The sequence below is a fragment of the Triticum aestivum genome, chromosome 5D (genome assembly GCF_018294505.1).
Source record: "Triticum aestivum cultivar Chinese Spring chromosome 5D, IWGSC CS RefSeq v2.1, whole genome shotgun sequence".
NCBI classification, from domain to species: Eukaryota; Viridiplantae; Streptophyta; class Magnoliopsida; order Poales; family Poaceae; genus Triticum; species Triticum aestivum.
Genome location: NC_057808.1, coordinates 239,300,892 through 239,372,087, shown reverse-complemented (window position 1 = coordinate 239,372,087; position 71,196 = coordinate 239,300,892). Strand labels below are relative to the sequence as shown.

Sequence of the window (71,196 nt, the reverse complement as noted above, 5' to 3'; positions counted from 1 at the left end):
GGAAGAGCAGGGGCAACATGGTCTTCGTGGTGGGCATGGAGGAGCAGAGGAGGATGCTGGTGCGGGGTGGGGTCAGAGTAGCAGGAGTTCCAGGTGACGCTTGCGTCATGCGCTCTCCTCTCCCTTTCCCCTCGCTCGCTTCCTTCTCCCTCACCCACAGAACCCTAGCCGCCTCCTCTCCTCTCCCCTAGCCGCCTCCTTTCCTTTCCCAGCCGCGAGGGAGCATTGCGCGAGCTACCCCGTGCTCGACGTGCACGTCCTCAGCCCCTGTGCCCCTCCGCTCTCTCCTCCCCTCCCTGTCTCCAACCCTAAACTTTTTCCCTCTCGACCCCGCAGCCGTCTCCCCTAGCTCCTCATCCCCTTCACTAGTTCCATCCCTCCTCATCCCGGATCCAGCGGATCTGAGGAGTGCGGGCGCGGAGCCGAGTCTCCTCGGCGGCGGCGGCGCTCGATTTGATCTGCAGGAGAGAGAGAACATGAGAAGGGGAGAGAGAAGGAAGGAGAGGAGGGACGCCACCATGGAAGAGCAGGGGAAACATGGTCTTCGTGGTGGGCATTGAGGAGCAGAGGAGGATGCTGGTGCGGGGTGGGGTCAGAGTAGCAGGTGTTCCAGGTGACGCTTGCGTTATGGTGGAGTGGAGGAGCTCGTCTTACATCATCACCATCCCCAATCTAGGTTGCTCCCGCCTCCTCCTTCCCCTGGTATTATCTCAGTTCTTTGATTCTGCGATTTTGATTTCTCAATTTGTGTTTTTTCATATCTGAGATAGAAAAAGAAGAGAAATAATCTTGTGGAATTTTAGATCTGAAATAGAAACACAGAGAAATAATCTTGTGGAAGAGCTTGACTAAAAAGAAAGGGGTGAATCATCTCTTTCTCCCATTCATGTTTGTTTCTGCATTTTTTTTAGATGCATGTTGGCTATTCTTCCTTGTATTGTCAGAATCTGAAGTATTTGACCATTTGTAGCCACTTCTATCATGTGTCGTATCCTTCCTCTATTTCAAGTTGGTTGTTGTTTTAAACATGTCAATGAAAGACAATAATGTTAAATTGGTTCCCTAAAGGCCAAGGCGGTGATGATCACTTTGTGCTTCTTTTCCTATTCGTTAAAAAATGATTCCTCTGGGTGATGTTGACGTAGGTTTTTATGGTCATGTCAACTGGTACTCCAACTGGCACTGAGACTGAGGTAATGGTGTGGGAATTGGGGCTGCAAGGACGTGAAAATGGCCTAGAAGAGAGTTAGCAATGGCATGCGTCCTCAAGTAATTTCTTGCCAATGGTATGCTGCAGATATGATCTGTCCTGTTAAATTTTGTTTTATGTAACTGTGATGGGATGTGTATCTTGCTCTTCTTTTGTTACTGTAGTGCACATCTTTAGGCATTACCTTGTGATCACTAACATGTGATTTGTTTACCTTTCTAATCTGTTAATAGGGAAATAAATTTTCATTTATGTATTTTTTCTAATAACAAAAATAATTGATCAGGCCAGAGGTTTGGAAACCATGTACTGAAGTACTAGATAAGAATAAAAAAACCAATATTCTGCACATTTCCTGGACAAGCCATTTTGGGATACTTATTTTGGCTATATAGGTCACTGTATCATGTGACCCCAACCCTTTATCACTAGCAAAAGAAGATGAGTAAGTTTCAGTATAGTCCAAGTAGGCCACCCCACTGTTATTGGTTTTCATGGTCTTTTGACATGTAAAGACTTAGATTGTATCTGGCATGGTTTACAAGTTAAAACCGTGTCCTGATGCTTTCTTAGTGTTTTGAAGTGACACATGATAATAGGAACTGCTGATATTCCATGTTATAATATTGCACGTGTCTAGTTGCTAGAACTCTTTTTGTTTTCTTTCTTTTGATTAGATACATATGCTGTGTGTAACATGTATGATCAACTAATCTAAGTTGACATGCAAATGATTCAGCGGAGCAAGACAAAAAACCTATTGTTGCATTCATAGCTGGACTTACTGCCCCCCCCCCCCGCTCCGTCGCATGGGCCATGCTGGACGTGTTCACATATGACAACAAGTTCACTATTTGTTTCATTCGTCAATTGTAAAATCGGTGGGCGCATTAAGTTGAACTATGATCCTGTCTTGGTATATGGAAGATGAGCCAGTCCGGCTATCTAGCGGCACGGGCCACGTCTCCTTTTATTCCCCTATGAAGCCTCGCGATTTACTGTAGCACTCCTTTTATTCCTTTATGAAGCCTCGCGATTTACTGTAGCGCTTCGGCGAGAACAAGTCTCGAGCGCTCTCCTCTCCCTTTCCCCTCGCTCGCTTCCTCCTCCCTCACCCGCAGAACCCTAGCCGCCTCCTCTCCTCTCCCCTAGCCGCCTCCTTCCCTTTCCCAGCTGCGAGGGAGCATTGCGTGAGCTGCCCCGTGCTCGACGTGCACGTCCTCAGCCCCCGTGCCCCTCCGCTCTCTCCTCCCCTCCCTGTCTCCAACCCTAAACTTTTCCCTCTCAACCCCGCAGCCGTCTCCCCTAGCTCCTCGTCCCCTTCACTCGTTCCATCCCTCCTCATCCCGGATCCAGCGGATCTGAGGAGTGCGGGCGCGGAGCCGAGTCTCCCCGACGGCGGCGGCGCTCGATTTGATCTGCAAGAGAGAGAGAACATGAGAAGGGGAGAGAGAAGGAAGGAGAGGAGGGACGCCACCGTGGAAGAGCAGGGGCAACATGGTCTTCGTGGTGGGCATGGAGGAGCAGAGGAGGATGCTGGTGCGGGGTGGGGTCAGAGTAGCAGGAGTTCCAGGTGACGCTTGCGTCATGCGCTCTCCTCTCCCTTTCCCCTCGCTCGCTTCCTTCTCCCTCACCCACAGAACCCTAGCCGCCTCCTCTCCTCTCCCCTAGCCGCCTCCTTTCCTTTCCCAGCCGCGAGGGAGCATTGCACGAGCTACCCCGTGCTCGACGTGCACGTCCTCAGCCCCTGTGCCCCTCCGCTCTCTCCTCCCCTCCCTGTCTCCAACCCTAAACTTTTTCCCTCTCGACCCCGCAGCCGTCTCCCCTAGCTCCTCATCCTCTTCACTAGTTCCATCCCTCCTCATCCCGGATCCAGCGGATCTGAGGAGTGCGGGCGCGGAGCCGAGTCTCCTCGGCGGCGGCGGCGCTCGATTTGATCTGCAGGAGAGAGAGAGCGTGAGAAGGGGAGAGAGAAGGAAGGAGAGGAGGGACGCCACCATGGAAGAGCAGGGGAAACATGGTCTTCGTGGTGGGCATTGAGGAGCAGAGGAGGATGCTGGTGCGGGGTGGGGTCAGAGTAGCAGGTGTTCCAGGTGACGCTTGCGTTATGGTGGAGTGGAGGAGCTCGTCTTACATCATCACCATCCCCAATCTAGGTTGCTCCCGCCTCCTCCTTCCCCTGGTATTATCTCAGTTCTTTGATTCTGCGATTTTGATTTCTCAATTTGTGTTTTTTCATATCTGAGATAGAAAAAGAAGAGAAATAATCTTGTGGAATTTTAGATCTGAAATAGAAACACAGAGAAATAATCTTGTGGAAGAGCTTGACTAAAAAGAAAGGGGTGAATCATCTCTTTCTCCCATTCATGTTTGTTTCTGCATTTTTTTTAGATGCATGTTGGCTATTCTTCCTTGTATTGTCAGAATCTGAAGTATTTGACCATTTGTAGCCACTTCTATCATGTGTCGTATCCTTCCTCTATTTCAAGTTGGTTGTTGTTTTAAACATGTCAATGAAAGACAATAATGTTAAATTGGTTCCCTAAAGGCCAAGGCGGTGATGATCACTTTGTGCTTCTTTTCCTATTCGTTAAAAAATGATTCCTCTGGGTGATGTTGACGTAGGTTTTTATGGTCATGTCAACTGGTACTCCAACTGGCACTGAGACTGAGGTAATGGTGTGGGAATTGGGGCTGCAAGGACGTGAAAATGGCCTAGAAGAGAGTTAGCAATGGCATGCGTCCTCAAGTAATTTCTTGCCAATGGTATGCTGCAGATATGATCTGTCCTGTTAAATTTTGTTTTATGTAACTGTGATGGGATGTGTATCTTGATCTTCTTTTGTTACTGTAGTGCACATCTTTAGGCATTACCTTGTGATCACTAACATGTGATTTGTTTACCTTTCTAATCTGTTAATAGGGAAATAAATTTTCATTTATGTATTTTTTCTAATAACAAAAATAATTGATCAGGCCAGAGGTTTGGAAACCATGTACTGAAGTACTAGATAAGAATAAAAAACCAATATTCTGCACATTTCCTGGACAAGCCATTTTGGGATACTTATTTTGGCTATATAGGTCACTGTATCATGTGACCCCAACCCTTTATCACTAGCAAAAGAAGATGAGTAAGTTTCAGTATAGTCCAAGTAGGCCACCCCACTGTTATTGGTTTTCATGGTCTTTTGACATGTAAAGACTTAGATTGTATCTGGCATGGTTTACAAGTTAAAACCGTGTCCTGATGCTTTCTTAGTGTTTTGAAGTGACACATGATAATAGGAACTGCTGATATTCCATGTTATAATATTGCACGTGTCTAGTTGCTAGAACTCTTTTTCTTTTCTTTCTTTTGATTAGATACATATGCTGTGTGTAACATGTCTGATCAACTAATCTAATTTGACATGCAAATGATTCAGCAGAGCAAGACAAAAAAACCTATTGTTGCATTCATAGTTGGACTTACTGCACCCCCGCTCCGTCGCATGGGCCATGCTGGAGGTGTTCACATATGACAACAAGTTCACTATTTGTTTCATTCGTCAATTGTAAAATCGGTGGGCGCATTAAGTTGAACTATGATCCTGTCTTGGTATATGGAAACAAGATACCGGCAGTTTTTACGTTTCCAGATTGTTTATTACTCCCTTTGTAAAGAAATAGAAGAGTGTTTAGATCGCTACTATAGTGATCTAAACGCTCTTATATTTCTTTACGGAACTGCCACACACTCACACAGGTTCTTGGTACTCTCTGTAACCTGCAGATGATGGGTGGCGAATCCGGAAACCACAGATCCATTCCCCTGCATAATTTTCGTTTTCTCATTTGATTTGGTACAAGGCCTACTCAGAATGGGTTCCCTGATCTCAAAATTGTCAGTTTTCTTGCCTTTAGTTTATAGGTACCTTAACAAATACATGTATTTACCATATTGGCAGTCAGCACCATATGGCATTCATTCTTCAGGATCTCATATTTGAGGTTAGCAATTCGAAGTAATGTGAGAGCTTGCATGTTTATAGTTCTAACTAGCTTTTAGTTTAGCGTAGGATAAGTCTTTCATGAATTCTTAGTTGGTTGTTTATTTTTGCTGGCTATGCATGACACTGCAATTTTTTCATAATTTTCTTCAAAAGTTAACTATTTTCTTATCTGTAATTAACTGGTTGTTGCTCCTAGCCGTTAGCAAGTCTGTCGTCCCTGGCCACCCTGTCAGTCATCTATACAACTGTGGTTCATGCCTGCGTGCTATCCACTCCTAAATTCTCACACCATGTCAGGTGTTTACAAGTGATGATCATTGTGGTCTTTAGTTGTCATGCCTGTAATCCTAGCGCATGGGCTTTCGCGGGCTGGTCCAACCGGAGTTGGTTGATGGCAGGGGCTGCGCTCCGGTGACCGTATGGCTGAAGAAGGGATGCAAATGGAAAGAATTTTGAGATGCATAAACTCCCGTCTTTGAATCAGAAACAGAAAATTGTTAGTTTTCTCGTTTCTTAGTTATGCTACCCTGCTCCACGTAGGTTTTACAGTGAAAAGCTAAAGAAGTTGTGACGGCGATAAAAGGACTGAAAGATTTGCTCGAAGCAAAGACATCGAGCCGAGATACATATGGTAAGAATCTTCAGAGATTGACTTCTTTTCTCCTGCTATTGAGATATATACTTGCTCATAGGTCACAACTCAAGTTACTTCCTTACCTGCACATACAGTAGTGATAAAGTCGACATAATTTTTGTGAGAACCTATTTTTTTAATATGACAACATTCTACCTGCCCTCTGTTCTCTTTTATGATATTTTTTGCTTTTCATACATTTTGTAGGAACGAAGAGGAGGGATCTTTTGTAGAATATGCGACATCCATGGTGCTGAAGGTGTGCTATTAAGTCTCAGTTGCTCCTGCAAAATAGCATCTTAATAAACAAAGGTAAGGAAGTAACTGGCTAAGATGCTATTTTGGTCATAGGTCACAACTCAAGTTACTTCCTTACCTGCACATACAGTAGTGATAAAGTCGACATGATTTTTGTGAGAGCCTATTTTTTTAATATGACAACATTCTACCTGCCCTCTATTCTCTTTTATGATATTTTTTGCTTTTCATACATTTTGTAGGAACAAAGAGGAGGGATCTTATGTAGAATATGCGACATCCATGGTGCTGAAGGTGTGCTATTAAGTCTCAGTTGCTCCTGCAAAATAGCATCTTAGTAAACAAAGGATATGCACCGCCAAGCAGTTTGTTGTGTATTTTTTCCTTCCAACCTTATTGATATGCATGTTGCTCAAGGTGTTTTTACTTGTTTACCTGATTAACAAATTAATATAAATTTAAAACACAGGTTAATAAATTTACCGCAGTCCTTGCTGAAATCTGTATTATTATGTGTTGACTTTCCTTTGAATAATATAAGCTGGTCTTGTTGCCGCAAATGATTGGATACGCTAAATTCTTTTTCATGCATACAAGTTGATTTGGTTATCCTGTAATACATTATTACGTTTAGTTAAAAATTTATGTTTTGTAATTCAGATAGGAAACAATGGTATGTGATAATGCCCTTGCTTCTGACAGAGCCTCTTTTTTTAGTCATTCATAGATGTGTGGGAGGGCTGGTTGTCCACCATTTGATGATAGTAGAACAGTTGTAATTATGACAAGATGAGGGGCAGTATTTTTTTCTATGTTTTCCTCCCGTTAATACTGAAATACATTTGACAGGATTTTTTCCTGTTTTTGGTCTAACCCGCCGTAAGTTTGTCTCGTGGGTCCATCTATATGAGAACCTTCTCAGTGGGTGTCAAATGGTGGAGTCTCAGTATGTTCTTTTAAGTTCAGTTGAAAAGTTCTTACGTGATATTTTAACTGAAACTTAACTATGCCATGGATGGTACTTCATTTGAGACTCCTGGCTGAGTATAGATACTATGACCAGACCTTCGTCTTGATTCTTAATGCCTTCTTCGTTTTAGTCTCCATCTACATGTGCAATTCATTATTTTCCTAGAGATGTCTATATAACCGTATCATGCATTTTTTTCTGCTATGTAAATAGCACTTCCCTTGGCTTTGGCGGTGGTGGTGCAGGATTCGTCGCACGCCAAACAGAGCACCCGAGGAGAAGAGGAGAATGCTCTGAAGAGAGGAAATGATATGTTTTTTTTGTTTTGTTTTAAGAGCTAAGATAGGAGTTGATATGTAGTCCCCTGACTTCTATACTGATCCACAACACTTCACAAAAGAGTATATATCAACATCGTATGCTACAAAAAAAGCAAAGTAATCTTTTTTAGTTCTTGGTTCAAATTCGTCTTTGCGCCAATTGGCGCGACAGGTCATCTAGTGAGGATAAAAAAAGGTCGGGGAGGTATTCTACCTCTCGACCTCGTACAAAGGCATGCATTAGCCAACCACTGCACCATCTACATATTTACGCCAACAAGGAGATAACCTAGCTTTATATTGGACGCAGTTTTTTTTTCTTCTAGATTCCTTATTTTCTTGGATTCAGCAAGAAAATCAGTTTCCGAAAAATGATGACTATTTTTGCCAAAAAAATTCAAATGGAATTCGAATTTAAAAATCATGTCAAAATGTATAACGTTTAAGCCATGACGTACACAACTTTTCCTCGAACGAGTTTTTTTTATTTCCTTCTTTTTCAAAAGGGGCTTCCTATTACAGTAGTCAGCTCGACTCCTCTCTTATAGAAGGTTGCAAATTCAATTCATTGTTGCAGCGCTGAGACCATTTTTTTAAATGACCATGAATAACATCAAAAAAATATTTCACAATACACGGAATAGAACCACAGACCCTATCACTAAGCTAACTGCGTCGTTCTAATATTGTATGCACACGGAAGATATTATATTTGACATAATTTCTGTAGATTAAATTCAAAAAATTTGGGTGATATCAATTTTTTTCGGGGACCACTGAAATTTCTGAAAACAGATTGGTTATTTGAAATTCGGTCTGGGAGAAAAAAACTTGAATACGAGTAGCTGTCGTGGTCCGAATATAAAATTCAGTGTTTCTATTTATAGTCACTAACAAGTGGCTGGTTTAGCTATTACCTCCTGCACTTCCTTGCTCGTGGTCGAGAGATCGGTTCCGACGGCCGCGTTTTTAGGAACTTAAAATTATCCATGCACCCCGGTTACAAACTTCTGGTTGACCCACTAACAGATGGGTCATATTGTAGATCAGCTTAATTACATGGTTAGCCTAATCTATTGTTAGTAACCCACTAACTTGTGGCCCCAACCTTAAATTACCCAGTTAGACATGTGGACCCATTTATCTGATTGACCGAGACAGGCTTTTGTGTGTAATTAAATAAATTTTATTTTTGCACGTTCAGTGTGAACCGGCACATCCGAGTGTTTAATTAATTAACAGGTCATGTGTTGGAACCCCATCATCCCCAGCTAATTTTCATTATATTTGAGGTTTTTTGTGCGTAGTTAAATGAAGAGGTAAATATACCAGGAGTCATAGAACTTGTACGTGACGGTCAGTTTGGTGCACAAACTTATAAAATACGTGTTTCTGGTCATCCAATTTGCACAAACGTTCATATACGGTCACATTCCATGTACGCAGACGTATCCGTGGCCTATGTGGCATGCCAGCATGGCCAGGGCCCACTGTAAGCCCGCGATGCATGGTAGATCTGTAGGCTTTTTCTTTATTTACGTATTATGCACCTATTTTTTAATTTATTAAGCCCCTAAAATAAAATGATTTTTTATTTACGTATAAAACTCCTAAAATAAAATGGAAAAACAAGGGATGGTTCGGTTACAAACTAGGGACGTGCCCCTACTAGGCTCGGGTTAACAACCACCAGACAAATGACCATTCATGTCTAAGTAGCACGAATAATTTTTATATCATATAAACACGGCCGAAAAATCAAGTTTACAAGAAATGTAACCCCAAAAAAGGGAGCAACGTGGCTCGACTATGTGACCTCGTGGTCAACGTTAACTAAGATTACCACCGGGCTTCGACAACACAACATATCCAAATGGGACAAATATTTTTCATGTTGTTATTCCTTCTTGTTCTATGTAAGAAAAAAAATCTTGTGTTTGTGATATTTAATAAATGTTTATGTGTTACAAAAAAAGTGTGTGACATTTAAAAAATGTTTAAACATTGTAAACCACATTGGTGTAATTAAAAATTATACGTTGCATTTTAAAAATGTTCATGCATTCCAAAAGTATTAAGCATATATATTTTTAAATACTCCAAGCATAGATGTATACTGGAGTATTTAAAATATATGTGTATCAAAACATAGATGTATACTGGAGTATTTAAAACATCAAAACATATGTGTATCATATGGAGTATATGTTTCAATACACATAAGTTTCAAAACTTGTATTTGAAAAAATGTTAATCTGGGTGTGTTGTGTTGATTAACATTTTTTCAAATACAAGTTTTTGAAACTTTTTAAAATGCCACGTACCTTTTTTTGTAACACGTAAATATTTTTTGAATGTCACAAACACAATAATATAAATTGTTTTCTTACATATGGACGTGTTGTGTTGTCGGTGGTAATGTTAGTTAACCTTGACCACAAGGTCACATGGTCGAGCCACGGTGCTCATTTTTTCCGTGTTACATTTCTTGTAAAATTTATTTTTAATCAATGTTTATATGATACAAAAATTAGTCGTGCTATATAGACATGAATGATCAGTAGTCTGGTGGTTGTCCACGTGAGACTACTAGGGCACGTTGCAGCTTCAAAACCCCACATCGCTTGTTTTTTCATTTTATTTTTAGGGGCTTAATACAAAAATAAAAAAAGCCAAAGGTTTCTCTGTAGATCTACATGCTACAGAGGATGACACGGGGCCTGGCCACACTAGAATGCCACATTGGCCATGGATACGTCCGTGTACATGAAATGTGATCGTATATGAATGCTCGTGCAAATTTGATGACTAGAAACACATATTTTACAAGTTTATGCACTAAACTGACCATCGCATGCAAGTTCTATGACTTCGGGTTTATTTACCTCTTAAATGAATTGTGATTGAGTTTTCTAAAAAAAACGGCGTGCTAGTGCCACACAACGCCTTATGCACTCTCACGCACTGATAGGTGGGCCTCCACAGGCTGGCGTGCCATGTGAGAATGATGCGGAGCATCCTACGGTCATCCCTATGGACCTACCATCGTCTTACCAAGCACCAAGAGGACCCATGACAAGAGCACGAGCTAGAGCTCTCGAGACCGAGGTGACTTCTCTCCTTAGTGATATCCCATATGATCCTCTCGAGACATGGCTACTACCTAAGTCCAGAATATTGTGCATGATTAGGTACCAAGAGGACCCTCCCGAGGATGCACATGAAGATGGTCAAGCCACCAAGTCCACGGAAGAAGAGAACCAACGGAAGAAGGCAAGGACAGCTTCCAGGCACCGGACATCCGGCCATGGCCCCGAACATCCGACCCCTGGAGTTCTACCCCTCAGCCACGGGTCTGCAGCAGAAGCTACAGGGCCCGGACATCCGGCGTCCAGCCCGGACATCCGGCCCTCCTTACCGGAAATCCGGCCACCAGCCCGGACATCCGGACACGCCATCCAGGGAGCACAGAAGGCTGCCCCGACGGCCTGAATATCCGGCCATCACCCCGGACATCCGGCTCCTCCCGAAGCCCCGGACATCCGGCCCCGTCCATCCAGAGAGCAGTAAGGCCAACTCCACCAGCCCGGACATCCGGTCCCTCGCGAGCGCCCGGACATCCGGCCCCCTCCTGCCTACGTGCAGCGCATCCGGGCCGTGGCCCATGTACCCCTTCGCCCCTTAGACTATATATGTTCCCTCTCCACCTACGTTTTAGGGTTAGCATTGGTTTAGCTCATTTGAGATAGAGCATTGCTCATCCGTATCGGATCTACTCCTCGTGAGGGACCGCACCTCTTCGGAGAAGATCCACCCGGATTCAAGGCCTCCATCCGAAGAAGACAATCAAGACCTCCTCATGGAGAAGAACGGTTACCTTTGTATCGTCCTTTGTTGACTTTGGATCTCGTGTTACTTTGTGTCTCGATGATCTAGCACTTGTGTGATCATATTCGTGTCGGTTGAGTGTTTCTCTTGTTTCTCCCCGTGATTTCCCTCGTTTCCTTCCGCGCGTTCTTCGTGTTCCTCGTAGGGATCCTCCCCAAACGTAAAAGATCGGCCCCATAGGGTTCCGCCCTACATCATCTTGGTATCATGAGCCACGTTGATCACGTTTTTGGAGCCCCTACCCCGTGTTTTCTAGCTTGATTTTGTTGTTTTCGTCCTAAATCCGAAAATCCCCACCAAAAATAGCCCCAAATTTTTTTTGTGATTTGTTGGTGTGATGAAGTTTTGTTGGATTTGATCCACGGATCTGCTTTGCATCGAGTGGATCTAGCTTTTCCCTATCTTATCCGCAATTTCCATCCACAAATTCGTCCGAATTTTGCCCCGGAGTTGCCCTTTTTCCCGTGGAGTTCATCCCGTTCGGCCACGATCCAGGCGCCCGGACATCCGCCCGAGTCCCCGGACATCCGGCCCCTGGCAGCTGCAACTCCATCCCCCGCGCCCTTTTCCGCCTAGTTTAGCCAAATTTTGCCCCGGAGCCCACGCATACTTCCGCATACCACCGCCATTTTCCGCAAGCACCACCACCGCTCACCGCTACCTCCTATGACGATTTTGACCCGTTTTGGTCTTTGAGTATTTGAGTCGTGGTTCCCGTGTCCTATGGTGTTTCGACTATATAGGTACGGTTCGACGTCTAAATCACCACCACTCATCTTCGCAAAGGACTCATCATCGCAAAGGACTCATCATCGCCAAGGACGGTAACTTCTACGACATCTTTGTCATACCTTGCAATTGCATTGATAACCACATAGCCTTACTTTTGCATTGCTTACCCATCGAGACTAGCCATTGAGTATTGCCGGCAACGTGACTTGTGCACATTAGTGATCATACTCCATAGCATACATACCATACTATAGTGGTGCATATCTTGGCATCATCTCTTGTGTCACAAAGTTGTCATCGCATACACAATTGCTATCTTGGTTCGTGAAGTTTTGCATGAGAAAAGAGCTCAAAAGTGAAAGAGCCAACCAAGCTTTTAAGCAAAGAGGAAAGATAAGCAAAGAGCTTATAAGCAAGAACCATAGCATCATACTACATTAAAATTGTCATATCCGATCATCTTGGATCATATCACCGAAATACCATACATATAGCATACTTGGGACAGAGGTCGTTGCATTTTTGCCTAGTACGTTGTGCACAAGTTCCGTATCCGCCTATTGTGCAATCGTGCTAGCGTCTCTCTTGTATTGTGCAAAAAGAGCATTTTCGTGGATTCCACATTTTGGCTCATTTTTGGTTTGCACAATCCCACTTATCTATTTGCGTGTGTGTTTCCGTGTACCACTAATTGCTTGGTCTACTTGTTGCATTTGCAAATTTGTGAATCTTTTCCAACATTATTGAAGCTCACTTACAATTGCATCAAATTTTGTGCCACCATCCTAACCAAGCTCCACCATAAGCTTTTACTTGCGTAGGTGTGAGAACCGAAAAGAATTGGTACCAATTGTGCTATTTCATTGTCCGCATTTGAGTGATCTTGATTAATCGTCAACATCGGTCAAGGTACATTTGGTATAAGTTCTTCTCCTTCTCCCACTCACATTTTGCTTGGCATGATGGATAGTCCAAGTACTTCTACCAACCCACTCTTCATCGAGCAAGACGACGACATGTCATCATTCATCACCAAGAGCCACCTCCTTGGTGCACAACGAGCGTTGCATCAAGAGCAACAAGCAATGACCGACCGCATCGACAATCTCGCCACCGACTTGCGACTCTCTGAGAAACTACAAAGGACTCCTTCGACAACAAGCTCGACGCTCACAAGCAAGAGAACAGTGCGAGAATGGACGAGATCCGTGCCTTGTTGGTGAACCGCCCTCCTTCTACTTCTTCATATTCAAGACGGAGCCGTTCAAGTCGACAATCCGACGACACCTTCTCCAGCTCAAGTACACCGACATCGAACACTCTTCGACGAGCTGCGCGTCAAGACCGTCACGCATCCCGCAATCCTCTACACGACAAGCTTTCACAAGAGCAAGTCGACGAGCAAGTACTTCGTCCTCAACCACACCAAGTTGCTTTTGCACAAGCTCAAGAACGACAACGTCTACGTTGCCAAGAGGAAGAACGAGCGCGTCTACATCAAGAGGAACAAGACGCCGAGGCTCAACGTCTTCAACAACAACAACGTGAAGCACAAGCTCTTGAGGCGCAACGTGCCCTTCAAGAATCAAGTCGAGCCATCGCCAACCGCAACCGAGATCGGCGCAATCAAGAGGAAGCACTTCGAGAAGAAATCCAAGAGCGGAACTACCAAACGCGAGTGCAACGTCAAGTTCCTCAAGCTCCTCCACAAGCTCGACAAGCTCCTCCACAACCTCAAGTTCAACAAGAGCAAGTTGATCATGGACTTCCTCCGCGCCAAGAGCAACATGAGGATGATTACCCTCCACGCCAAGGGCGTCATCATCACCATCGCCAACAACACAATGAAGAGCAACGCTATGGCAAGCTAAAGTTTACCATGCCCAAGTTCAATGGAAGCAATGATCCCGAAGAGTACCTATCATGGGCATTGAAGGTCGACAAAATCTTTCGTTTGCACAACTATGAGGAAGAGAAGAAGATTGCTATGGCATCGCTTGAGTTCCAAGACTATGTGCTCATATGGTGGGAACAAGTCCTTGAGCGCCGAGAAGCAAGAGGTGAACCACCTATCACCACTTGGGCTCAAATGAAGGATGTCATGCGAGCACGTTTTGTGCCCACCTACTACAACCGCGATCTCTTCAAGAAGCTCCAACTCCTCAAGCAAGGAACAAAGAGTGTTGAAGAATACTACAAGGAAATGGAGATAGCCATGATTCGAGCCAATGTCACGGAAGATGATGAGCAAACTATGGCACGCTTCTTGAATGGCCTCAATCATCCCATCAAGAAGATCGCCGACTTCCAACCCTACTCCAACCTCATTGAGCTCGTGCATCAAGCTACCAAGGCGGAACGTCAAGTGCAAGATGACTTCAAGTACGCCAAGTACTCATCCAAGACATACGGCTTCTCCAACACCCAAGCTTCAACGACTCCTCCAACTTCTACCTCAACCAAGCCATCTACAAGCAACGACGGCAAGTCAAGCTACAAGAAAGCTTCGACAAGCTCAAGTCGTCTTCCTTCTACCACAAGCAACTTCAAGCCGCGAGCTTCATCATCTACTCCGACCGATGAGACCGTCAAGACAAGCTCATTCAAGTGTTTCACTTGCGGCGGCCGAGGCCACAAGTCCTTCCAATGCACAAACAAGCGCACCATGATCCTCAACGATGATGGAACCTATGACTCCATGAGTGACGAGGAGATGGAAGCCCTTGAGCAAGTGGCCATGCACCGGCGCGTGAACGAGGATGAAGATGATCAAGTCTTTTGTGATGAGGATTCGAGCCCCGCTCTCGTTGTCTCCAAAGTCTTGACTCTCCAACATCAACAAGAAAAAGACCAAAGATGCCACATCTTCCACACTAAGGCTGGCATCAATGGAAGGTCCGTCAAGGTCATCATTGATGGAGGTAGTTGCCACAACTTGGCAAGTGAAGAACTATGCTCCAAGCTACAATTGGTCAAGACGAAACACCCACACCCCTACAAAGTCCAATGGCTAAGCGATTCCGGCACTATACGAGTTGAGCATATGGTCCAAGTCTCCTTCAACATTGGCGCATATGAGGACACTTTGGAGTGTCATGTGGTTCCGATGTCCGTTTTCCACCTCCTTCTCGGTCGACCATGGCAATTCGACCGCGGCGTCATCCACAACGGGCGTACCAATCACTATAGCTTCAAGATGAAAGGGAAGGAATATGTGCTACGACCTATGTCTCCTAGTCAAGTGATAGCCGACAAGCAAGCCACCCATCGTGGAGAGAAGGGTGCGAAAGTGATCCACCCAAAAGAGAGTGAGAGCCACAAGCCAAACTTGAGCGCCTCTTCGCCTAGAGAGAAAAACCTAGTCCTTTTTGCCACCAAAAGTGAGATGAGAGAAGTGTGTGAGAACCCATCGAGTGTTATGCACTTTGTCCTTGTGTGCAAGGATGGGGAACCAAAAATTAACACCTCTCACGATCTACCTTTAGTGTTTCAATCTCTTTTGCAGGAATTCCAAGATGTTTTCCCCGATGAGCTACCTCCGGGTCTACCTCCTCTACGAGGCATTGAGCATCGAATCGACCTCATCCCCGGAGCGCCCCTACCAAACAAAGCTCCATACCGCGTCAACCCCGAAGAAACTAAGGAGATCCAACGGCAAGTACAACAACTAATCGACAACGGTCATGTACGTGAAAGTTTAAGCCCTTGTGCCGTTCCCGTTATACTTGTGCCCAAGCAAGATGGTAGTTTTCGCATGTGCTCCGATTGTAGACCCATCAATGCTATTACCGTTCGTTATAAGCATCCCATTCCTCTCCTAGATGATATGCTTGATGAACTTAGCGGTGCCACCATTTTCTCAAAAATTGATCTCAAAAGTGGCTATTATCAAATCTGCATGCAAGAAGGTGATGACTGGAAAACCGCTTTCAAAACCAAATTTGGCTTGTACGAGTGGTTGGTTATGCCTATGGGTTTATCAGAAGCTCCCGGTACTTTCTGTTGGAAATATGCCCTAGAGGCAATAATAAATTGGTTATTATTATATTTCCTTGTTCACGATAATCGTTTATTATCCATGCTAGAATTGTATTGATAGGAAACTCAGATACATGTGTGGATACATAGACAACACCATGTCCCTAGTAAGCCTCTAGTTGACTAGCTCGTTGATCAATGGATGGTTACGGTTTCCTGACCATGGACATTGGATGTCGTTGATAACGGGATCACATCATTAGGAGAATGATGTGATGGACAAGACCCAATCCTAAGCCTAGCACAAGATCGTGTAGTTCGTTTGCTCAGAGCTTTTCTAATGTCAAGTATCATTTCCTTAGACCATGAGATTGTGCAACTCCCGGATACCGTAGGAATGCTTTGGGTGTACCAAACGTCACAACGTAACTGGGTGGCTATAAAGGTGCACTACAGGTATCTCCGAAAGTGTCTGTTGGGTTGGCACGAATCGAGACTGGGATTTGTCACTCCGTGTAAACGGAGAGGTATCTCTGGGCCCACTCGGTAGGACATCATCATAATGTGCACAATGTGACCAAGGAGTTGATCACGGGATGATGTGAGTTACGGAACGAGTAAAGAGACTTGCCGGTAACGAGATTGAACAAGGTATCGGGATACCGACGATCGAATCTCGGGCAAGTAACATACCGATAGACAAAGGGAATTGTATACGGGATTGATTGAATCCCCGACATCGTGGTTCATCCGATGAGATCATCATGGAACATGTGGGAGCCAACATGGGTATCCAGATCCCGCTGTTGGTTATTGACCGGAGAACGTCTCGGTCATGTCTGCATGGTTCCCGAACCCGTAGGGTCTACACACTTAAGGTTCGATGACGCTAGGGTTATAGGAAAGTATGTACGTGGTTACCAAATGTTGTTCGGAGTACCGGATGAGATCCCGGACGTCATGAGGAATTCCGGAATGGTCCGGAGGTAAAGATTTATATATGGGAAGTCTTGTTTTGGTCACTGGAAAAGTTTCGGGTGTTATCGGTAATGTACCGGGACCACCGGGAGGGTCCCGGGGGTCCACCAAGTGGGGCCACCAGCCCCAGAAGGCTGCGTGGGCCAAGTGTGGGAGGGGACCACCCCCAGGTGGGCTGGTGCGCCCCCCCACCAAGGCCCAAGGCGCATGGGAGAGTGGGAGGGGGCAAACCCTAGGTCCAGATGGGCCTTAAGGCCCACCCTAGTGGCGCCCCCCTCTCCTCCCCTTGGCCGCACCCTAGATGGGTTTGGGGGCTGCCGCCACCCCTGGGGAGGGAACCCTAGATGGGGGCGCAGCCCCTCCCCTTCCCCTATATATACTGGAGGTATTTGGGGCTGCCAGACACGTGAGAACACCTCTCTCTTGGCGCAGCCCTTCCCCTCTCCCTTCTCCTCTCCCGCGGTGCTTGGCGAAGCCCTGCGGGATTGCCACGCTCCTCCATCACCACCACGCCGTCGTGCTGCTGCTGGATGGAGTCTTCCCCAACCTCTCCCTTTCTCCTTGCTGGATCAAGGCGTGGGAGACGTCACCGGGCTGCACGTGTGTTGAACGCGGAGGCGCCGTGGTTCGGCGCTTAGATCGGAATCAACCGCGATCTGAATCGCTACGAGTACGACTCCTTCATCCGCGTTCTTGCAACGCTTCTGCATCGCGATCTACAAGGGTATGTAGATGCACTCCCCTTCCCCTCGTTGCTAGATTACTCCATAGATTGATCTTGGTGATGCGTAGAAAATTTTGAATTTCTGCTACGTTCCCCAACAGTGGCATCATGAGCTAGGTCTATGCGTAGTTTCTATGCACAAGTAGAACACAAAGCAGTTGTGGGCGTAGATGTTGCCAATTCTTCTTGCCGCTACTAGTCTTATCTTGTTTCGGCGGCATTGTGGGATGAAGCGGCCCGGACCGACCTTACACGTACACTTACGTGAGACAGGTTCCACCGACTGACATGCACTAGTTGCATAAGGTGGCTAGCGGGTGTCTGTCTCTCCCACTTTAGTCGGAACGGATTCGATGAAAAGGGTCCTTATGAAGGGTAAATAGAAATTGGCATATCATGTTGTGGTTTTACGTAGGTAAGAAACGTTCCTGCTAGAAACCTATACAAGCCACGTAAAAACCTGCAACAACAATTAGAGGACGTCTAACTTGTTTTTGCAGCATGTGCTATGTGATGTGATATGGCCAGAAGATGTGATGAATGATATATGTGATGTATGAGATTGATCATATTCTTGAAATAGCAATCACGACTTGCATGTCGATGAGTATGACAACCGGCAGGAGCCATAGGAGTTGTCTTTATTTTTTATATGACCTGCGTGTCATTGAATAACGCCATGTAAATTACTTTACTTTATTGCTAAGCGCGTTAGCCATAGAAGTAGAAGTAATCGTTGGCGTGACAACTTCATAAAGATACAATGATGGAGATCATGATGATGGAGATCATGGTGTCATGCCGGTGACGAAGATGATCATGGTGCCCCGAAGATGGAGATCAAAGGAGCAAAATGATATTGGCCATATCATGTCACTATTTGATTGCATGTGATGTTTATCATGTTATGCATCTTATTTTCTTAGAACGACGGTAGCATAAATAAGATGATCCCTCACTAAAAATTTCAAGAGACGTGTTCCCCCTAATTGTGCACCGTTGCGAAGGTTCGTTGTTTCGAAGCACCACGTGATGATCGGGTGTGATAGATTCTAACGTTCGAATACAACGGGTGTTGACGAGCCTAGCATGTACAGACATGGCCTCGGAACACATGCGAAACACTTAGGTTGACTTGACGAGCCTAGCATGTACAGACATGGCCTCGGAACACAAGAGACCGAAAGGTCGAACATGAGTCGTATAGCAGATACGATCAACATGGAGATGTTCACCGATGATGACTAGTCTGTCTCACGTGATGATCGGACACGGCCTAGTTTGACTCGGATCATGTATCACTTAGATGACTAGAGGGATGTCTATCTGAGTGGGAGTTCATTAAATAATCAGATGAACTTCATTATCATGAACATAGTCAAAAGGTCTTTGCAAATTATGTCATACGCTTTAGTTCTACTGTTTAAGATATGTTCCTAGAGAAAATTTAGTTGAAAGTTGGTAGTAGCAATTATGCGGACTGGGTCCGTAAACTGAGGATTGTCCTCATTGCTGCACAGAAGGCTTATGTCCTTAATGCACTGCTCGGTGTGCTGAACCTCAGCGTCATCTGTAGATGTTACGAAACATCTGACATACACGTTTTGATGACTACATGATAGTTCAGTGCGTATTGCTAACGGTTTAGAATTGTGGCACCAAAGACGTTTTGAAACGTCGCAGAACATATGAGATGTTCCGAAGACTGGAATTGGGATTTCGGACTAGTGCCCACGCCAAGAGGTATGAGACCTCTGACAAGTTTCTTAAGCCTGCAAACTAAGGGAGAAAAGCTCAATCGTTGAGCATGTGCTCAGATTGTCTGAGTACTACAATCACTTGAATCGAGTGGGAGTTAATCTTCCAGATGAGATAGTGATGGTTCTCCATAATCACTGCCACCAAGCTATTAGAGCTTCGTGATGAACTATAAATATCAAGGATAGATGATGATCCTTGAGCAACTCGCGATGTTTGACACCGCGAAAGTAGAAATCAAGAAGGAGCATCAATTGTTGATGGTTAGTAAAACCACTAGTTTCTAGAAGGGCAAGGGCAAAAGGGACACTTCATGAAACAACAAATCATTTGCTGCTCTAGTGAAGAATCCCAAGGTCGAACCCAAACCCGAGACTAAGTGCTTCTGTAATGAGGGAAACGGTCACTGAAGCAGGACTACCCCAGATACTTGGTAGATGAGAAGGCAGGCAAGATCGACAGAAGTATATTGGATATACATTATATGAATGTGTACTTTACTAGTACTCCTAGCAGCACCAGGGTATTGGATACCGGTTCGGTTGCTAAGTGTTAGTAACTCGAAATAAAAGCTGCGGAATAAATGGAGACTGGCTAAAGCTGAGATGACGATAAGTGTTGGAAGTGTTTCCAAGGTTGATGTGATCAAGCATCGCATGCTCCCTCTACCATCGAGATTGGTGTTTGCATTGAGCACAAACATGATTGGATTATGTTTATCGCAATACGGTTATTCATTTAAGGAGAATAATGGTTACTCTGTTTATTTGAATGATACCTTCAATGGTCTTGCACCTAAAATGAATCTCGATCGTAGTGATACACATGTTCATGCCAAAAGATATAAGATAGTAATGATAGTACCACATACTTGTGGCACTGCCACTTGAGTCATATTGGTATAGAACGCATGAAGAAGCTCCATGTAGATGGATCTTTGGACTCACTCGTTTTTGAAAAGAATGAGACATGCGAACCATGTCTATTGGTATATATGCATGAAGAAACTCCATGCAGATGGATCGTTTGGGCTCACTTGATTTTGAATCACTTGAGACATGCAAATCATACCACATGGGCAAGATGACTGAAAGGCCTCGTTTTCAGTAAGATGGAACAAGAGAGCAACTTATTGGAAGTAATACATTTTGATGTATGCAGTCCAATGAGTGCTGAGGCATGCAGTGGATATCGTTATGTTCTTATTTCACAGATGATTTGAGTAGATGCTGAGTGTATTTACTTGATAAAACACAAGTCTGAATTATTGAAAGGTTCAAGTAATCTCAGAGTGAAGTTGAAGATCGTCGTGACAAGAGGATAAAATGTCTGAGATATGATCATAGAGATGAGTATCTGAGTTACGAGTTTGGCACACAATTAAGACATTGTGGAAAGTGTCTCACAATTAATACCGCCTGGAACACCATAGTGTGATGGTGTGTCCGAACATCATAACTGCACCCTATTGGATATGGCGCATACCATGATGTCTCTTATCGAATTACCACTATCGTTTATGGGTTAGGCATTAGAGATAACCGTATTCACTTTAAAAGGGGCACCACGCAATTCCGTTGAGACGACACCATTTAGAGAAACCTAAGTTGTCGTTTCTTAAAAGTTTGGGGCTGCGAAGCTTATGTGAAAAAGTTTCAGGCTGATAAGCTCGAACCCAAAGCGGATAAATACATCTTCATAAGAATACCCAAAACAGTTGGGTATACCTCCTATTTCAGATCTGGAAGCAAAAGTAATTTCTTCTAGAAACGAGTCCTTTCTCGAGGAAAAGTTTCTCTCGAAAGAATTGAGTGGGAGGATGGTGGAGACTTGATAAGGTTATTGAACCGTCACTTCAACTAGTGTGTAGCAGGGCACAGGAAGTTGTTCCTGTGGCACCTATACCAATTGAAGTGGAAGCTTATGATAGTGATCATGAAACTTCGGATCAAGTCACCACCAAACCTCGTAGGACAACGAGGATGCGTGCTACTTCAGAGTGGTACGTGATCCTGTCTGAGATATCATGTTGTTGGACAATACTGAACCTACGAGCTATGGAGAAGCGATGGTGGGCCCATATTCCGACAAATGGTTAGAAGCCATGAAATCCGAGATAAATGGATCTTTGAGAAGAAGACGGACGTGGACGGTAATGTTACCGTCTATGAAGCTCGACTTGTGGCAAAGAGTATTTCCACAAGTTCAAGGAGTTGACTACGATGAGATTTTCTCATCCGTAGCGATGCTTAAGTCCGTCGAAATCATGTTAGCATTAGCTGCATTTATGAAATCTGGCAGATGGATGTCAAAACAAGTTTCCTTACCAGTTTTCGTAAGGAAAGGTTGTATGTGATACAATCAGAAAGGTTTTGTCGATCCTAAGGATGCTAAAAGGTATGCTAGCTCCAGCGATCCTTCCATGGATTAGAGCAAGCATCTCGGAGTCAGAATATACGCTTTGATGGAGTGATCAAAGTTTTTGGGTTTATACAAAGTTTGTTAGAAACTTGTATTTACAATAAAGTGAGTGGGAGCGCTACAACATTTCTGATAAGTATATGTGAATGACATATTGTTGACCCAAAATGATGTAAAATTTCTGGAAAGCATAAAGGGTTGTTTGAAAGGAGTTTTTCAAAGGAAGACCTGGATAAAGCTGCTTACATATTGGGCATCAAGATCTATAGAGATAGATCAAGACGCCTGATGATACTTTCAAAGAACGCACACCTTGACATGATTTTGAAAGAGTTCAAAATAGATCAGCAAAGAAGGAGTTCTTGGCTGTGTTACAAGGTGTGAGTATTGAGTAAGACTCAAGACCTGACCACAGCAGAAGAGAGAGAAAGGACGAAGGTCGTCCCCTATGCTTCAGACGTAGGCTCTACAGTATGCTATGCTGTGTACCGCACATGAAGTGTGCCTTGCCATGAGTTGGTCAAGGGGTACAATAGTGATCCGGGAATGGATCACATGACAGCGGTCGAACTTATCCTTAGTATCTAGTGGACTAAGGATTTTCTCGATTATGGAGGTGAAAAGGAGTTCGTCGTAAAGGGTTACATCGATGCGAACTTTGACACTAATCCGGATGGCTCTGAGTAGTAAACCGGATTCGTATATTAGAGCAGTTATTTGAAATGGCTCCAAGTAGCGCGTGGTAGCATCCACAAGATGACATAGATATTCGTAAAGCACACACGGATCTGAAAGGTTCAGACCCGTTGACTAAATAACCTCTCTCACAAGCATAACATGATCAAACCAGAACTCATTGAGTGTTAATCACATAGAGATGTGAACTAGATTGTTGACTCTAGTAAACTCTTTGGATGTTGGTCACATGGAGATGTGACCTGTGAGTGTTAATCACATGGTGATGTGGACTAGATTATTGACTCTAGTGCAAGTGGGAGACTGTTGGAAATATGCCCTAGAGGCAATAATAAATTGGTTATTATTATATTTCCTTGTTCACGATAATCGTTTATTATCCATGCTAGAATTGTATTGATAGGAAACTCAGATACATGTGTGGATACATAGACAACACCATGTCCCTAGTAAGCCTCTAGTTGACTAGCTCGTTGATCAATGGATGGTTACGGTTTCCTGACCATGGACATTGGATGTCGTTGATAACGGGATCACATCATTAGGAGAATGATGTGATGGACAAGACCCAATCCTAAGCCTAGCACAAGATCGTGTAGTTCGTTTGCTCAGAGCTTTTCTAATGTCAAGTATCATTTCCTTAGACCATGAGATTGTGCAACTCCCGGATACCGTAGGAATGCTTTGGGTGTACCAAACGTCACAACGTAACTGGGTGGCTATAAAGGTGCACTACAGGTATCTCCGAAAGTGTCTGTTGGGTTGGCACGAATCGAGACTGGGATTTGTCACTTCGTGTAAACGGAGAGGTATCTCTGGGCCCACTCGGTAGGACATCATCATAATGTGCACAATGTGACCAAGGAGTTGATCATGGGATGATGTGAGTTACGGAACGAGTAAAGAGACTTGCCGGTAACGAGATTGAACAAGGTATCGGGATACCGACGATCGAATCTCGGGCAAGTAACATACCGATAGACAAAGGGAATTGTATACGGGATTGATTGAATCCCCGACATCGTGGTTCATCCGATGAGATCATCGTGGAACATGTGGGAGCCAACATGGGTATCCAGATCCCACTGTTGGTTATTGACCGGAGAACGTCTCGGTCATGTCTGCATGGTTCTCGAACCCGTAGGGTCTACACACTTAAGGTTCGATGACGCTAGGGTTATAGGGAAAGTATGTACGTGGTTACCGAATGTTGGTCGGAGTCCCGGATGAGATCCCGGACGTCATGAGGAATTCCGGAATGGTCCGGAGGTAAAGATTTATATATGGGAAGTCCTGTTTTGGTCAGCGGAAAAGTTTCGGGTGTTATCGGTAATGTACCGGGACCACCGGGAGGGTCCCGGGGGTCCACCAAGTGGGGCCACCAGCCCCAGAAGGCTGCATGGGCCAAGTGTGGGAGGGGACCAGCCCCAGGTGGGCTGGTGCGCCCCCCCACCAAGGCCCAAGGCGCATGGGAGAGTGGGAGGGGGCAAACCCTAGGTCCAGATGGGCCTTAAGGCCCACCCTAGTGGCGCCCCCCCTCTCCTCCCCTTGGCCGCACCCTAGATGGGTTTGGGGGCTGCCGCCACCCCTGGGGAGGGAACCCTAGATGGGGGCGCAGCCCCTCCCCTTCCCCTATATATACTGGAGGTATTTGGGGCTGCCAGACACGTGAGAACACCTCTCTCTTGGCGCAGCCCTTCCCCTCTCCCTTCTCCTCTCCCGCGGTGCTTGGCGAAGCCCTGCGGGATTGCCACGCTCCTCCATCACCACCACGCCGTCGTGCTGCTGCTGGATGGAGTCTTCCCCAACCTCTCCCTCTCTCCTTGCTGGATCAAGGCGTGGGAGACGTCACCGGGCTGCACGTGTGTTGAACGCGGAGGCGCCGTGGTTCGGCGCTTAGATCGGAATCAACCGCGATCTGAATCGCTACGAGTACGACTCCTTCATCCGCGTTCTTGCAACGCTTCCGCATCGCGATCTACAAGGGTATGTAGATGCACTCCCCTTCCCCTCGTTGCTAGATTACTCCATAGATTGATCTTGGTGATGCGTAGAAAATTTTGAATTTCTGCTACGTTCCCCAACACTTTCATGCGTCTTATGCATTTTGTGCTTCGTCCTTATAAGCTTGTTGTGGTTTACTTTGATGATATTCTCGTGTTCAAGACCTCCTCACGGAGAAGAACGGTTACCTTTGTATCGTCCTTTGTTGACTTTGGATCTCGTGTTACTTTGTGTCTCGATGATCTAGCACTTGTGTGATCATATTCGTGTCGGTTGAGTGTTTCTCTTGTTTCTCCCCGTGATTTCCCTCGTTTCCTTCCGCGCGTTCTTCGTGTTCCTCGTAGGGATCCTCCCCAAACGTGAAAGATCGGCTCCATAGGGTTCCGCCCTACATCAGAGCAGGCCATACGTACATGAATGAAGTGACTGTATTTGCACGAAAACGCAAGTTGGATGACTAGAAATTCATATTTTTAAAGTTTTAGCACCAAACTGAACATCGAACGCAAGTTCTATGACCCCCGGTGATATTACCTCTTAATGGAATGTATGGTGTTCCACGTCAAAAAAAACCGTCACTGCCCGGACACAAATTCTCCATTGAATCGGACCTTTAATAGCCGTCCCAAATGTTTAGGATGTTTGCAACCTCAAACCCAACCCATATGTAAGGCGATCAGGACATGGTTGTACGTGGCCGCCACGTCTGACTGACCCAATGTGGCGCAGTCTGATCCCACATATACCCCACCAAAACCAAACTGTAGTCCATACTCCTCACACTTGACCAATCTGTTCTGCTTCATTGCCCACCTTCTTCCCGTCCAGTCTCCTCCTACCATGGTCAACTCTGGCAGCGGATCCAACAAGTCCGACCCTGTCGACTGGGAGGCGCTCCTCAAGGAGGGATCCAGCTCTGCCCCAGACGAAGAGTAGCTCGCGTTCCATCGGTACCGGATGGACAGGGGCAGCAACTCTAGCTCCACAGCGCTGACACCTCCATCCCCTGCTCCTAATGGACGATATTGGGTGCTTGTGTTGCACCGACAACCCTGTGGCCACCGCGCCTACCTGCATCAAAGGTGCTAGCCGCTCGCCGCACGAGGTAGAGGGCGTCACAGACCAGATCCAGCCGGTCCGGTATGGGTCTTGTCACGCTCGAGCCCACTCCCGCCCACCGACTCCGACGAAGAGCTTCTCCGCTACGTCATCTATTCCTTCATCTCAGCAGAGACGGACGCCCCCTGTCGTCACCACAAAAATGCGAAGGTGCTCCGATTGCCAAGGAGAAGGTGGCCGCTGCGGGCTGCGATGGAAGCCGCCCGCCTCACCAAGGAGCAGGCCGGGAAGCCCGGGATCCTCTCCTCTCCCTCTCAGGCTGCAAGTGGACGCGGGCTGCCCGCGGTGCCCACGGCCAAGCCCACATAATTTACGTTCGTGGAAGCCCATGGTTAGAGCACCGAGAGATGCGGATTATGTGGGCTGTCCCGTGGCGCCCACATCAGACCCACATCTCTTCTAAGTCGAAGGTCAGTCGTGCGGATTAGCTGATTATGACACGCCGCCATGGCCGCGCGCCGCCGTGTACCTTCCTCATGGCCGCCCAGCGCCGCTGTCCAACTCCGCCATGGACGACGTAATGTCGTCGTCAACCTTCGCCAAGTACAGGTGTAGTTCAGTCTTCTTCCCCTCTCTCATCTATGATTTATTTGCTATCAACTACTACATCTTCAGCCAATTTCCTCTAAATTGTTCAGAGCAGAGCCGATTCATTCCACCTTGTTGAATCACATATCATCCGCGGCCTGATAATGCGAGTTAGCGGTTGTGGTATCTTCCCTCCTCATCTAATCCTCCTTGATTTCTTCTTCTCTGAAGAACGTCATGAAGAAGCTCGCTGCTTCAAGGAACAACAGCTGCAAACAAGCAGATTGCACTCTGCTCACCTCTTATTTTGAGCTTATAACAGTGGCACTTCTAATATCATTTTCGATGTGATTCTTCTACTGAAGCGACGCCCGCCGAAGCACTGAGCTGCGACTTCGTAGAGGCAGAGGATTACCACTCCCAGATAAAGAAAAGTACTACAAAAAAGATGTAATTTGCAGTGCCAACTCCGAAGATTCTTCACCTGATAATGAAGCCTGAACTTCTCTGCTTCTTCCATGTCCATTGCAAAACAGAAAATATAAGCTTGAGCCTGTGATTTACATAAGGATTACATGGGATGTGGGAGCCCACTTATCCCGCGAAAAATTATGTGGACATATGCGGGCTTCCCACTAATACTACGCGGCAGATGTGGGCATGTTCGCGGGCTCCCGTGGAACGTCCTACTTGCAGCCTGATCTCCCTCATTAGACAATAGAACTGTAGAAGATTATACAACTCACGATATATTGATCGGGGGCAATATGCACGTATATATAAGTACAAAGGGTAGCCACGTCCTCAACTATACAAGGAAGGAGGACGGCTTGTTGTACAAGAAATACACATATGTATCTACATCTCAACACCCCCCCGCAGTCGAAGCGGCACCACGGTAGACGCAAAGACTGGATCGGAACTCCTCGAAAGACGCGGTAGACAGGCCCTTTGTCATGATGTCAGCAAATTGTTGGGATGTAGGGACATGTAGCACGCGTACATGACCAAGAGCTACCTGTTCCCGAACAAAATGGATATCAATCTCAATGTGCTTGGTGCGTTGATGATGAACCGGGTTGGCGGAGAGGTAGACTACAGAAACATTGTCACAGTAGACAATCGTAGCCTTGTCAACCGGAGACAAGAGCTCATGCAGAAGCTGACGAAGCCAGGAACACTCGGCAACGACGTTGGCAACGGTGCGGTACTCCGCTTCAGCACTGGAGCGGGAGACAATGGGCTGCCGCTTGGACGGCCAGGAGATGAGTGATGGTCCAAGGTAGACACAATAACCAGAGGTCGAGCGGCGCGTGTCAGGGCAGCCGGCCCAATCGGCGTCAGAATAAGCCGTCAGATCCAGAGAGGACGAAGCCTGAAGTGACAATCCAAGATCCAAGGTGCCACGGATATAGCGCAGAATGCGCTTGACCGCGGTCCAGTGAGCATCACGAGGAGCATGCATATGGAGGCACACCTGCTGCACAGCGTACTGGAGCTCCGGACGAGTAAGAGTGAGGTATTGAAGAGCACCAACAATCGACCTGTAGAACGGAGCATCTGAAGCAGGAGAACCATCTGTGGCAGAAAGCTTGGCCTTCGTATCGACAGGTGTGGCAGCCGGTTTGCAGTTAAGCATCCCGGCATGGTCCAGAAGCTCATGAGCATACTTCAGCTGATGAAGAAAGAAGCCATCTGCTCGACGAATAACCTCGATCCCGAGGAAATGGTGCAGAGGACCTAAGTCCTTAATGGCAAACTCAGCACGAAGACGATCAGTGAGCTGTCGAAGAAGGGCAGTCGAGCATGCTGTCAAGATGATGTCGTCGACATAGAGCAGTAGGAAAGCAGTAGCATCACCCTGGTGGTAGACAAACAGTGAAGCATCGGAGCAAGTGGAGCGGAAGCCAAGCTGAGTAAGAAACGCTGCGATGCGCTGGTACCACGCGCGAGGAGCTTGCTTGAGCCCGTACAAAGACCGAGAGAGCAAGCACACATGATCCGGAGAAGACTCATTGACGAATCCAGTCGGCTGCTGACAGAACACCTGTTCCTCAAGATGACCATGAAGAAAGGCATTCGAAACATCCATCTGGTGCACAGGCCAGGAGCGAGAAACCGCCAGCTGAAGAACAGTCTGAATTGTGCCAGGTTTGACAACCGGGGCGAAAGTGTCGGTGAAGTCGACACCTGCTCGTTGACGAAAACCCTGAACGACCCAACGAGCCTTGTGTCGGTCAAGAGTACCATCTGGATGAAACTTGTGCTTGAACACCCACTTCCCGGTAATGATGTTGGCCCGAGGAGGACGGGGGACGAGCTGCCAAGTGTGATTGCGTTGCAATGCGTCAAATTCCTCCTTCATCGCGGCGAACCACATGGGGTCGCGAAGCGCGGAACGGGCGGAGGTCGGCAGGGGTGACGGTGACGAGGAAGACGTCGAAGCCACACAGGTGTACTCATCCGGAGGGTAGCGAGTGCTCGGCCGATGGACACCCAGGCGTGACCGAGTGACCGGGCCAACGGGTGGTGGCACCACAGCAACCACCGGTGCTGGCGCCAAGCCCGGCTGCGAAGAAGCCGGCGACACTCCCGGCGAAGAAGCCGGGGCAGAGGCAGGTGATCCCGGCGAGACCGGGGCTGAACCCGGCGAAGAAAGAACCGGGGAGGCCGGCTCGGAGGCCGGCGCCAAGCTCGGTGTCGAAGCACCCGAAGAGGCTGGCTCAGAGGCCGGCTCGAAGGCCGGTGAGAGCGGCGCAGTGGCCGGCGCGGAGGCCAGCTCAGAGGCCGGTGAGGCCGGCTCGGAGGCCGGCGAGCCCAGTGAAGCTGCGGGCAGGAGCCAGAGCGCCACGCGTCCAGGGGGCGCCCTACGCCGTGGGTCGAAGCCGGGGCGGACAGGGTCAGCCAGAGAGGGGCCGGGCGCCGATGAAGAAGCCTCCTGCTGTTCATGTTTAAACGGAAAACACAGCTCGTCGAAATAAACATGCCGAGATGTGATGACACGGTGGGAAACCGGATCATAACATTTATAGCCCTTGGTGTTAGCCGGGTAACCGAGGAAGACACACGGAAGGGAACGAGGAGCAAGTTTATGAGGAGAAGTGGCGGCGGTACTAGGATAACACAGACAACCGAAGATACGAAGACCGTCGTATGAGGGAGGAGACCCAAAGAGGAGGTGGTGAGGTGTAAAGTTCCACTGGGTGCGACATGGACGAAGGTTGATGAGCAGGGTGGCGGTAGCAAGAGCGTCGGGCCAGAAGCGAGGTGGCATGTATGCATGGAAGAGGAGGGTACGGACACAATCGTTAAGAGTGCGGAGAATGCGTTCAGCCCGACCGTTCTGCTGTGAAGTGTATGGACATGTGAGACGAAAAATAGTGCCATGGGTGGAGAGAAGATTGCGGATGGTGGTGTTGTCGAATTCTTTCCCGTTGTCAGTTTGTAAAGCTCGGATGGGACGACCAAATTGTGTAGACACGTAAGAGTAGAAGGCCGTAAGGGTGGCAGCAACTTCGGACTTCTTACGCAATGGGAAGGTCCACACAAAGTGAGAATAGTCATCCAAAATAACAAGATAATATGAAAACCAGTGCTACTAGCAACAGGAGAGGTCCAGACATCATTATGGATTAACTCAAAAGGTAACGGCGCAACTGTGGATGAAGCACTAAAGGGGAGGCGAACATGTTTGCCCAGACAGCATGCGTGACAAGAGTGCGCATCCGTTTTATTACATGTAAAAGAAAAAACCCTAATAATTTGACGAAGAGCGATGGAGCTAGGATGACCAAGACGGGCGTGCCAAAGATCAACGCCGGCGGAGAGAGCAACTGGTCCAGCAGGTGAGGATGATGAAGACTGGACGGAGTATGTATCGCCGGGACTGTCACAGCGGTGAAGAACCATCCGGGTGAGGGCGTCCTTAACAGAAAAACCAACTTCGTCAAATTCCACAGTTACAGAGTTATCTCGAGAAAGTTTACGAACACAGACTGAATTCTGAATAAGTTCAGGAGACACAAGAACATTATTGAGATGAAGTGGTCGAGAGTTTGAAGGAAAACTGGTAGAACCAATATGAGTGATAGGGAGACCAGCACCATTACCGACAATGATACGAGAAGAAGTGTGAATAGGAGACGCAGAAGAGAGGTTACCCGGGTAAGCGGCCATGTGCAAAGATGCACTGGTGTCCATAAACCAATCGCCACCGCCGGAATAAGCCCCGACCGGAGGCTGGTGATGAAGAGCAGCAAGTAGGGCCGGATCATAAGAGACCGGCGCGGGATAGCCTGAGGAGCCGGTCACGCCTGTGTTGGTGGTTGGCCCGCCATAGCCAACCGGAGCAGGAGAGTAGTAGGCCGGTGGAGCGACCGGACCGGGTTGCGGACCGGCAAAGAACGCCTGATGGCCAGAGGGACCGGGCCCGAGGAGGCTCGGAGCGGGGGGGGCACGGGCATGGTATAGGCGTGCACAAACCCTGTCCAGGGGTTGTGGCCACCCCCCCCCCCAAGGCGGCGTCGGCTGCTGCTGGACAGACCCGGCGCGCGGCTGTTGCTGCTGCGTCTGGCCTTTGCCGCGGCCGCGGCGCCTCTGGCGCCGCTACTGGGGCTGCTGCTGCGGCGGTTGTTGAGGAAGAGTCGCAAGAGGAGCCGCAGGAGGAGCCGGTGGCCGGGGCGCCTGGTACGGCGCTGGGAAGCCGGGGGCGCGCCTGAGGGCGCGGGGCCACCGCACGAGTAGCCGGCGGTGAAGGCGGTGTGAACGGCACGGGAGCGAAGATGCTTCAACCGGCGTTCCTCGAGACGAAGATAAGCCACCGCCCGCTTGTAGGTAGGGTTCGCCATGAGGGTGAGGTTGGAGGCGGCGTTGCCGAGATCCTCATTGAGGCCGGCGCTGAGGGTGGAGAGGAGCAACTCGTCGCCCACCTTGAAGCCGATGTCATTGAGCTCGTCGGAGAGGGTCTTGAGGCACATGCAGAAGTCGTCGACGGAGGAGTCGTTTTGATGACACCCGAAGAACTCCTGCTGCATGAAGACGATCCGTTGGAGCATGTTGTCGGTGAAGAGGCCGCCGATCATGTTCCACACCGTGCATGCATCATCCTTGTCGTGAACGACGGTGTGGAAGATGTCCTTGGACACGGTGAGGAAGAGCCACCTAATGATGGTGGCGTCAATCGCCAGCCAGTCGGCGTCACGGTTCAGGACGAAGAGGTTGGCGGTGCCGTCGATGTGGTCCTGCAGGTTATACTCACGAAAGAGGAGATTGAAGTATGTCTTCCAAGCATAAAAATTTGCCTCTTTGTGGGAGAGGATAACCGGAACGCGGCGTTCGATGGGAACATCGCGGATGTAGGCAGGATCGGGAAGGGTGGCGGCGGAGGAGCCGGCGGAAGAGTCGAAGGGATTCGGTGGCTTCACAACCGGAGGAGTGGAGGCAGCGGACCGGTCGGAGAGGTTGGATCCCGACATGGCGGCGGCTAGGGTTGGATGCGGCCGGGGCGGGTTAGGGTTTGTAGTGGCTAGGGTTTTGGGGTTTGGCGGCTAGCGGCGGGAGAGAAGCGGGCGGGCGAGGCGAGAGGCGGGAGCGGAAGCAGTGGAGGAGCAGGCTACGGCAGCGCCAGGGAGGAGCGACGCAGGCGTGGCCTGGTTGGAGGGTGGCACGGCGGCGGCGGCGAGTAGTCGGCGGCGCGGGCGTGCAAGGAGACTAGCGGCGGCGGCTAGGGAGCAGCGGCGACGCGGCTAGGGTAGAGGATCGTAGGAAGGCTGATACCATATAGAAGATTATGCAACTCACGATACATTGATCGGGTGCAATATACACGTATATATAAGTACAAAGGATAGCCACGTCCTCAACTATACAAGGAAGGAGGAAGGCTTGTTGTACAAGAAATACACATATGTATCTACATCTTAACAAGAACAACCACCGACGGCGATGACGATTCCTCTCTGTCCGCTGACGAAGACTAATACCGCTGCTCCGAACACTGCAAGGGGAAGGGACCAGCGAGGAAAGTGTGACGCCCTACCTTTAATTTATGTATCGTAGGCTAAACTTTTGTGAATATGCTATGCTATGTCCGATCTTTTATGAACTTCATATGCTATGTCCGGCTGTAAATTGAACATTGCTATGCCTGATCTGGGGTTGCATGGATTTAGAGGTTTTGATATAAGAAGGATGGCCTGGCCAAATGAGAGGTGACTAGACGCTATAGGGCTCAAATTAGAACATTGTGGTTGTAGATGTTCTTACACGAGTATTTCTGAGAAAAAAATGTTACATGGGTTTTCTTTTTCCAATGACAATACACATGTAGCTGCAGAGTGTCCGCGTTAGAAAATTTGGTTTCTGTTGAAATCTGACTTGAATTTATGTCACCATAATATTTTGCTTGAAATGCGTATATTTGATAGCTACTGTGATGACTGGAATTTCTGAAATTTCATAGAAAATGAGTCATTTTTTATGGTAAATATGTGTCTTATTTATATCGTAAAGATCATAGTACAAGCCATGTAAATACAAGGATGCACTGGACCGTTTTTTTTTGTGGGTAGGACTGTATATATCGTACTAGTACAAGCAATTTTTTTTTGACATAGTACAAGCAATCACTTAAACGCAGACAGTGGCTTTGATCTAGCCCATGTTCAGAAAGGCTTCACGCATGGCTCGGTACCTGGGTTTCAGCCTCTCCACTAGCGGCGGGTGATCCTTCACCGGCGGCGAGTCCAAGAATCGCCCCATCCACGCTGACAGAGACGGGAACCTCTCCTCGGTGACCAGCCTCACGCCGATGATCTCCTCGTACATCGGGACCACGTACGCCAACGCACCGAGCGACAGATCCACGAGCTCGACGCTCTCCCCGGCAAAGAAATCCTTGCCGCCGACGGCGATCAACTCCTCCAGGAATCATCTGGGTAAAGTTCCTTTGTAGCTCAGGCTACATGTAACCTTTTATCTTCAGTCCTTCAAAGTTGCTTTGAGATTCATACTCTTCAACTAACTTACAGCAAGAAGATTTTTCTTTTTTGTTTCTCTCGAATGAAAGAATATGTAGACTTCAAACTTTCCAGGTCAAACAAAACTTACAACTTCAATGTGTGAAAAAACTTTCAGATTTTTTGGACCAACATAAATATACAAAATGAGGATTTTTTTGATTAAAAAAATAATTTTTAGCATTTAAAATGCATGAAAAAATCTGAAAGTTTTTTCCCACATAGTAATTAGAATGTTTTGTTGTTCTGTAAAGTTTGAAGTTTATACGTTGTCTCGTTTGAGAGAAACAAAAATGACAAATGTGCCTGTACGGATCATGATGCAAAAATGGATGGCTAAGATAAAGGGTATCATGTAGCTTGAGCTACACAAAACCAAACTTGGAACGGAGGAAAGAGAACCGCTGCGCTGACCTTGTCGTGCACGAACCTCACCCAGAAGCGGGCCATGGCGCGCTCGTGGGGGTCGTCGGGGAGGATGCGGCCGCCGCGGTGGCTCCACGCCTCGTCGACGAACTCGACGATGACGTCGGATTCCGCCACCGGTATGCCGCGGTAGAGCAGCACGGGGACTTTCTTGTGCACGTGGTTGTGCTCCAGGAGGTCGTGGCTCTTGTTCCTCAGGTCCTCCTCCACGTACTCGTACTCCACGCCCTTGATGCTCAGCGCCCATCTCACCTTGAGGACGTAGGGGCTTGCCCACATGCCAAAAAGCTTCACCTGCTCCGGCGCCTCCTCTTGATGATCATCATCATCCATGGCGGCGATGGCTTTCTAATCTAATGATCCGTTTGGTCAGTTTGCTGAATTTGTAGTGGTTTTCTTGTGGCGGAGATATTTTTTATGGCTCCAGTGTTTGATTAGTCAGGTCCGGTGGCTTGACTTCCGACTGAGCAGTCTGGACGATCGACGTTGCTTCCTTCGTTTTCACAGTTAATGAAAGGCCCAGCCAATTCAAACATGAAGACCTGCAATGCCCGATCAGCCGACAGATCTTTTCAAAAATTCTGCCGCCTCGACGACCATTAGATCTGACGCCATCATCGTCTTCAGCATTGTAACAAATGTAGTATTGCAGAGCTCTTCGCAATAGAGCTCATGTTGCAGAAACCATTTGCAATATAGGTGATATTGCAGATTTTTTTTTCCGGCTTCACATTTTTGTAACGTAGGTGTTCTCGCGGAAGAAAATTTTGCAACACAAATAATCTTGCCAATTTTTTTGCAATGGAGATGATGTTGCAGAAACGCCCCGCCATTCGCCGTCGCCCCTTGCAACCCCGTCGTCACAATTACAACAGGGAGGTGACCGGTGATGGTCGAAAACGTCATGGAGGAGGTCCGTGGCAGCCATACTGAGCTCAGGCGCACACCACACGGCCGGTGGTAGTGGTGGACGGGCGGCTGGGACGGTGATCGCAACCCACCCTAGCTGCAACGACGCACCACAACGGCTGACGGCCATGGTGGAGGCGAGCGGCAGAAGGACGGCGGACGGCGGAGGTCCCCAATGGAGAAGAGGAGGTCAGCCATGGTGGCAGCTGGAGTTCATGGTTGGCTGCGAACACGAGAAGAAGAGAGGTGGAGGAGGCAGGGCACAGGGTGCAACGATGGACGAGGGGCTTGCCGGCGACGACGCTCCCAGCGATCGGCTGGATGGAATCGGGCGACGAGGTATCGTGGGAAACGTAGTGTTGACATTGTTTACTGTTTGATACACCTGTATTATGTCTGATAGACCTGTATTGCAAGAATTGCAACAAGGGCCGTATTGCAGAAGTTAGCCTACGGTGTAGGTTGCTAGGTATCGTCTGATCAAACGGTGGTGAAGGTGGTGGACACCCGCGCTATTATCAGTCGGATGGAATGTAGCGTTTCTGTTTTTTTTTTAAGTTATTACTCCCTTCGATCCGTATTAATTGACGCTGCTTTAGTATAAAAATACACTAAAACAACGTCAATTAATATGAATCGAAGGGAGTAATATATTAATTCAAACCCATTCACTCGATATATAATACAGTTCTAGAATTTTATCCTTCAGCTTCTTCAGTCTCTTCCATGGGTGATCGATCTTATTGTTTTTTCTGATCAGAGTCATGGCTGTCGATTTCATTAATAATGAAATCAAATCTATAATGTTCGCACCACGTTTAGGACTGCAGGGTCGGCCCACAGAGATCATTTCCGAAGTGTTGTTCAATGTTCAGCATTAATCAAATCCAACCTCCAGGAACAAACAATGGTACAAGGATGGTACAATGGGGTACGTATGTGGGGCTTTTCCCTGTCCTTATTTCTTCAGTTGTAGGATTATCTTTACACCAACACCACGCACAACAATGGGTCAAGTGAAACACTCCCTTGCACCAGTTTGCCCCGCATCACATCTCGGCTCGAGGTTCTTTGGTGGCCGATGACGGCGAGCACTCGGCCTCAACTGCTAAATCCTTGACGACTCGTCGGCATGGATCACCAAATACATCATTCGAAACACTGATTGCGCATTCGTTGTTGCCCACACACGCCTGGAAACGAGGAAAATGGTAATAGTGTTATGACATCTGGTAGATATTCAGATTTGCATCAAGTTAGTGAACAGAGTTCATGCATCTGTTCCTTATCTAACAGACTGAATAGACAAAATAGATAAACATATAGTGCAACCACCGACTTGCTCGGAGTCTCTTCTCTCATTTTGGGGATCAAGTTTAGCCTTGCGTTGTTCAGAAACCACAGTAAATTAACCCCTCCAAATCTTTCATTTTCTTCTTTATTACGAATTTTGCAAACACTGATTGATGCACATGAGTGTGGGAAACTAAAAAGGTGCTTTCGCATTCGTCCATTAGAATTTTGCAACCACTTTTTATGATGATGATGCACATGAGTGTGAAATTAAAAAGGTGCTCTCGCATTCGTCCATTAGAATCAGAAGACATTTACTAGGTTTAGCAGTCGTGACTTGTCAGCTTACCTCTGATACCAAGGCAAGAGTACTCGAAGCATGGCACTTTCCTTCGGAGAAGTTCTGGCAACCACCTGACGGTGTTCCGTAGCTCGCAAATGTAATCTTAGTGATCAAATGCCCATCATCGCACCGTAAGCGCAGTTCTGGCGCTATAGTATCAACCAAGACACGACCACTGGTAAGGCGTGACCAAGCAGAAAGGGGAGGATAATAACTTTCTGATATCCTTGAGCAGATTGTTTTGGTATACTGAACCTCCAGTGATATCTTTGAAGGGTCACCCCCTGTTTCTTCAAACAATACCAGAAGATTGTCCGACTCCTGCAGCCATTCTCGTGGTATGTGGTACCTGATTGGAAATAACAAGGTTTGAGATTATAAAAAATGGTTATGTCACAGTAAAAGGCTGGTTTTCCAAACAAACAAAAAACACACTGAAAAAAACTAATATACACTTTAATCTTATCAAATGAATGCAATCCTAAGAGTTTAGAGTAGACTGGTCACATTCCATCAATAGGGGCTATGGAAGGATCTATTACTGATATAACCCCAATCACTGTAAGCAGAAAGTAAACGACAATGTTCTTCTCTGTTGAGAGGGTCGCCCCATTATGTAGTAGACAAAACTTCTTCGACAAGCCGGTAAGTCTATTCCTCTAATGCGATCTCTAAAATCACTGGACTGTTTCCTAACAAAGTTGCTTATCAACTAGGACCCTGGTTAATGGATAAGACTCCACGTTTGATGCGCCGCCCACAAAACATCTCTCCCCTTCTCGAAAAACAGCTTGTGGAGCAGTAACTCTTCAATTGACTCCCAGGAGACACTGGGTGCTACCAGTTGTGGAGCTATCCTGGTCGAAGTTGTCAGCCTCGATAAAGAGCCACGCTCACCAGTGACCCGGAACACAAATCTTGTCACAGTTTTTCTTTGTGCGTGTGGATAAAATCTCATCACAGTTCAAGCAAAGACCCTGACGACGATGTTCTGCCAACTCAGCTGGGGTGAGATGCCAAACTTGCCATGGCGCCGAGCTAGGTGTGGCGCAAAAAAGTTGCTAGTAGTGCTAGCGGGGAAGGCGTCGGAGTTGTGTTTACTGCAGGAGGAGTGGAGGGGCACAAGGGTCCCGTGGGTCCAGAAGGCTAGTGTGGTGACATCGATGGAGGGAAATGCCTCTCGTGACAGGCCTTGGCAAAGGAGGTGGCGGCATGGGGGTCGGACGGTTGTTGAAGCTCGACATCGACGCGAACACCCCCGGGCAGCCCTGACGTGTACAGAATTGCTGGGACGGGATTTGTCGGTGTGTAAGTGTACCCACTCAGAGGAGGATAGCATACGGGCATATCCCGACCATATCACCGGCCCGAGTGTCCAAGGGATTTTTAATACAAATTGAATGGTATAACTTTTGTGATCCATAAACCATGTTTTCTTGGTCAAATTGATGGTCAACGCCGAACCTCGAAATACATGCACGACATGTAAATAGGGACGGAGGGAGTTTATTTTATGTAACTAAAAATATGATGAAATTCCTTGACTACTCATGTCTATCAATATTGTATCATCACTTTAGAGTTCCAATTTGTGGCTTATCTGCATGTAATGCTTACACTACAGATATGACAAATATAGACATAAAGAATAGACAAATGTAGAAGAGAAACCCGGCCACCATGCAAAGAGTTATACTAAAAGATATAAGTATGTCTTAATACCAGCTTTGTGTCGGCATTCCACAGTTTGATTGACATTTGCTCTCACTGTACGCTCCTGGGTAGTTGCATGAAGTTGGGCACCCAGATTCTGGCGCTACTAGTGACCAGTAGCGCCCAATTAGATTACCATTCACCCAAGCCTGGCCCTTCCCCATGCTCCCAAGATAGATGGCGACAGGGTCGGTACCTTTGGGGGCATCAAACATAGTCTGCATATAGAAAACAGTAGTTAAGAGACAACCAATGTGCAGATTGCATGATCTTGCAGTAAAATTTGAAAATAAATTTGATGGATTAGATAAAGATTGGCTTGACCTGGGTAGGTAAAAGTTATATGAAAGACATGTCCATGCTAGCGCTAGAAATGATGGAAAGCACTAAGGAACTAATACAATACCATCAGCTGTATATGATGGCAAGTTTATGGAGGTGAAGGCCAACTTACCTTGTACCATGTAAAGGGTGACAGTATATCGTCAATCTGCATGCCACTCCACTCAGCACATGCCTGCTTCTCAGGAGCATAAATCATAGAAAACTCACCTTTCAGCCCCACCTGCATTTTAAATATACATCTTACATGTGCATGGTATGCTCAAATCAGGATAAAATATTTTAAGTCCATGGCAACTCCAGAAGCCTACCTGGAACAATACTAGGTAAAGAACACATGGTGAGAGATACTGTATGCAACATTCTCTTTGGTGGAGAACAGAATAAGGAAGAACTGTAGCAGTTTCACTACCAAACTAAGCTGTAATTTTTTGGTTATATTTTCAGTAGTTAGCCAGTAAATTCGGTCTAACGATATGGATGGTTTTGGGCTACTTGTCATGTGTGTCAGAAGAATACTAGTACAGTATTCTAGTATCTTTGACAATCTAATGTAAAAGAGTGAAGTGCATTGTAGGTCGTCAAACTATTTTCGGAGTCTCACGAGGCCATGGAACTTTAAAGATCGTCATCTGGATCCCGGAAGTGCATTCTAGTATCTAGCATGAGTAATTGCATTTCCGGGACAGACAATGATCAAAGTTCCAGGACCTAAGGAAGACCCTGAAAATAGTTTGAGCACCTATGATACTCAATGCAAAGTCTGCACGCCTGCATCAAAGTGTGAACAAAGTAAAAGTAGGTGTGGCTGAAAATTCCAATGCTTTACCTGATATGTCCAAACGGAATGAGTCAGGTCAATGTCCCCATTTGGCAATCCAGTGAGTTTTACTTGACCTCTAAATCCAGCTCCATCCTTCTCCAAGAAAGCACCATAATTCTTTGTGATTGTCCAAGGCAATATGAGACATCAAATAATGTATCACGTTTTGTGCGTGATGATCATACGTGCATATATAACAGAACAAAAAGATACAGCTAGCTAAATGAAGATGATAGCATCACATGCATGCACAGCATACAAGTACCTCACTTCGATGTAACTGAAATTTCTTTCACCTATTATACGTTCAACCCCACAGTTTCAACATGCGCATAATATGAGAACAAAAAATGAGTCCAGCGGTAGAGGAGCCCCATGGAATTGTCATTAAGGTAGAAACGACCATGAGACACCAAAATTCGTTCATAATGGGAGTTGAACCCTGGTCGGGAAGGACACAGCACAAACTTAACCAAGAAAGCATAAGCCTAATTGCTGGACTAAATGTCATGGTTGCTAATTATTATTACAGGTGAGTGCACAGATGTTTTGAGGCAGTAACTATGTACGCCTGATCTTTCAAATGCTATAAATAATATTATTTAGCTAAAAAAGGCAGCATCATAAAATTATGAAATACCTGCAAGCCAACAATTTCTGACAATAATGTCAGCTTATTAAGACCTTGAACAAATTGAACCGGTTGCTTCAGTGACACCCAGTGACCAACTTGACTACCTGCATATTGAAAGATTCCATTATGAACAAACGAATCTTTCATCTATGCATTGGCACACAAACATCAACACCAGAGCATGTCATACTATGTTTAAAAAAAAACAGACAGTTGCTTGCTTGTAGCTAACCAATACCAAAGTTCTTCACCAGCGATAATCTGTGTTGTACTACTACACATATATATTTATAGAATGAAAGCTTGAAATAGGTGGTTCAACTATTTAATAAAGCATATAACAAGTAGTACTAACTAAAGTTGAACTGCACCGACGTTACACAGTTCTTATAACAGGGTTAGTAAAATTAAACAACAAAAATATCTCAATTTGAATTCATAAACTTGTTTACTTGAAAATTGAAATAGGTGGTCCATTACCACCACAATTAGGAATTGAATAATTGACCACTACCACCAAGGAACCGACGACTATGATCTACTGTAGGATACATTTTTTCCACATAAACAGGATGTCAGCAGATAACTAATCATTTTTATGTAGATTGATAGTCCCAAATAAATACCTGCAAGCTCTCCATTTACAAATACACGAGCTACATCACGAATTTGGTCTATTTTTAGTGCAGGAAGATCCCCTTTTGAACTCCAAAATCTAACATCCTCATCCGAAATGTTTACACTGTTAAATCCAAAAATGTATATATATTAGATCCTCTCAATATAAAGAGTGCATTATCAACAGAATCAGAATGTGAAGTACATGACAATCAAACTGCATACTGATCAAGCATTCTGAAGGCACAACAGATCCATTGCAACCCAATAGCTGGTGCAGATGATCAAACAAACTATATCATTTTGAAAATCTACAAACATGTAAATTTCCAAAAAAAATGTATATTAAGGTATTTCTCAATTCAATCAGCCTCGAAGGAGAGAACCCAGTCCAATCAGTCATTGGCTAACTAGAGAAGAGAATACTGGTAGTTTGTTCCCTACAGAATGTAAGCGCACAAAATTATATACACTCTAACAGCTTATATAGGTCAACATTCACCTGGTAGTATACCACAGGTAGTCAGATGTGTCCTTTGTTACATTTAAGTGCTCTAATATTCCCTGCGTAGCAAAGCTTTCACCACCCCATGTACCAAAGATCTCTTTAGAAGTCCACCAAGTACCCGAGAAATAGGACCCATGAACCCCAGGTAATAAAAGACTAGGCTTATGTCTACTTGAATGACTTGGGGACCCAGATTCAAACGTAAAAATCGAAGTTTGTGCACCAACCTGAAAGATAACGAGTAAACCGTTAAGAAGCACCACAAATGTAAAAAAAACAATTCAGTGAAATTTACCCAGCATGTTGATGTGGGACATCTAATTCAGATCCAAACAATTACAGCCATCAATATTTTCTAACATGACTGTAAACTTGGAAATGCACGAAATTAAATAAAGTATGTTAGAGATTCCGATGACAAAAATAAGTTCACCCAAGTAGTTTCTAAACCTCTGACAACATTGTTGCTGGTGATTAAGTTTTTTATGCTATTAAAAGTTCGAACCTAGAAACTCTCATGTTTAACAATTTGATATCTTTGTGGTCCTGAGGATAGGTGAGATTGCGGGGTTATCCTTTGTGTATATAAATGAGATTCCAGTAATCCTGAGAATAATTACAGAATAATTACTCAAAAATCCTGAGAATAATTACAGAATTATTAATTAGGCATGTTTTGTCATGAACCAGGAACAGCCTCCAGCTGAATACAGAAACTATGACTGATCGCACTTCTAGAGACACCTCTGCTTGCACGGCCACCTGATGCAGCAGCCATGCCTGCTCAGCCTGCCTAAGCTGCAGTTGCTGTGGCCTGTTTGAGTTTCCTGTTTCTTAGTTTATGGCTCCTGTTTTCCCCTTTTAGCCTTCGTTTTGGCGCCCTGTACATGTTCTAAATGTTTCCACTATTTTGGCAGTCTTCTTCTAATACAATATGATATGCATTCAGATGCAACTAGATAAAACAAGCATTGTGCTCACACTAACATAGGAAAGAAATAAATATGCACAGTTAGAGATTACTCACGCGAGCAGTATTGAAAGCCACATTCTCACAATCTGGTAGTATGCTCACAGACCATGGTGGCAGATTATAAGATTTACCAAAGATCCAGACTGATGCATATTTATGCTCATCAATATTGGCAAGAAAGGCGGAGCAAATCAGTCCATTTCCTGTCATGCTTCTGTTTGTTTGAACTTTTCCATTGGAATATACATGTGCCTGTATTAAACAAGAGCGTAAGCAAAGTATTAAGAGGCAATTGCACTGGAGATACGTGAACTTGGTGCACGATAACACTTAAACTAATCTGTCCACTGCGGCGTGCAGCATGTAAAATTGCACATTTGTGCGCACTCCTGTGCTCTCTTTCAGGCCTGTAAATTACCAAATACCCATCTGAGCTGTGTATGATTCATACCAATAGCAACCCAGATGCTGATCGACACCCTAAGGGCCAAACCCATCTTTTCAAAACTCCCTTCTTCAAGATCCCAGTGCCCGAATTTCCCTCTCTGCTCTCATGACCTGGGGGTGACGGCAGGCTCTCCCTCTCTGCTCCTCGTGGATGGTTCCTTCCACTCGGGGGAAGAATGAGATGGGAGGTCGTGCAATATATAGATGACATACCGCCAGAGATGGGAATGATGAACGGCTTATTACGGCTTCCATTTGCAGGTAAAATGTTAACCATTAATCAATTTAGGATTATTTGGGGGTATTCCGTGAGCTTTTTGGTTAAGTCTCCACACACGATCCATATAGGACTTCGGCGACTCAATGTTGTCGTAATTTGGTGTGTGCCGCCGGGTCATTGACGTTTAGGTTCCATCTCCGTCACTCTTAAAGTTGCTGGCGTCCAAATCCTCCATATCGTTGCTGCAGTTCACCGCCTCCTCAGTAGCTGTGGATAGCTTGATTAGAAGAACTGGTAAGGATTGCCAAAAATTGGGAGTCCTAGTCGAAAAAAGTATGAGGCGCCCTAAGACTCGAAGTCCTCACAAGCATGGCATGTGTGTGAGTAGCCAGACATGGCATGCCATGTAGGCAAGATTAGCCTGGCGTGCCTCAGTTGGGACCAAAGTGAACCCGAAAGTCAAGTTGATGGATTAGCCCATTGCATATTCCAAGTTCATGGGGTAACGTATTCCCACGCGCCATGTTGATATATCTCCATTGCAATAAGCTCAAATGTTAATATTCACAACCTAAACTGTACATAGAAATGATCACATACAAAACAAAACTCCCAGTCCCTAAGAAGTGAGACTGTTAGGTTCTAATTATAAAACAATTTTTGGGTAATAATTGTGAGGAAATATGAAATTGTATTTCCATTAGGCCAGAGGCGGAGAAGGTAAGCTACGGCAAGTAAGATGCTGAACCCCTAGACCTCTCTCGCGTGACGCTAGTAGGAGAGGGGTTGTCGCACGTCATAGGCAGGGGAAGAGGTAACATGGGGGGATAGTAGATTGGTTTATTGCTCGATTGATAGGAGACTAGAGGTAAGCATTATATAGCCGACGTTACGGACTTAAGGTATAATCCAAACAAACATGGAATATTACTAACTAGACATGTAAACAAAGTACAGGGAATAAAATCTTGCCAAACTAAGAGGATACAACTAATCTTTTCATTTAGCGACTACTGCATGCATCTGGTGACATTGTTGCCCCTTGTGTCAGCCTCCTGCGCCTATAGGGGATGCCCCACATGACAAGTAGAGGGACAATAGGTTACCCGTTCCTATAACCATATAATAGAAGGTTTAGACTATTTGCATGCGCCAACCAGTAGAACCAAAAGTTCGAACTGATGGAGAAGGTTGGGCAATCCACACATAATCCAATAGCCCTGCTCATGTGTGGCTCGAAAAGTCCTAAATGTGGACGGAAAGAGGGCCAACAATTTTGTATTCAAAATTGCAAACGCCAAGACTTGAACCAAGACCTCTTGGTTCTGATACCTTATCAAGTTTCATGCACAGTAGAATCAAAAGTCCGAACACATGAGGAAGGTTGGGCAATCCACATATACTTCAACATATACATAGTTCATGAAATCAAAAAGCAAGAAATCGGCAACAAACCTCTTGCATTGATCCTAACTTTACATATTGAGGTGAGCCATCCACTGCAATGAGAGCTGGTTCGCAAAGTTTGATAGCTGTGTGTAGATCTTTCAGATGTCCCCACTTAGGCTGCCTTAAGAAACCTGAAAATAAGACGATTGTAACTGAACTTCTCCCTTTTTAATGAAAAGAAACGCAAAGGTCTTTTGCGTTTTCTCGAAAAAAAAAAGAATCTGAATATTAACTCTGATGTTTTATACACGCAAATACTAAGATATAACTCAGATGCCTACTCTTAAATCACTTGATGATATACACATTTACCACGTTGTTATAATAAGGCACCTACATGGGACGCGGAGGAATTGATCCCGAGCTCATATGCTCCCGCATGAACAGTAAAATCGAAAAAAATTCAAAAAATTCCAAATTTTTTTTTGGGAGAAACATTGACAAAAGTTCTAAGTGCCTGCAAAAATTCGTCGTGAAATCACATTCCTAGAAGGCGTGGCAAAAAAAACAAAAACAGTACTCTGAAAAAGCTACTTTCAAAAGCATTTTGAAGCACTGAATTTGTTTTTTTTTGCCACGCCTTACAGGAATGTGATTTCATGATGAATTTTTGCAGGCACTTAGAACTTTTGTCAATGTTTCTCTCAAAAAAAATTTGGAATTTTTTGAATTTTTTTGATATTTTTTCGATTTTACTGTTCATGCGGGAGCATATGAGCTCGGGATCAAAAGATGACTTTCGACCTACATGCTACCATATGACACAATTTGAATGAAGAAATACTAAAATTGTAAAAGTTCACCATAATCATGCTTCTTTTCAAGAAAACGCAAAAGGTTTTGTGTCTCAAACTCTCAATGCATTGATAGAAAAAGATAGTTACATGCAAGCCCAAAGAAGGGCCACAACCAAATATACAACAACACATTCCTAAGTAGGCACCATTGGATCAAGCACCTCAAGACCCACCACCTCTACTTTCGTGCCCACAGCTGGGCCTCGACCTTTACTGTGGAGAAGACCGCGTTGCGCTACTTCCAAATCCACCAAACCGCGAGCATGATCACTGAAGAGGTTCCCATCGTCGCAGTATTGGGGGCGGATTGGACAACCTACTACCACAAATCGATGAGGCTAAACCAGGCAGCGGGGCTGGACGGTAAAAAAAATCCATAAAAGTATCGTGCCACAGAGTGCACAAGAAGGAGCAGCCAGTGAGGTGGCCCATGGTCTCCACTGATTGGTCGCAAAGCACACATCTTAGAGCATGCTGAATCCACGTCATGCAAGTCTCAGCGGTGTAGGACCGATACTAGCAGGCAATCAAAATGAATAACTTCAGTGTGGATGGGCCCACATTTTCTAGTTTAGCCTCCAAGAACTCAGAAACAATCACCCATGGAAGAGTGTTATAACAAGAGTACAAGACCAGAAACTTTACTGCTCATCCATCATTCACCGCCACGAAATGGTATTCGGAGAGGCAGAGAGCTGTGCTAGAGATATATTCTAGTTTCGTGTACAGGTGGTGCTATTCCTTGCTGTTATAAGGGGTTATTTGTGTTGAAGTGTAGATGTGGATTGCCTAGCCCTTTCCATCAGTTCGGACTTTTGGTTGCTTTGGCTAGTGCATGAAGCTTAATATGGTATCAGAGCCTAAGGTTTTGAGTTCAAGTCATGGCTTTCGCGGTTTATCCAAAAATTGTTGTTGCCCCCCTTGTCCACGTATAGGCCTCTTGAGTCATATCTCTGAGTCTATCACGTGTTGACATCCCGCATCACACATGAGAGGGGGTGTTGAAGTGTATATGTGGATTGCCTAGCCTTTTCCATCAGTTTGGACTTTTGGTTGCGTTGGCTAGTGCATGAAGCTTAACGTGGTATCAAAGCCTAAGGTCTTAAGTTCAAATCCTGGCTTTCACGATTTATAAGAATTGCTGTTGCCCCCTCTGTGTGATTGTGTCCACGTATAGGCCTCTTGAGCCATACCTTTGAGTCTATCACGTGTTGACTTCCCGCGTCACACGTGAGAGGGGGTGTTGAAGTGTATATGTGGATTGTCTAGCTCTTTCCATCAGTTCGGACTTTTGGTTGCGTTGGCTAGTGCTTGAAGCTTAACATATGATCCGATACGATCTTTATGTGTGTTTAGGAGTTCGCATGTCCTGCTAGGGGCCACTACCAACTAGTGACCGAGTAGCGGTACTCGTGTCCTGTTCAGACCAATCGTGCATGAACCTAAAGGGTCACACAATTAAAGGTCCGAAGTTGAAAACAGATTTGACCCGAAGGATGTAAAGAAGAGTTAGTTGATTGGATCTGGACCATTAGGGAGGGTGCCCCAAACCCTAGAGGAGGTCACCCCTTATAAAAGGAGGGCATGGGGAGGCCTGCACATCCCTGACAGCTGCCACGTCACCCACCTCCTCCACTCTTGCCCAAGGGTTTCAGAAACCCTATGGCGGACCCCCCTCCTTGACCGTTGTTCCGCGTTGCTAGCACATCTCCACCCAAGCACCAGCCAATTGCTGATCCCACACGTGTTCATATCTTGTAAGCGTTGCAGCTACAACACTTAGACGAATCGTTGGAGGGATCCGGAGACGGTAATACAACTACTCTACATCGACATGTTACACCGACTCTACTTTCGCAAACAGGACTGCATGTCTAGTGGTAAACCCATGGTCTCTAACAGCAGCATGTTCTTGGGTGTTCGCGGTAGATTTCTTTATTTTGTGTTAGTGTAGCCTGCCGCGTATGCCAACAGCTGCCTCAAGCCCCCCCCCCCCCCCCCCCCCCCCGAAACAGTGATAGGTAACACCAAGCACTTCATGAAGTTGGTATACAACCCTAATGTGTGCTAGAATCACACGAGCAAGTTGCAAGCAATAAGTAACTCCGTCCTATTCGGGTGGCAAAAGATGACGAAGTTGTCCGCATACAGCAAAACACTGGCCGACGGGTCATGCAGCCTAAGACGCAAAGAGCCGGCTCAGGGTATCAGTCACTAGCACAAATCGTACTTTTAACAAAGTGATCGTTACATGTTACTCTCCCCTTTCCAAAATTATTGTCGTGGTACGGAGGGAGTACTATTTCAAGGACAAAATGAGCAAGACGCGTTACGTGCCAAAGTCATCAGTCCTAGACCTCTTATATGTTAAAACAAAAAATATATTAAATCTTTATAGTTCTGAAGTCTTGCACTTACAAAGAAATTCACATACCATACTCGTTAACTGGAGCATCATAATCATAACTTGTTATCTGAAGCGGACCACCAGCTGTTCGGGCAAAATTTGTTCCACCAAAATACTGCAAACAAAATATTTAGAACCATCATACTCACGGTAAAACATTTTCACGTTACAAATGAACAATTGGCTGACATTTTACTAGAAGTACCAGAATTAAGTCAACCAATAAAATGCTATGCAATGTAACTTATGATTACAAGCTGGAATAAATATTTGTCAAACATCTAAGGGAATGTGAACCAAGGATCACTACATTGCTTGAAATATCTGTTTTGTAACTTGAAATATGCTCACAACTTGATTCGCCTTATAAAACTTGAGCAAAATGAGACCTGTAAGTTGTAATGAACAGAGCTCGTTGTACTGCACAAGTGTACAATTCAAAAGGTAGTCAAAGAACATGAATTGTAGAAGTTTACAATAACTTTTTACAAAGGAAGGGCTACAGACTTGGATTACAAGACAATCTACAAGAGACTACACCCAAACCCCTTAACCAATAGGAACGATACCATACTGCCATTAGGAGAAGTTTCCCTTTTTGTCTTATTATCACTATTCATTGCTGCTGCATGTTGATGCGGTTTAATCATGCTTGGGAACATTTAATGATGTTGTTATGAGAATGCAACTTGTATTACTTGGGTAGGGAAATACGCAAGAACACCTTATACAATGGGGTATATAAGCAGCTCTAATATATATACATCTGACCCCCTACCTCCATGAGCTCATGATGGATCAACGTTAATGAGTTTGGAGATATAACGATTGTGCTGAACAAGAGTCGACGCCTTAAGTCGGCCAACTGAAGCCCCAAAGGCACATACTTAAGTGCAACAATCTGATCATTTAGAAGCTGTTGGAGAAAGAGAACAACCATGGGCTGTCGCGACCATGCCCCCGTCAGGTGAGCGCTGCCGGCGGCGGCTCTCCGATCTCCTCCCGCCGGCCATCCCTGCAACGACCGAGACTAGATCCGGAATCCTCTCAGCGCGCTCCATCTTCTCCCTGTGAAGCTCTGCTCAGGGCCATGGCTGGTCGCTCTAGGCTCGCGTCCGCGTCGATGGCAGCCACGGCAGCTGTCCCTCCATCCGTGCCGAGCACCGACTCTGCACCATCCCACTCAGCAGAGCTCCGGCGTCCTCCTGCCTGGAGGTTCAGGAGGGAGAATTAAGGCGTGATGTCTTCATCTGCGCGCCCCTCGAAGCCGGCGAAGGTGGTTTCTCCTGCTACGACGCCCACCGCACCACAAGGCTGTCGGCGTCAACCCCAGCCCAGTGACGTCAACCCCCGACGCAGCTCTAGCTGTTCCTACCCTGCCCTCGCTGGTTCGGCCGTTGGGTTCCCTACCGCCGGCGTCACCTAGGCGCCCCTGCAGCCACTCTCCTCTGGAGATGTCCAGCCTGGAAGCAGCTCCCGCTGCTCATGCGTCGCGCCCCTGCGTGCTAGACGGCTAACCCAGCATGGCTTAGAGGCAGATGCTTTCGGTGCTTGTGTCGAGGTCATCGAGCATTCTCTTGTAGGGATCCTATCCGCTGCAGGAACTGCCTCCATTTCAGGCATTCTCTTGTAGGGATCCTATCCGCTGCAGGAACTGCCTCCATTTTGGCCACACCGCTCGTTTCTGCCGTGCAGAGCAACCCATGGATGAGACTGCGCCGTTACGACGTGCTGCTCCATCACCTTCTTCTCCATCACTTGCATTGGTCGACGCTCACGTGCCTTTGCAGCCTGACCTTCCAGAGCAGACTAAGCTACTTCGCGTTGAGCTTCGCGACTGCCTTGCACGTGTTTCGTGCGTTTTGGCGAGAGCGGAGGCCGCTCTCGGCAAACTCCAAGTTGTGCCTGCAGAGTCTCTGTTGCCTGAGCTCCAGGTTGATTTTGATGTTGGCGAGGATGCCGACCATTATGCAGGTTTCTCACCTCGTGCTCGACCCTGCCCGTTGCCGTCGACTGTGGTGTCGTCTGTCTCTGGGAGTGAAGTCATCACTGAGGTGGTGGCTCCAGTGCTGCAAATTATGTCTGAGTTGAAGGAGCTATGTAGGGAGCCCATTTCACATGTTTTCGATGCTGCTTCCTAAGGAGATGGGGTCGCTTGGAGATGCCAGCTACGACCTCACCGCCATCGTTGAAGACCAGCCAGCCGCTCGCCTGTGGACCGTGGAGGTTTGGATACTGCTATTGCTCTCTCTCCTATGGTTGTTGGCCAGGTGGCGTCTGTGGGTGCCAAGGTTGATGAGGTAGGCGCTTTGGCACCTAATTCTGAGGCGCCGAAGTCCATCCGATCGCCCGTCTTTGACCGTGAAGGTATGTTGGCACGCATTGACGAGGCGGTCTTCGCGAAAAAGCTTTGCGGCTTGCTCGCCAGCTTGGAGGCAGCTAGCCTTGGGTCTGGCACGGAGATTGCTTGCCTCCTAGCGGAGGAGGCTTCTACGGGCAAAATCAAGAAGGTGAAGAAGACTCTCAGGAGCATAGGCAAGAAGAGTTCCGCCATTGGTAAGGCGTCCGCGGCTGTGGATGATACTCTCTTCGACCACCATCTCCGATTGGCTCGTCTTCGTGTATTTGGCTGTGTCCGTTGTCTTTAACCTTGGTTTCGCTAGGGGTTTCGTTGCTACGTAGAAGTGCGAGGGATCGGGGTTGTTGCGCGTTATGTGTGGTTGTCAGGTTGACCGTGGGGTCATGGAGTTTCTTTCTTAGCGAGTAGTCCGCATGTGGTCTACTTGTATCATTTTTCGTCCGGTTTTCCGTTAATTAACTGGGCAATTCTCTTCTTAATTAATCGATGAGGCAAATCTTTTGCCTCCGTTTCGAAAAAAAGATCTGATCATTTACCTGCAACCTCGTATAAAAAGCATCCAGACTAATATGTTTGGTGAGCGCATGCTTCACCTGATCTCGAGTAATGCCGATAGCAAATGTACTGTCAGGCAAAAGAGTAGTCATGTAGTGACAGAAACACCGAAATCTTCAATAACCACCGAAACAAGTCACCTCTTGTATCAAAGAAGTTGTAGCTCACAACTTAGCCTCTGCACTCAAACGAGAGAAACTGCAGTCTATTTCTTCATCTTCTAGGCAATGAGAGAACCACCAAGAAAGCCACAATAAGCAGAAATCGACGGGCAATCTAAAGGATCACTAGCCCAAGTAGCGTGGAATACGCCTGAAGCTGTAGGGAACTGGAGCATGGAAAGAAAGACGGTGAGAAATAGTTCCATGAAGATATCGCAGAACCCCAAGGAGGTAATTCCAACAAACCTAAGAGGGAGCAGAGGCAAACTGACTATGAACATGAAATCGATAGGAGATATCCGGACGAGTGAAAGCTAGATTGACAAGACTCACAACAAGATGGTGATTGGGTGTCCGATTAGAAAGAGGATCACCATCAAAAGCTCGAAGGTGGACACGGTCCACCCAAGTCTCAATAGTACGCTCATTGCTAAGAGCAGCACGAGCAAGAAGATCCTAAATCTACTTCTTGGAGTATAAAAAAGCCATCTGGGTAGAAGAAACCTCACCAAAGAACTAGCTATGGACGGGTGCGTGGAAGCTTGCTATCCATGTGCCAGAGCCATCAGTTGGTCGCGAGATCTTATGGGTTTCACCTCTAGCCTACCCCAACTTGTTTGGGACTAAAGGATTTGTTGTTGTTGTTGTTGTTGGGTAGAAGAAACCTCAATCCCAAGAAAGTAGCCAAGAGGGCCAAGATTAGACCAAAGAAACTGCTCACTGAGGTGAGGCACTCAAACTGGGCACGAGTGGCTACTAAGGTTAAGCACTCAAACCAGACACGGGTGGCTTGCTCAAGGAAGTGTAGAAGGCCACAAAAATGGCATACCATGCGCCCAGGAACTGAATACCCAGGTGGTGGCTGCATGTAGACCTCCTCACGGGACTAGCCATTAAGAAAAACATTCTCGACATTGTAAAACATGCGCCCAGGAACTAAATACCCTGTGAAGCTACGACACCCTTTGGTTCAGCCAGCCTCGTTGGCTGCTCCGTTGTCGACTGTTCTGGTCGAAAGGCGGCCCTCTGGCCTCTGTTATTCCAACCGGCCAAGATGCAAAAGGGGAGAGACAATTCGACAACGAGTCCCCGCCCGGTTCTCTTTTCTCTGGCAAGCACTAGCGGCGGAGCGACAGCAAGGTCTTCATCCCTAGTGGTAGCATCCTGATGATGGAGATTTCGGTTCGACATTGAAGTCTCGAATAAGATGGACCAGATTGCACACTACAGCTTGCATCCAGGGTATTTTCTGCTAAACTCTTGGGCTGGGTCATAATTTTGTTTTCTTTAGGGGGCCTTTGGGTCAGCTATACTGAATTGCAAAATGAATGAGCTGTAATTTTGATTTTTCTTGCCTAATTCAAAGATCCCACCAAGAATAGTCCTACCTTGATTTCGGTTCGATCTGGAAGTTTGAGTGCGCTTGGTTGGTTTTGATCCAAGATCTATTGCTATACTGGTTGATCTACCTTCTTTTCCATACATTTGACACAATTTTTCTTCTTACTCATCATGTTTTGAGATGGAAATCGTGTTTTCCCGCCCCAAACTCTCGAAGCCGAGTTTTCTTGGCCACGCATCACAAGACAATCCTTGTAGCTCTCAAGAGAATCACCAGAGGATGTCTTAACCATGTAGACCAACTTACAAATGATGGGACGAACATATGGAGGAAGGGAAGCAAGATCCCACGCCAGTGCGCTCAAGAGCAACAAGCTCCTCTGCCATCGCATGTTGTCATTCCGGATGAACACAGCATGGCTCGAGAAGAACTAGGACGACGAGAAGGGACCACTTGCGGCGTTGAGTTTAATGGGGGTGGCCTGCGGGGGTAAGATGGCATGCCACGGTGGACACCATTGAATATGTTGCGATGGGTGATGGGAATCGACCAAGTGCAGATGGAATTGATGATAAAATTGGGATCGGGATGGGCGACAGGGGAACTAGGGCACAAACACGATCAGGAAATCGATAGAAAATCAAAGTAGAGATGATACCAAGATAAGAGAAAAACGATCTGTGTGTGGTGACACTATGAGTTGCACGTGCGGTCGAGAGAGAGAAACCCTAAACCAAGGGCTTTGATGCCATGTTAGGAAATAACAACTTGTATTCCTCCAAGGCCAAGGACATTGTATATAGAGATAGAAGTACGGAAATAAGCAAGATACCCCTTATACAGTGGGGTATATACACACCACTAATATATACATCAACATGTGACAGCTCGAAGGACTGAAGCTAGGGCTCCATTCAAACGAATCTTGGAATAATATGTGTTGAACCAGTATGGGCCCTAGCCCATCTTGATATGTCTTTTGGGCCCAAGCCCATGAGTGGATCTGACCTAGAAGAGGTGCCCCTCCTCCTCTGTCCCATCGCCACACACACAAAAGACTCACGCGGAGAACAAGAAGAGGGGGCTCGAGCTGTCTGGAGGTACTCTCTCTCCCGATTCAACATGGTATCAGAGCCAGCGACGGCGGGGCCTGAGGAGACGGCGGCGACGTCCGGCGAGGTGGCGGTGGATCTGGGCGACGTCCAGCGTGCTGGAGAGGACCGGCGGGGCTGCAGGCGGAGGCTGCCTGTGAGGAGCGCGTGGGCTGCTGCCGGCGGCGCTGCTCTCTCTCGAGGAGAAGTGGATGTGTGCGTGCTACGGGCGCGCGCGACGCAAGGCACGGCCGGGCTGCTGCTGACGGCGGAGGGCCGGCTGCTGGGCGTGCTGCTGCTGCTAAATTTGCTAGGGTTTACTACTGCAGCTGCTGTTTGCTGTTGGTCTGGGCTGAACGGCTGCTGCTGCTAGTGCTTGTTGGTCTGTGAGCTGAGGGGGAGAAAGTAGGAAATGCTGGTGTCGTGCAGCTGCTTGTCAGGGGAGATACGAGTTGTGGTGTTGTTCTGTTGCGTTTGCTCTGGTGCTTGCTTGTGACTGCTGTTTGAGGAGTTTCTGCTGCTGCTACTAGGAGTTGCGGCTGCTACTCCCGACCAAAGATGGCTGAACCAAATGCACTTGCTGAGGCTTTCGAGAAGCTCGCTAAGATCCTCGTAGAGTCCAACTCCAACTCTGGGGCCATCGTTCCTCGACAGGAAGTGGCTCAGAAGCTCGAAATGTCACCCCTGGACATGAAGCTAGAGGGGGCCACAAATTATTTGAGCTGGTCCAGGAGGGCTTTGTGGGCTGTTGAGCATAAGGAGCTTGATGAATATTTGTTGGGCACCATTGCAGAACCAAGAGACAAGAGTAGTGCAGAGGGAAAAAGGTGGAAGGCTATCAACTCTGTACTTATGGTGTGGTTGTTGAACTCTGTCGTGCACTCCATTGGACGCTCTGTGGAAGGGCTATCCACACCTACTGAGATACGGAAGATTCTATCCATCCGGTACTCTGGCAAGGGCAATGTCATGCTCATTGCTCAAACTAAAACCGAGGACAAAATTAGGTTGTTGCGCCAAGAGGATGGCATGTCAATGATGGCATACGTGGCAGAACTGCAGGCTCTGTGGGCAGACCAGGATAACTGTGATCCTCTGGAACTCTATGATGCAGCTTCAATCGAGTCAGGGCACAAGTGGATGGCACGCAGGCGTGTGCTGAAACTTTTGGCTGGCCTCAAAGGTTGCTATGATGGTAGGAAGACTTCCCTGCTGCACCAACCTAGTCCGCCTACCATTGCTGAGGCTATTGCAGCGATGACTCAAGAGGAGGTGCGCCTATCTCTTGAGCATGCAGACATGAAGGTTGTGCCGGCTTCGACATTTGCAATCACCGGGTGCATGGAGTGGGGAGATCCCACCAAATGTCATGTCTGTGGGGAGGTAGGTCACTGGAAGAGAGAATGTCCAACTCGTGGCAGAGGCAGGGGATATAACAGAGGGGGAAAAGGCAGAGGCAGAAGAGACAGAGGTGGATACTCAGAGACCTCATGGGGTCAGGCTTCTAGGGGCAGAGGTGGCTACTCAGGACACTCAGGGGGTCAAAGGGCTCACATGGCCGTTGCAGGAGACACTGGGACGTCCAAAGGCAAAGATGTAGATGATGCTGTCTATGGAGACTTTGCTCACTGGGCATCCACTGATGAAGGTAATCCGGAAAGAGCATCTCTTGCTACTAATGAGAGTGCTCCAGAGTGGGTTCTTGACTCTAGAGCATCTAGGCGTGTTGCTAGTAACTCCTGCGTGCTCGAGTCTTACAATAAGCATCCTCCCTCTCACACGAGCACTATACAAACAGCTGATGGCACAAAACAGCCAGTCATAGGGGTTGGTACAGTAAAGTGTACTCCGACCATTTCCCTATCGCCAATTTTACATGTGCCAGCCTTCCCTGTCAGTTTGGTCTCTTTCAGTGCACTCATTGATCAAATAGACTGTCGTGTGATCCTTGACAAGTTCGGTTGCTTGATTCAGGTGCGACAGACGAGCCAGACGGTTGGGACTGGCACCAGGTGTAGAGGGTTGTGGTACATGGACCAGGAGGTGCAGCCGAACTTGGTGTGTGCTACGACCATGGAGGGCAAGGAGAAGCAGGCGATGATCCATCATTGTAGGATGGGGCATGTATCTTTTGATAAGATGAGTAGAATATTTCCGGATGTTATGTGTAGAATAGGCAAGGGCAAGCTGACATGTGATGCTTGCGAATATGCAAAACACACACGAGCCTCATATGTGAGTAAGGGGCTCAGGAGCATATCTCCTTTTATGCCTATTCATTCGGATGTATGGACTAGCCCCGTGGTGCCAATGGATGGGAAGAAGTATTTTGCTACCTTTATTGACTGCTATTCTCGTATGACTTGGATTTACCTGATGCGTCACAAGGATGAGGTATTTAGCTGTTTTCAGAACTTCCATGCTCTTGTAAAGAACCAGTTTCAGGTGCAGGTCGAGGTGCTCAGGACTGACAATGGCACAGAGTATGTGAACAACAGTTTTGGGGCTTTCATGGCTGACCAAGGGATTCTTCATCAAACTTCATGTCCAGACAGGCAGACACCCCCCCTCAGAATGGAGTGGCCGAAAGGAAGAATCGTCATATTCTTGAGGTTGCTCGGTCATTGATGTTTACCATGAATGTGCCTAAGTTCTTGTGGGATGACGCAGTTATGACAGCCATACCTGATCAACCGGACACCTTCCAGGATACTAGGCATGAAATCTCCGTCTGAGTTGCTTGTTGGGAGATAATAAGTTTGTTGTTCCCCCAAAGTTGTTTGGCAGTACCTGCTTTGTTCATGATCACCGACCATCTGTTGGAAAGCTTGATCCTCGGGCAGTGAAGTGTGTCTTTCTGGGATACTCGTCTAGTCAGCAGGGGTATAAATGTTGGTGTCCCTCTGAAAAACGCAGGTTTGTAAGTATGGATGTTACCTTTAGGGAGTCTGAGCCATTCTATGGTCAGCCGACTGATCTCTGTCTGCTGTTTGCAGAGCTTGACCACCTACACCCTGTGCATGTTGGTCAAGAGGGGGAGAAGGATGTGTCTCATACTCACGATGATTCTGTGGGCATTAACACTGATAATGATGTGCAGGCTCAAGTTCAAGCAATAGTGGGTACAATTCCGGTTAGTACCCTCATTGATGATTATATGCAGGCTCATGTCGAGCCAACTGTTGATACACTTAAGATTGGTGCTCTCCAGGTTCCTGTTCGAGATCAATGGCAGACGAATACCCTGGTGTACTCTCGACGGCAATCACAAGTGCAGGGGGAGCAGCAAGGCAGTGAGGCAAGAGTGCAGGGGAGCAGCAAGGCAGTGAGGCAAGAGTGCAGGGGGAGCAGCAAGGCAGTGAGGCAAGAGTGCAGGGGGAGCAGCAAGGCAGTGAGGCAAGCTCATCTGACACAGTGGAGCTGCCCATTGCGTTGCGAAAGCCTACACGTGAAGCGGCAAGGAAGGGTGAGGTAGCAAGGAAGGCTCTGCCAAAGGATGATGCTTGTGATGACCTTGATATTGGCAATTTTGTGTCTTACAAGGCCTTGTCACCTTCATATAAGGCGTTTGTTGCCTCTGCAAACTGTGTCTATCCCTAAGGATTGGAAGGCTACAAAGCAAGATCCGAAGTGGCGTGAATCGATGAAGCACTGAAAAAAAAACAAGACATGGGTGCTAACCACATTGCCAACAGAAAAGAAAGCAGTGAGTTGTAAGTGGAATTTTACCGTGAAGCAGAATCCTGAGGGCAAGGTGGAACAATATAAGGCTAGATTGGTCGCCAGAGGATAAAGTCAAACTTATGGAATTGACTATGATGAGACATTTGCTCCAGTTGCAAAGATGAACACAGTAAGGGTATTGGTCTCGTGTGCTGCAAACTTTGGGTGGAAATTGCACCAGTTACATGTCAAGAATGCCCTCTTACATGGTCACTTGAAAGAAGAGGTATACATGGAAATACCACCAGGTTTTGGCATAAAACAGACTACGGGAAAGGTATGCAGGCTGAAGAAATCCGTGTATGGTCTGAAGCAATCGCCGAGGGCATGGTTTGATAGGTTCAGACAAGCTGTTTGGAATATGGGGTATGGCCAATGTAATGGTGATCACACTGTGTTCTATAGACACACTGATAAGAAGATCACCATTCTTGCAGTGTATATTGATGATATCATCACTGGAGATGATGAGGAGGAAATAAAGAGAGTGAAGGGGTGTCTGAGGAAGGAGTTTGAGGTAAAAGACTTGGGCAATCTAAAGTACTTCCTTGGCATAGAAGTGGCTCGGCCAGAGAAGGGAATATCTTTGTGCCAACGAAAATACGCCTTGGATCTCTCAAGTGACATGGGCATGATGGGATGTCGTGCAGCCCCTACTACGATTGAACAAAATCATCAAGTGACAGCACAATCAGGTGAGCTAGTGAATAAGGAAGATTATCAGAAGCTGGTTGGAAGGTTATTGTACTTGTGTCATACAAGGCCTGACATTACGTACGCCGTGGGGGTGGTGAGCAGATACATGCATGAACCAAGAAGTGGACATCTTGATATTGTTCACAGAATTCTGAGATACTTGAGGGGGACTCCGGGTAAAGGGTTGTGGTTTGCGAAGAGTGGACAGTGAATGGCTATAGTGACTCTGATTGGGCTAGCTGTCAAGATGATAGAAGATCAACTTCAGGCTACTGTGTGTTTGTGGGAGGAAATTTGGTGTCATGGAGAAGCAAGAAACAGACTGTTGTGTCTAGATCAACAGCAGAAGCTGAGTATAGAGCATCATCTCAAGGGTTGTGTGGTATGCTCTGGGTGAAGCACCTACTGTGCGAGTTGAAACTTCTGAGGAAGGGACCCTTGAGGGTGTGGTGTGACAATCAGTCAGCTATAGCCATTGCTAATAACCCAGTTCAACATGATAGGACGAAGCATGTGGAAATTGACCGCTTCTTCATTAAAGAGAAACTTGATGCTGGGATCATCAGCCTTACACATGTCAGCTCTGGGAAGCAATTTGCAGACTGCCTGACAAAGGGACTGGGAACAAAGGACTGTAACTTGGCCTGTGACAAGATGGGGATGATAGATATCTACCACCCATCTTGAGGAGGGGGGGGGGGGTTGAACCAGTATGGGCCCTAGCCCATCTTGATATGTCTTTTGGGCCCAAGCCCATGAGTGGACCTGACCTAGAAGAGGTGCCCCTCCTCCTCTGCCCCGTGCAAGCCGCCACACACACACAAAAGACTCACGCGGAGAACAAGAGGAGGGGGCTCGAGCTGTCTGGAGGTACTCTCTCTCCCGATTCAACAATATGCATATGCCAGTGAAACTTCTGAGATAATGATTAAGAGCCTTGGGCGCAAACATATTCAGATTCCCCAGCCAGATCAAAGTGCATATAAAATAGATGTTTGAATTTGCTGTTGGAGATAATGATTTTTTTAGAATCTCCCTTTCTTATTATTCTTATGGAGGAATATCTTACCATATAATAATTCTGAAAACTTCCGCCACGTTGGTAGAAACGTGCAACAGCAAAAGCACTGTCTTCGGCAGGCCTATGAGGCAATGGTCCACCCCAGTCGGCATACCTGCGCAATACATCGGGTTGCAATTTTCAAGAGAACAAGAATATATCCTCAAATAGAACATCGAAACTAGAAGGTAGTTCAATTAGTAATTCTTGAAGAAATATAACAGAAGGGTAGTCATATTTGGTTTAGGTACATCATTCATTTGGACAAACATGGGACATTATTTATCCATGTGCATATGGTTACACATTAGGTCTGCTACTACAGCAAACCATAGAATTCAGCAGATTTTTTAAATTTTTGGCTTGAAAGCTAAACAAATACATGGAAGAAAGATCGATCATGGACATGCATACAGGAAAAAAAAATACTCCCTCTGTCCCAAAATGTAAATCGTATTTTGATTTGTTAACACAAAGTTTCGCCAACTATTTCTTTTTTAATAGGTAGTTTGTGTGCACACTGTCAAGAGCTAAATGTACATAGCCATGTAGCCTTTGTATCTTCCCCATTGTATAAGGGACTTTCTGCATATTGTACCACCTGTACGTGTATATATACTGGCCTATGGCCACCTGGGAATACAAGTTGCTATTTCCCTAATACAGACCAGGCCGGCTAACCAGGCATGTTGGAACAGCAGCACACCTGTACAGTTTAGCCCTGCAGCTGTGCTTATTTATCTTTCGTGTTCCATATTTGTTCTTAAAAAAGTGATCCACAGATCTCTCTTGCCTTTTGTTTATTTGTTTGTGTAGTTTGGTTTTCAGTTTGCAGTTGGACTTGTACATTTGGCGACATCTTGATAATAAAATAAGGGCAGCCTGGTGCACGTAGCTCCCGCTTGCGCAGGGTCGGGGAAGGGTCCGACCACTTGGGTCTTGTGTACACAGCCTTTCCCTATATTTCTGCAAGAGGCTGTTTCCAGGACTTGGACCCTTGACCTCATGGTCACATGGCACAGACAGACTGAAACAAATTTCTAAGGTGCAGTTCAAACTTGAAACATCGATGTGGTTTGTGGTGTGTTTGGATGGTGGGGATAATTGGCCCTACCAATTTTTTGGTTATGGCCAAAAAATTAGTCTTTGTATGTATTGTATGGATAGTTTTCCAAAAAAAAAAAAATCATGTCAATGCCTCTTTGCCCACTCTAGTTTCTTTTTCTAGCCAACCAACTCATGAGCGAGCAAAAGATAAACCCTAGCCAAATATTTGTAGGGCAAAGTTGGGGTAAAGCCAAACATACCCTCAATGATGTTGATGTCTGAATGTGATCTAGTAGACCTGCCTAATCACCACGTCTAAAGGAGGAGAATATGATATTCTCCACCTGCCTAACCCCATTGTATTAAAGCCATGTTCATCTTGGGTAGATTAAACACACGGGTCCATACTCCCAACTATCATATTTCACACAGCAAAGCACCTGATTATGCCATTAAATTTTCATAATAGTGGCTGAAGGAAACCAGGAACAAACTACATACCATCCATCCCAATCCTCAGTCCATATCTTTGGCTTATTGTAAGAATTTGGCTCAAACCCATCGCAGTAAAATGCATTGCAAGTATCAAGCTACCAAAAAAAGTATAGAGTCAGAACTCTGTTACAGATAGTAAACAAAACTAGTGGAATTATCACAAGGTTGTGAGATCACCTACAATTTGTTCTGGAGCATCAGTTTGCCGGCACATCACCCAAGGAATGCCAGTATCAAGCCCAAGCGCCATCTGAGCTGCCCATTGCATATATCTCTTGCCTGCTTGACCATACTTGCTTTGAATATTCCCATACTCATTTTCAATCTATATAACAATCTCCAAAGGATACCCAATAAGAAGAAAGGTCATGTAATCATTTTTGCTTCTAACGCATGCAACACAACTACTCCCTCCGTTCCAAATATAAGTCTTTGTAGAGATTCCACTATGAACCACATACGGATGTATATAGATGCACTTTAGAGTGTAGATTTACTCATTCTGCTTCGTTTGTAGTCCATAGTGGAATCTCTACAAAGACTTGTATTTAGGAACGGAGGGTGTAACATATAGCATCCTTGTCAGCTTCATATAAGTTTGTTGCACATATATGTTGGTTTTCGATAGAAAGAGGTCCACTTTTCAGCCTTGAACTTTCAAGGAAGTTCATCTTAGAATCTTCAACTCCTAAACCATTACTTTAGAACTTTAACAATCGAAACCATTTAATTTATAACCTTGATCCTGTCTAGCGTGGTTTCATGCTGATTTGGACGCCATGTGGCGGACAATTAGGAGTACAACAACACAGTACAACAACGTTTCCACAAACATAGCACGGTCTCAAGGGTCATTTACACAAACTGGGATGGGCCTTTTACCTCCAAGCCTCCATAATCGAGTCCAAGAGCAAGCAGACCTTAGACGCCGAAGGCCCCGATTTGTGAAGTCGAACCTCTAGTGTCTTGGCTTTGTGCTCTGAAGTCCGAGCCACACCCCGTGTCGTGCTAGCATCCTCCGCTGCCAGTTCTTTTCTCTTCCCAATCTCAATGAATTCGTCCTTAGCCTTCTAAAAGTGAAACTTAGGCCCCAATTGGGTTCTGGTGATTAATGACAAGGAAATTAAGAGCACTAAAGGTTTATCAAGTCTATTTCAGGAATGGACTAAGTATCCTCCATTTTGATGAGTGGAAACATCATTGGTGGCCCCTGCTTTTCGTGCTATCAAGTAGTTGGTTCTTCAAGCTCGTAGTTTGCAATTTATAGGCTTTTAGTGGATCCAAGATCCACACTGAGTTCAAGGACAACCGCACTATCAAGAAGGCACATGAAAAATAACTAGGGATGCACTCTATCTCAAGATCCACAACCAAATCCCCAAGTTCGCACTGCTTCCACTCAATTCCTCAAGTTCTCCACTTACCCGGTACTTATGAGTATTTCCTACTCGGTACTACTTGTTAGAGTTATATTAAGTGATGTCTTTTGGCCTTTTGCATTCTAGTCTCTTGGCATCCTCTTGTAGCCTTTTGGCATCCTCATGTATGTGTATATATGTTGGCATTGGCCTCCTAATAATACAAGTTGCTATTCTCAACATGGTATTAGAGCTCTAGGTGTTCTTTTTCCGCACGCGCAACTCGTGCTGCTCCCGATCCAATCTCCTACAGGAACTTCCCATCCAAGCTAGCTAGTTGATCCAGCCGCTGGCTAGTTGTTGCTCTCCCGTGGAATCCACTGTGAATCGATTTGGTCCCAATCAATTTGGCCCTCGCATGGAATCCGCTGGCTAATATTGGATCCAATCGGACTTGGTCTCAATCGATCCAGCCGCTGGCCGCTCGTCCTCCTCCAAGGTCGCTGCCGGCCGTGGGCCTCGTCCGCGCCGCCGCTGCTGCCTTATGCGGCGCCACCGGCCGCCGGCCCCGTCTGCGTCGCTGCTGCCGGCTGCCGGCTGCCGGCCCCGTCTGCGCCGCTGGCCTCGTCCGCGCCACTGCTGCCTTCTGCGGCGCCACCGGTCGCCGGCACCATCTGCGCCGCTGCTACCGGCTGCCAGCCCCGTCCTCTGCGACGCTGCTGTCTTCCGCGGCTGCCTGCGGGGCGCTTGCGTGGTTACATGAGTGGCTGCTGCCGTTTCTTGTCCGGGTGTCTACTGCTCCAGATCGTGACTCTGTCTAATCGATTTGGTCCTCGTTCGGCTGGCTTTTCGCCTGATTGATCTGCTGTTGGTTCTGGCCGCTCGCACCTTGGCCAGTTGAGTCTTTGTGACAGAAAAGAAGCACCATGTCTTTGGCGTCATCTGGCTATGTTGCCATCCCGCGCTGCCCGGTGATATTCGATGGGGCTAACTATGCTGAGTTCGTTGCCTTTATGCGCATTCACATGAGTGGCATTCGTCTGTCGGGTGTTCTTTCCAGTGAGGTCCCCTGTCCTCCGCGCACAGTGCCTCCTGTGGCTCCTACCCCACCGCCGACGCCACCGGCTCTTGACGCAGATGCTTCTGATGCTGATAGGGCTGCAGCCACGGTTGCTGATGATGATGCAGCTGCCGCTTATGACCAGGAGGTCTTGGATTATTCAAATGCTCTTTCTGTTTATCGTGACGATCTGGCTGCTTACACTCAGTGGTGTGATGATGATGCTCGTGCTGCGACTGTTCTCACTTCCAGTGTTTTGCCTCAGTTTGCTTCTGAGTTTATAGGCCTCGGTACTGTCTTTGAGATGTGGACTCATCTTCGTCAGCGCTATCAGCCCTCTGGTGATGCTCTCTACTTGTCTATGATCCGTCAGGAGCATGCTCTTCAGCAGGGAGACTCCACTATTGATGAGTTCTACACTCAAGAGTTCTGCTATCTGGTGCTAGCTTGACTCCCTTCGCACTACTGTTTGTGGCACTTGCCCGTGTTGCCAGACTGTGAGGTCAGACTTGGAGTTTCAGCGCGTCTATGAGTTCTTGTCACGGCTCCATGGGGAGTTTGAGCCTCGACGTGCTCAGTTGTTTACTCGTGGCCGTGTTCCTATTTCTGAGGTGCTTTCTGAGCTTCGTGCTGAGGAGACTCACCTTCGTGGTGTTGGTTTGCTTCAGGTTCCCTCTGTGCTCGCTGCTCGAGCTGCTACTCCACCAGTGTCTTCTCGCTCGAGTGCTCCGCCACTACTGCCCACTCCTCCGGGTCGTGAAGGCCGCTCTCGTCCTCGTACTCATTGTGACTACTGCAACAGGGATGGTCACCCCGAGTCTGATTGCTTCAAGAAGAAGCATGATATGCGTAATAGGGAGCGCAATTCTTCTTCTGGGACTCGTGCTTCTTCCTCGACGCTGTCTACTGTCTCCTTGACTGAGCAAGATATTGTGAAGCTCAAGCGTCTACTTGCTGCTTCAGGTTCTTCGACAGGTACTGCAGGCTCTGTGACACAGTCAGGTACGTCCCCATGGGTTCTGGATTCTGGAGCTTCATTTCATATGTCCTCCGATTCTTCTATCTTATCCTCTCGTAGATCTCTCGATTTTCCTATTAATGTTCTTACTGCTGATGGTACTCTTCCTGTTGCGAGTCGAGGCACTCTTGCCACTTCTTCCTTTTATGTTCCAGATGTTTCTCATGTGCCTCGCCTTACCATGAACCTATTTTCGGCGGGTCAGCTTACTGATTCTGGTTGTCGTGCCATTCTTGACGTTGATTCTTGCACTATCCAGGATCGCCACACGAAGGCTCTGGTTGGGGCTGGCCCGCGCTGCCATGATTCTCAGGGGCTTTGGGAGTTGGACTGGCTTAATGTTCCTTCCGCTACCACCACATTCGCCAGTCCATCTGCCTTCGTCGCTTCAGCTACCAGCTCCTTCCAGCAGTGGCATCATCGACTTGGTCACCTTTATGGTTCTCGACTATCGTCTTTAGTTCGTCGTGGTCTTCTGGGGCCTGTCTCAGGAGATGTCTCCTTACAGTGTCAGGGTTGTAGGCTTGGTAAACAAGTTCAGCTACCTTATCCTACTAGCGAGTCAGTGTCTCGGCGCCCTTTTGATTTAGTACATTCAGATGTGTGGGGTCCGGCTCCCTTCTCTCCTAAAGGGGGTCATCGCTACTATATTATTTTTATAGATGATTTCTCTCGCTACACTTGGCTTTAATTCATGTCTTCTCGTAGCGAGGTTCTCTCTATTTATAAGCGGTTTGCCGCCATGGTCCACACTCAGTTCTCTACACCTATTCGCGTGTTTCGTGTTGATTCTGCTGGCGAGTACATCTCCAAAATGTTGCGTGGTTTTCTTGCTGAGCAGGGTACTCTTGCTCAGTTCTCTTGTCCTGGTGCTCACGCTCAGAATGGCGTGGCTGAGCGCAAGCATCGTCACCTTCTTGAGATAGCTCGTGCGATGATGATTTCCGCCTCTCTTCCACCTCATTTCTGGGCTGAGGCTGTCTCCACTGCCACATATCTCATAAACATTCAACCCTCATCTGCTCTACAGGGAGGTATTCCTCTAGAGCGTCTTTCTGATCATTCTCCTGATTATTCTACTCTTCGGTTGTTTGGTTGTGTTTGTTATGTTCTCCTTGCCCCCCGAGAACGCACCAAACTAACCGCTCAGTCTGTCGAGTGTGTTTTTCTGGGCTACAGTGATGAACATAAGGGTTATCGGTGTTGGGATCCTGTCGGTCGACGGATGCGTATTTCTAGGGATGTGACTTTTGATGAGTCTCATCCATTCTACCCACGACCATCATCTTCGACCTTTTCAGTAGAGGATATCTTTTCTCGCGTTTCCTGATACACCTCCCTCTGTGCCTCATATTCCTACTCCTCCTCGTCCCACAATTGCAGATCCGACACCATCTTCTCCTGTCGTTTCTTCTCCTTCCTTATTACATGACACTCCACCTTCATCACCGATGTCTTCTCCATTTCCATCACCTCTGATGGTTCCTTCTCATCCCACTTTTCCTTTTCATTATACCCGTCGCCGATGTGTTATGGATGAATCTACTGACGTGCCATCTACTTCTGGTGCACCGTCTTCCTCGTCCCAGCCAACTTATGGTCTTCGGGCTCGACTTTGCCCTCCTCCTGACCGCTATTCTCCTAGCCGATATGGCCTTTCGGTTGTACTTGAGCCTACCTCTTATCGTGATGTTGTTGTTCATCTTGAATGGCAGTTTGCGATGGCAGAGGAGATTGCCGCACTTGAGCGCAACGGCACATGGGATCTGGTTTCTCTTCCACCCCGTGTTCGTCCCATCACTTGTAAGTGGGTCTAGAAGATTAAGACTCGCTCTGATGGTTCTCTTGAGCGTTATAAAGCTCGTCTTGTGGCTCGCGGCTTTCAGCAAGAGCATGGTCGTGATTATGATGAGACATTTGCTCCTGTGGACCATATGACCACTATCCGCACACTTCTCGCCGTGGCCTCTGTTCGCCACTGGTCCGTGTCACAGCTTGATGTTAAAAATGATTTTCTTAATGGTGAGTTGCATGAGGAGGTTTATATGCAGCCACCACCCGGGTATTCAGTTCCCGATGGCATGGTTTGTCGTCTTCGTCGCTCTCTCTATGGCCTTAAGCAAGCCCCTCGCGCTTGGTTTGAGCGTTTTGCCTCTGTGGTCACTGCTGCTGGTTTTTAACCCAGTGATCATGATCCAGCGTTGTTTGTCCACCTTCCTACTCGTGGTCGCACTCTTCTTCTTCTATATGTTGATGACATGATCATCACTGGCGACGATTATGAGTACATTGCCTTTGTCAAGGCCCGTCTTAATGAGCAGTTCCTTATGTCTGATCTTGGTCCTCTTCGTTACTTTCTTGGGATTGAGGTTTCCTCCACCTCTGCTGGCTTTTTTATTTCCCAAGAAAAGTATATCCAGGGCCTTCTTACTCGTGCGGCTCTTAGTGATGAGCGCACTGCTGAGACTCCTATGGAGCTCAATGTTCACCTTCGTGCTTCTGATGGTGAGCCCTTGTCTGATCCGGCACGTTATCGTCATCTTGTTGGGAGTCTTGTGTATCTTGTTGTCACTCGTCCGGATATCTCCTATCCTGTCCATATTCTGAGTCAGTTTGTTTCTGCTCCCACTTCAGTTCACTATAGTCACCTTCTTCGCGTTTTACGATATCATCGTGGCACGATCTCTCATCGTCTCTTTTTCCGCCGTTCCAGTTCGTTACAGCTCCAGGCCTATTCGGATGCTACGTGGGCTAGTGATCCTACGGATCGCCGTTCACTTTCTGCCTACTGTGTCTTTCTTGGTGGTTCCCTCATTTCCTGGAAGACGAAGAAACAGAATGTTTCTGTTACTACACCTACCACCCTCCTGTCAGACAGCACAGGTGCTATCAGTATTGCGCGGGACCCCGTGAAGCATGAGCTTACCAAACACATTGGTGTTGACGCTTTTTATGTGCGCGCTGCTGTGCAGGATCATGTTGTTGCTCTTCAGTATGTGCCTTCTGAGTTACAGCTAGCGGACTTCTTCACGAAGGCTCAGACTAGAGCGCAACATGGATTTCACCTCTCCAAACTCAGTGTTGTGGATCCACCATGAGTTTGAGGGGGGTGTTAGAGTTATATTAAGTGATGTCTTTTGGCCTTTTGCATTCTAGTCTCTTGGCATCCTCTTGTAGCCTTTTGGCATCCTCATGCATGTGTATATATGTTGGCATTGGCCTCCTAATAATACAAGTTGCTATTCTCAACACTACTGACCCTATGAGCATCGAGTGATCCTGCCGTGTGAACCCTGTTCTACAAATGTTTGTCGGAACCACCTCTATTTTTCTCTGGTACCACCGAGCTTTGATCCTGCCAAGAGAATGCCTAGTTCCGATAACTCGGAGCCTAACCTTTTCCGACACTTCCAAGCACCTCTCGGTTTGTATAGGTCTAATACTCCCGAGCATATCTTATACGGCACCTCCGAGCTGAGAGATTGTCGTTTCTGCACCATTTAATTCTAAGGCTTGCCCTTTTTCTCCTTTTCTCCAGTACTTCAGAGCAAGTTTCTCCTTCACGCTGAGATGAGCTTCTTTGTGTTTGGTACCTCCAAGCTTTTTGTTTCCAGCACCTCAAGGTATTTAGACTTCTAAGATCATGGATGCAAGGTGCTTAGAAAAATAATCTGATTATTTTTTCTTAAGCAACATTGCTTATTTCAGTAGCAGGGGTGCCAAATTAATCATCTATGTTCTACAAATAAGCACGGATGCTTGGGAAAAACAGTTCTTTTTTGAACACTTCTCTAAGCACATTGCACTGTACATGGCCTAAGAGGCTTACTAGGCAGCCGGGACCTCCAAGCACCACGCACATCTAGGATGTTCGTTTTCCTGCCTAACAGTTCAAATTTGAATGGGCCCGCTACTACCAAGAATACCATGTGGTACTTCCAGGGTGGTTTGTCTTTTATGTTCAACGGTTAGATTTCTGCTTTTGCTATAAATAGACCCCACACTCCTTGAGTGGGTGAGCACTTTGTGAGCGTTTCCGAGAATAAAGCTTCTCAGCTGCTGAGCCAGAGTATAGTTAGTACTGGAAGTACAAAAGGCAGGACAAAAAGAATGTGTGCATCTCCGGCATCAAGCTGTTCCTTGTTGCTGCCCTTGTGCCCACCTTCCTCTATTCCTCTTTTCCTTGCAATGCTTTCCCGAGGAAAGATGGGAGAAGAAAAGCAGCGTTTGACTCTGTCTCCCTCCCTTCCCCTCCCTCTCCCTCCCTCTCGAACAAAAAAATATATCCAATAACTGAAATTTAAGAATTGGTTCATACCTGCTGCAATATAATGGGACCACCTTGCCAAGAATAAAGCTTCTCGGCTTTCATCATGTCTACAATTTTTGTCACAAAAGTCTCCATTTCAGCCTGTTGAAACATTTATACGGCTTAGTGGTTAAAGAGTACTTGAGGATGCTCCTCCCACTAAATCAGTGTTGTAACTGTACATCGTTTCTACACATAAGTGCAGGAATCATGTGATTTCATACAGCATGAAACTCTTATAAGATGGAAAATCTATGATCTGAAGAAAGCCATGGATCAAACAGTGAAATGTAATTTTTTTACCTTGTATGGCTCATTGTCAGTACGAAATTCTATGCCAGGGATATCACGTAACCAAACTGGGAAACCACTGCACAAATGTATGACAAAAGGACAGATTAATAAACACCATAAATAATACTAAATATTTTTTTCTCAAACACGCAGGAATAATTGTGCAAAGCTGTAAGGTTATGTTTATTATTACAGAAACTACTGACTTAATTCTTAATGTAGAGGGAGAGAAAACTCAAACGATAATCTACTATCAAAAGCTCAATTGCATGAGGAAGAAGAAATTTTGTAACTCTGAAATATAATAACTGGGGCCTCTAAGGTACATACGTGTAGCTCGTAATGTGTTTCAATTAGCTGCATTTATGAGTGCAACTGTGAAGTGTGATTGCTTTGATAAGTGGCAGCTATGAGATAAAAATAAGAAGGTATACCAATTATAGAGCACCTCCTATAATTAGCCTTTTTCCTTTTTTTGTGGGTGATAGTTAGCCTTTTCCATAGCCACTGTATATTAGTAGAAACAAATTATTTGATTCGATTAACTCTTGACATACACCAACTGTAGTGTTCCCTTACGACTGTAGAACTACATTTTTGTTCACAAACACCTGTTCCTCTACGTTTCCAGAGCTTCACTAGCTTCCCTTTTTTAATGAAGGAGGGCAAAATATGTCATCCTCATAAAGTGTAGGACATGTGAAGTGTCAGGAAATCATGCGTATTGGACCATTTAAGATCCAATGGTTACTTACTAGGTAGCTAAGGTAAAGGTTCTCAAACATAGTGACTGACTTAAGCCTATACAGAGAAGCTAGAAAAGATTGTGTTGGTTGTAAAATGATGTGTATGTGTATGTGCATGAACACAACAAACACATGTGCATGTATACCAATACTATTAAAAATAGAGCAAGAAAAAAAATTGTAACACAATTGAAAACTCTAGTAATTAGTACGGATGTGATCAAGATATTTCAAAAGTCGACTGTTAAGATATAAACAGACCCGAAATTCCATTCAGCACAAGCATATGGGCCGATACGAAGGAAAAAAAATAGGCCTTCAGCAGCAACCAGCTTCACAAATCTCACAAGATCAAATCTGTCTTCGAAGTAATACTGGGAAAAATGGAAGATGCATAAGTTCATATTCAAGGACAAAATATGAACGACTGAAGTGAATAAATGGGCAACTACATTACCTGACCTTTGGCTGGTTCATGCCCATTCCAAAAGACATATGTCTCAATTACATCTGCACCACCTTCCTTGCACTTTGCAATTATACTAGGCCACATCTAGCACAATTTGCAAGAGTTTAGTTAGAGCTACAAGCAACAAAAACACCGTATTCCTGGGCAAACAAACAACAATGCTGGTGCAATATCCTGATTCCTGTGATCAAAATCGCTCAGCAATTAATTTCATGCAGCACCCAGCTTTTTGAAGCACAAGAAAACTACCAAAGTTTGATGTCCATACTAAAAGTGATAATGAACACGGTTACACCAACCAGACGCCCCAAGAAGAGCCAGTGTGAAAATCTCTCTGATACCCTCACGCACACCACCGTTAGTTCCAATTAAATCCGACACACTAACCGCAAACGAGCTTCGAAGGAAGTTCATGGAGGAGCTATCCATGGTTATCCACGGTGCTATGAAGAAAAAATACTCAGGTTTTCAGTCTATCCTAGTTTAACTTCTTTTTATTATGGGAAAAACACCAATTCTGTTCGTCTCTGCTCAATTGCAGCAGCCCCGACCACCACGGATCAAACCACACAAATCCCACATTTCCGCCGCCCCAACTCGAGCCTGATCAGGCATGAGTAAGCTCTTTGGCGGGGCGGCCTACGATATTGTGGCATTGAGGTAATGGAATAAACTCGCTCCGATAAGAGGGGGAAAACTACAGGGGGTTCCGCCCGATGCCAACAACTCCACCAGACGCTGCATTTTTTTTCCGGTGGCACCAGACGCTGCCCTTGCACAAGCCGCGGACGGGATCCTCACCTCGGGTGTGGCGCGGGGGTAGTGTACTCCCGCTGAGACGAGCATCCTCCGCTGCCCGCCGATGCGCACTGCGCGATGGTCGTAGCTCACGTTGAACGGCTCGAAGTAGGGGCCATCCGACTCCGTCCCCCTCCCCACCACCTGGCTCAGCTCCCCCGCCGCTGATGCTGAGACGGTGAAGTAACCGACGACGAGGAGGAGGAGGAGGGGGAGCAAGGGGGGCCCAAATCGCGAGGGCGGCGGCGAGGCGGCCATGGCCAGAAGCAGAGTAGAAGCACAGGGGGTACCAAGATAGTACTCACTCTCATCTTAAAAAGTTTGTTTTTCCGTTTTATAGAATGAGCCCGGGGAACGAAACCGACTCATTACATTTTACTTGGTGACACCAACCAAACACAAAGTCTCAATTCTACTACTACCATCATATATTCAGATTTTCAGATTTCAAGGTGTATTCAATCACTGCATGTAAGAGCATCTCCAGCCGCGTCTCCAGAACGGCCTCCCCAAGCGCTTTTTTCGTGCCGGCGCCGAAAAAACGGCCCAGTCGCGTCCCAGGAGCCCGATTTTCGCCGGCCTGGGCTGAAATCAGCGCCGGCGGACCCAGGCCAAACCCGGCGCGCTGGGGGCACCGGGGCGAGTGGTTTTGGCGCGAAGCAACCGCGGGCCCGCCGAGTCAGCGAGACGGGCGCTTCGTCGCCCTCATCGCCTCGGTTCCCGCGGGAATCAATGCCAAGGTTGCCGCGCTGCCGCCGTCGGTCAGCCTTGCCATTGATTCCTCACGGGCGGCGCGGCGTCACCTCCCCTCCCGCCGCGCGTACATACGGGCGCGGCTATATAAGTCAACGCCCTCCCTCGCCTCAGGCCACACCAGCCCTCGCCGCCGAGCCCTCTCCCTCTCCCTCTGCCGTGCACCGCCGCCTCCGAGCCCTCCCTCCCCTAATTTCTTTTTTTAGTTATATTTGTTATGTAAACGCGTCGCGAACATGTAATATATGCCAAAATTTGCCAAAATTTAGCCGTGTTTAACCGAACTTCGCTGAACGTTTTTTTTTTGAAAAATTAGACGCGCCTGGGGCGGCCCTGGGGACGGCGACTGGGGGGCAACTCGCCCCCAAGCCGTTTTTTTGCGCCGGCTGGCCCCCAGGCGGCGATTTTAGGCGCCCCCTGGGGGGCCAACGGCTGGAGATGCTCTAAGGATGAAGAAAAAATTCACCAATGCATGTAAAAGTTCTTGGTCATTAAGTGGTCATGCATGCATGCGGTGTAATTAATGCATTGATATACATAAATTTTTGAGAAAAAAAGAGTATTAATTAGTATTTTTTCAAACTACGGAATTAATTCCACCATTCATCATCTACCTTGGTTGAAGTGATTTTTAAATTAAGCCCTATAAACCAGAAAGGAGGGAGTATAACAAAGGCGAGCGGCGGATGAAGCGAGGTTTTTCTATTTTATTAATTTATTTTGGATAATTT

General features: G+C 46.6%; 2 protein-coding genes and 1 long non-coding RNA gene across 28 annotated transcripts in view; 1 reads left to right on the top strand and 2 right to left on the bottom strand.

Moving 5' to 3' along the window:
• LOC123120408 (uncharacterized) overlaps window positions 1-7,517 on the top strand; it is a 17,203-nt gene extending 9,686 nt beyond the window's left edge. For 7 of the 21 annotated variants that reach the window (XR_006459443.1, XR_006459449.1, XR_006459446.1 and 4 more), the window contains 5 exons: window positions 1,146-1,286; window positions 3,836-3,976; window positions 4,639-5,836; window positions 6,047-6,151; window positions 6,340-7,517. This is a non-coding gene — a long non-coding RNA (uncharacterized lncRNA). Of the gene's footprint in view, window positions 703-1,145; window positions 1,287-2,029; window positions 3,393-3,835; window positions 3,977-4,638; window positions 5,837-6,046; window positions 6,152-6,339 lie in introns of those variants that run through there. The other 14 variants (XR_006459458.1, XR_006459459.1, XR_006459452.1 and 11 more) reach the window with 14 other exon arrangements.
• A 24,509-nt stretch (window positions 7,518-32,026) lies between these two features.
• LOC123120407 (glutathione transferase GST 23) lies at window positions 32,027-34,522 on the bottom strand. Of its 5 annotated transcripts, none has more exons than XM_044540390.1 (2): window positions 33,644-34,516; window positions 32,027-32,208 (listed from the first exon to the last, which is right to left on the bottom strand). In XM_044540390.1, exons 1-2 carry the CDS (start codon window positions 33,986-33,988, stop codon window positions 32,188-32,190), a joined length of 366 nt encoding a protein of 121 aa, XP_044396325.1. In that variant the 5' UTR covers window positions 33,989-34,516; the 3' UTR covers window positions 32,027-32,187. The 5 variants fall into 5 exon arrangements, with proteins under 5 accessions (XP_044396325.1, XP_044396322.1, XP_044396324.1 ...); XM_044540387.1 differs by lacking the exon at window positions 32,027-32,208 and adding an exon at window positions 32,217-33,171 and having other exon boundaries at window positions 33,644-34,522; XM_044540389.1 differs by lacking the exon at window positions 32,027-32,208 and adding an exon at window positions 32,217-33,535 and having other exon boundaries at window positions 33,644-34,520.
• Window positions 34,523-35,413: 891 nt separating this feature from the next.
• LOC123120406 (beta-galactosidase 15) lies at window positions 35,414-70,023 on the bottom strand. 2 transcript variants are annotated; one of them, XM_044540385.1, is made up of 19 exons: window positions 69,716-70,023; window positions 68,903-68,998; window positions 68,707-68,819; window positions 67,709-67,775; window positions 67,415-67,507; window positions 59,842-59,985; window positions 59,667-59,755; window positions 58,128-58,233; window positions 47,159-47,246; window positions 43,934-44,058; window positions 41,866-42,063; window positions 40,833-41,065; window positions 40,339-40,454; window positions 39,719-39,816; window positions 39,085-39,171; window positions 38,368-38,478; window positions 37,923-38,131; window positions 36,207-36,549; window positions 35,414-35,757 (listed from the first exon to the last, which is right to left on the bottom strand). In XM_044540385.1, exons 1-19 carry the CDS (start codon window positions 69,968-69,970, stop codon window positions 35,614-35,616), a joined length of 2,715 nt encoding a protein of 904 aa, XP_044396320.1. In that variant the 5' UTR covers window positions 69,971-70,023; the 3' UTR covers window positions 35,414-35,613. The 2 variants fall into 2 exon arrangements, with proteins under 2 accessions (XP_044396320.1, XP_044396319.1); XM_044540384.1 differs by having other exon boundaries at window positions 39,085-39,195; window positions 69,716-70,022.
• Between the last annotated feature and the right edge of the window lie 1,173 nt (window positions 70,024-71,196).

Bases quoted from the DNA above. Each gene is read 5' to 3' on its own strand.
- LOC123120407 (XM_044540387.1), bottom strand. From the start codon at position 33,988: ATGGATGATGATGATCATCAAGAGGAGGCGCCGGAGCAGGTGAAGCTT. The intron at 33,172-33,643 runs GTCAGCGCAGCG...GGTTACATGTAG, and splicing joins TGAGGTTCGTGCACGACAAG to CCTGAGCTACAAAGGAACTT.
- LOC123120406 (XM_044540384.1), bottom strand. From the start codon at position 69,970: ATGGCCGCCTCGCCGCCGCCCTCGCGATTTGGGCCCCCCTTGCTCCCC. The intron at 41,066-41,865 runs GTGAGTAATCTC...GTTATCTTTCAG, and splicing joins TGGCTTTCAATACTGCTCGC to GTTGGTGCACAAACTTCGAT. The intron at 35,758-36,206 runs GTAAGCTGACAA...CCTCGTTTCCAG, and splicing joins CTCTTGCCTTGGTATCAGAG to GCGTGTGTGGGCAACAACGA.